The sequence below is a fragment of the Corvus kubaryi genome, unplaced genomic scaffold, assembly GCF_017639235.1.
Source record: "Corvus kubaryi isolate FWS band 111438036 unplaced genomic scaffold, C.kubaryi_AGA036_p1.0 split3-73, whole genome shotgun sequence".
In the NCBI taxonomy this organism is placed as follows: domain Eukaryota; kingdom Metazoa; phylum Chordata; class Aves; order Passeriformes; family Corvidae; genus Corvus; species Corvus kubaryi.
Window position 1 is genome coordinate 21,350,541 of NW_024582091.1, and position 72,089 is coordinate 21,422,629.

A 72,089-nucleotide genomic window follows, 5' to 3' on the forward strand; every position below is an offset into this window, starting at 1 on the left:
ACTGGGCAAACATTTATTCTGTGTGATGACAATAATCTCTTGCCCTTTCACTGAGTTTTGCTAGACAATATGGGAGAAAAAGTAAAGTTTCACATCTTCTGACACCTGCTTCCTTGTTTTTCTTACCACTTGTGAAGATAATAGCACAGAAGAAAGGTGGCAGCCTAACATGCTTTACCTCATAAAATAGACAATGCTAATGTAAAAATGTGTTTTTAAATGGTGGTATGATGTGGTACAAGGAACAAAGAGTTTTCTGCTGGACAGTCCCTAGTACCAGAGACTTCGGTCACGGTGAGAAAAGAAGCCTCTCCCAGGATGCATTGTTCTGTTATGTTGATCTACCCCAGTTCTGCTTCCCCGGTTGGCTGTTGGCCGTTCCACCCCCTTGCTACGTGATACCTTTCATATCCTAGAAAGTTCTCCACTCCAGGTTCCCCCCATTACCTCCGCCCCTCACCACTCCCCCGAGCTCCGCATTGACTCCCATCCCCTAGTCCTGCCTTTGTTCCACCCCCGTGGCCTCAGATCATTGGTCTCTGCTGCTCCCTCCCTCCCGTACTTAAACCTGTACTCTGCATTGTTTTCCGTCTTTGCCCCGCTGTCCTTCATGGTGTAGCTGCATTAAAGAGCTCCTGTGGAACTCCACTCAAAGACCCTTCCTGCCTCTTTGCCGCTGACCCCTATCACTGAAGCTGTCCGTGCATTTCTGTGTGCATGTGTGTGTGAGTGTGTGGCTGATCCTGCTGAGCGGCTTCGCTTTGGAGACGCTTTTGGAAGATCGCTGCAACCTGCGCCATGGCACAGAAACAGAGAGCCCAGGATAGTGACAGTGTGATGCTCAATGCACTTGAGCTCTCTTGCACTTGGTAACTCTCCACAAGCTAGAGGGCGACCTCTTTTCCTGTGTGACGAACAGGTAGGCAGGTAGTCATGATAGGTAGCACAAATCAGTGTAGCCTCAAGGCTGCTCTAGCAGATCCCAAGTATCCAGATAGTTCAGAACTGCCTCAAGCTTCAAGGGAGAGAGAAGGAGCAATAGCAAGATTCCAGCTTGCCCTTTAAAAGTGAATCACATTGTCTCTGGAAATACATCTTGAGGGGAAATTGAAAGCATCCAGCTTGAAAAAGTACCTTAAACTCTCATCACCATTTTCCCACATTTCTCCTTATCAGAAAAAATAAAATAAGAACCATAAATGTAATACATTTGATAATGTACAAGTTTATGTATTTGCAACAGAGCTTTGATATAACTCTGAAATATGTCATACTAACAATTCCAAGGAATATGGCTGGATGTGAAAATTGGCTCCCATATGAAATTTATCACCTGATACACTGGGTACAACATCATGGAGCTTACAGTCAGTTGAAAGCTTGGAATACGCTGATACTTTCTGTGTTCTATTTTCCAGGTGTCAGTTACTGCTCTGCATTTTATATTAATATTTTTATTATAGAATACTTTCATTTATAGATTTAAAAATAGTATAGATCGAAAAGGAAAAATATGGATAACATGGTAAAAATGAAAAAACTGATGACAGGTCATGATAATAATGAATAAATGAAAAACAGTGATGAGATGAACAGCAATAATGAACGTTTAGTTATTTGCATGTAATTTAATGCATGTTTAGAAAATGACCCAATTTTTAAGTTTCCCTCTCAGATGCATCTGATTGTAGCTTTTGTTGTTATTTTCAAATACAGGCATATGTCCTCTGGTCTCAGTTTTCATCTTTACTTTCTGTTTGCAGGCCAAAAGTGACGATGTTTTGCAATGCAGCTAAAGTTGCATGTGTATTTGGTATGCTGAAGGCATCTATCATCTTCTGTCTGTAGCTTTTCTGAAAAGTTCATCACCTCCATTCCCTCAACCAATAGCTTTCTTGTAGCAGAACTAATGCCTGTGAGAAAAAGATTGCAGGGTCCTCAGTATGGCATTTACACCAGCTGTATAAAAGAGGGAAAGGGAAATGGGAAAGCAAGTAATAGAAGCTGTTGCCAGATAGCCATTTTCCTCAGCAAAAGGAACGCACAATTTTCAGGATCAAGAGAAGAAGCTAGAGCTGAGCAAGCTACATCGCAGACCAGGGCTTGGGGCAGAAGGGAGGAAAGGGAAACAGAACAGATAATTCCTGTGAGACACAAAAACAAAAGGACAGACTGTGGGAGAAAGGCAATGGCAGACTGTGGCAGAGAGAGGTGCCTGCAAGGAAGAGCAATCTTGATAATGGTGAGGCCAAACTGTTTCCGTTTGTACATAGCCTTGCACCTGGCCTCAGGACCACAGTCCAGAGTGTTGTATCCATGCGCAGTGAGACCCCTGTTTGACATCTCTGAAAAAGCCATGGAGTCCGTCAGGCTTTGTGGTGTGGTGGATAGCTCTTTTTACTCACACAGGCACGCAGCAGGCTATTTGTGACCTTCTGACAGTCAAAGGAGCTGTACCAAATGAAATTGCTGATGCTGAAGCCTCTGATGGCCACCATATGTGGATAGAGGAAGTTCCTGATGGTATTGCACACTTTTATTACAATGGCCGTGACAGCAGATTTCCTCAGTGCAGAGCAATTTGCCAATGAGCATGGAAATCAAGAGTGAATAAACACCAGTGGGCAATAGCTACTCTTCAGGAACCAGAAAAGGGACTAAGGAGCAGGCATGGAAGTGGCAGGACTTGAAGTACACAGAGGTGAGGATGATACTCAGATTTGTTGCAGTGCTTAGCATGAAGAAACTAGGACTACTGTTGTCCTATGGAGGACAACATGGTCCCATGACTGCCTGCAGATCTCAGGGTCTCTATTTCAGTGTGGGCTTCAAAGAGAGAGAGGTAGGCCAAAAAAGGGCATTTCTGAAACCCCTCACCCACAGAGACAGACAGACAGACAGACAAGAAAGAAAGAAAGAAAGAGAAAAAGAAAAAGAGAAAGAGAGAAAAAGGAACTCAGCATGTTTTAGACAGCTAAACAGCACAGTTTGGTGAAAAGATGGCACCATTTCCTATCTACCTGAGAACCTGGACCAAACTTCAGGCTGAGAGGAGAACTGCCTAAATTAGCCCATAGGAAATGCCAACATCATGAATGTAGTTTAAACTTTTAACTGAATGCCGCAGAGTATTCCCCAGTCCCAGGAGTGTCTCTAAGAACCAAGTGCCTATATCGATGCAGGAGCAAAGGGCTGGTGACAAAACTGCATCTCCATTTTATGTATTTAATTTACTTGAGACTCAAAACTGACTCTTCTCTGCATCACACCCATCCCTGATGCTTATGTATTTGCTCTGTCTTGTGAGTGGGAAATATGTGAACAACCACTTTCTCTCCAGAGAAAGCTGCTCTCTCACCTGACCATAGCACCAGTCTCCCACTACTCGTCATGCATTTGTGCCCTGCAAGGGAAGAGACTCAGTGACAGTGTCTGAGAAGATGGGGTCTGATGGCTCAGAAACTGGTCTAGAAGGTAAGAGCTGTGACTCAGAACTCGAGCCCGGAAGGACCTAAACCCCAGACCAGGCAAGGGTTGCAGCAGCTCAGATGCTGCACAGTGGCTCATGTTACTCTGGGTTGATTGAAATATCCAAGCACAAAACCTCAGGACGTAGCCAGCTCTCAGGTCTGAGTGCAGTTTAGCATAACTTCTCACCTATTCCTGTGTCAGAACACTGCTCTTTGAGTACAGTACTTTAAGCACCTAATGGGTATCATGCTCCAAGTCAGTGAGCTGATTTAGCTGAGGCACAGGGGTGGTAGATGGCTTCAAGAAACAAGGCAGATGATTCACAAAGTAGGTAATTAATCTTAATTAAGTTCTTCCTGAAACAATTGTATTTGACCAGATTGAGACATCTTGAAAGAGGTAGCAGTATCTTATCAGTGTCTCTTCATAGTTTGATAAACTCCATTCAAGATTCAGGGAGCACTTAGGATTCACAGGAACCAAAATAAATTACTTTACCCTGTCCCCTCCCAATGGTAAGAAATACTCGCGTTAATTAAAATGGATTCCTGAAAATGTATACTATGTAGGACAATCTTTAGTTTAAAAATCTAGAAAAACAGACAAAAATTGCATATTGGTAGCTATATTTTAAACCAAAAAAAAAAAAATCTTCACATAATAAATACATCTTATGCACATTAACTTCAAATTTACTTCAGAAAGCTATTTACAATATAAATAATTATAAATGGGAACACTTTGCAAGATATTGTTGACATAACTAAATTATGTTTTCTACATTACATTCCAAAGGAAAACTACGGATGTTATGCTACAATGTCACTAGACCCTTTACATTGCAAAGCATGGTATTTGAAACACTGGCAATCTGTGTATTTTTTTCCATAAATGTAACCATTGGTTTAAAGCAAACATGAAATTCTTCATCATGTCTGAAGTGCTTTTTTTTGTTAGATTAATATATTTTATGCATTGAAATATTTACCTTGGGAAAAAGTTGCAGTGCCCTAAAAGTACTTTTTCTAATAGATTTTATTTCCTTAGAATGTAAAGGTGCCAACGTTTTATATTGTGTGAAAAAGATTGTTTCTTGCATTTTGAAACTTCCCACTGTATCAGTAGCTGAAAAGGAAAATAATAAATGCAGTCCAAATTGCAATAAATAAAAATGTTTAAAATTACATTTGGAATCCTAGAACAATAGGAAAGGTTGAGAACCTTGTGTGAGAGGGGAGTTAAATAGGGAATGCAACCAGACAAAAAGCGTTTTTTCATCCTGCATTTGATCTTTCCTTTCAAATTCAGCTTCATAGATGGAGTCATAAATTAACTCTTTTCAAAAAGGGATGTATTCCTAACAATTTAGAGCCAGATTTATCTACAGAACTCTTGTATACATAAGCTAAATGCCACAGTGAAGCCTCACAGCATTTTTTTCATTAATAAATGCCCTAAGGAAATGTAGAATGGAATCACACTAGTGCTCTCACTGTTCAGAACAGAAGACTATTTTGTTTTTTTGGTCTTCAAAATAACAGCTAAATCCTCAGCTATTCCTCTAGCAGACTTTAAAAACACCAAACTGAAGGGTTACAGAAATCTGGGGGATTTTGATTTGGTTTTTTTTGTTGTTGCTGTTTTCAGGGTGGGTTTGGGGTTTTTTGGTTTGGGGTTTTTTAGCTTCTCAGTGCACACAGCTGAAATATTTAACCGTCAATTCTAACTGCAAATAAAATAAAATAGATTCTCCTCCACACTGTGGAGCTATCTGGAGTTAAGCCGGTATACCTACAGGAAAGCGTGTTCATCCACCATTGTTCCTAATAATAACATTGTTCCTGTATTGCCTTTAGGCTCTTAGGTGCTTTAAGTAAACTTGCAACACATGGAAAGAGCAGAGCCTGAATCCATTTGCTGCCAGACATTGACTATAGCCACCTTAAAATAGACGTAGCTAGGTCTAATCCTGGAACTGTGAGCTATAATCCCCATTACATACAGGTCTGTATGCAGAAGGTCTGAAACCAATGCGTGCGTATGCCACAGCTTTGTTCCGTGACTGAAAGGTTATCTGACCTTTGGAACAGCCAGGCTGATTTTCTGGGGTGGCTGTGCCTTTTCCAGAAATACTATGTGACCTTTCATTTTTTCCAGCTCACTCAGCATGCTCACATAAATGAACATATGGTGGTTAACATACTTAGGGACATTAATGAATAAATGCTGCATGTGCAGAGACAAAAATGAGATTCAGATAACAGTGATTAAAACAGTTTAAAAGAGCAGAATTTCACTGTGTAACCCACAGCAGTATTGCGGACAGATCAACAAAAGCCATTTAAAGCTCAAGAAATACATTTGGGGCTCTTCATTTGGAAGAGATGCACTCATTTTTTCAAAACATAAATAACCTCTTTTATAGAAACACAGCCATTAGAGATACTATCTTCCATAATTCCATACTCACATCTTCAGATTTAAGGAAAGAAGAATTACAAAACAACCCTCAAACCTATTATCAGCAGTCAGCTTTCCTTCCTTTGCACTTGTTAAGTAGTACCTTACTCCACAAATATTCCCATTTGAATAAATGGGACAAATTGCTGAGTAAGGTTCTTCTTTTAATTTAAGAATTGCTTTGCAAATTTGTCCAAAATCACAAACTCTATGCCCATGGTGTGATTTTATATAAAGACTAGAGGGTTTTTATTTCTTTAAACAAAAGAGATATACTAAGATTTTAATGCACAAAAACCGTAATGCGCCATCCACTGACATCTGTAAGAAATGGTTTGAAAGAGCTGTGGTCACTCTGTATTTGCAGTAGTTGCAAAATATTAAGTTCGTGTTAATAACAAACCAGTATTTTGTTAGAGAAATTATGCAATACAGCAATTTATATTGTTTCTGTTCCAAAACACAGCATACATACCTTATTTTAAGTGATAACCTTTAGCTAATGCAATACATTTGAAACTTATTTGGTTCAAATGCCTTGCATTTTTCAATTTTTCAATATTTCTTCCCATCTGATTTGGAAAAGGAAGAAACATAAAAAAAGATTATATCCTTGAAGGATACCAAATGAAACTTTGAATTACATAAATATGTAATGGAAAAAATAAGCTTTATACCATATTAAAAAGCACACATAATATGAGCTGCAGTGATATTATATGCTATAATTAAGATTGCGGACTTGTTTGCATGTAGCATGTAGCATGCAGAGTCTATGTTTGCAAAACTCAATGCTTTCTGTCAATTAAGAAGAAATTCCTGGCTATCTAAAGAAGCAGGATAGCAAACAAGCTGACAAAAGACATCCATCTCTGGCATACTGTATTGAAGTGCTAGGGAGTGCCAGTTGCTGGAATCCCATGAGGAAGAGACCATCAGCCTTTGCTTGCAGCACAACGTGGCTGCATGTAGAGACATCTCTACTGATTTATTCTGTTCATCACAGTGCATTTTTTGCATTTGTAGTGGACTAGAACTATTGAAAATAGCATAAATAGCTACAGTTTGTGAAGTCGTAGTTCGGGATCACTGTAAATAAGGATGGGGAACTTTAATGCATAGCACACTGTCTTTTTTTCCTACATGAAGTCATATAGTGCACAAGCAGTTTATGCTGTGCCTGTTTGTCTTATAAGTCTATTTTTCAAAGGTGCCTGTCAGAATGCAAATACAACGGTCGCCAAAGGGTGGTTTCCTGACTACTTGTGGCCATTAGACCACAGCCAGGGAACTGCATCTGGTCTGCAGAACTTTGTTGCCCTCTAACTAAAAGCTTGATGGCAAGAGTGCTTTGTGATCCCAAGAAACTTGAGTGCTGAGAAAACACCATTCATTCAAACAGTTTGGGAGACTCTTCTGTAATACAAAATAGTATTGACACTTAGGCATGGTTTTATATGTACTTGTAGGGATAATATGATTCCATGTACCTCTACTCTAATTAATTTTTCAAATTGTATTTTAATACTGTAAAAAGATACTCCAAGTACAAGTTTATTCATCTTACTCATAGGAACAAGTGAAATAAATATGTATCCAGAACTAAATTTATCAAAAATACTTTCTTATTCCTATGCTTTAGGAATATATACAATTGTTGGGCTGAAAGAAGTCCATTTTGGTCCATTTCTTCCTCTGAGTTAACAGTTGTCAATGTTTTTCTTCCCCTCAATTATTTGCCTTTTTATTATCTTAAAACAAACAAACAAACAAAAATCTCTGTCTGCTTCTCTTTATGACCTTCATTATCCACTTGGCAATGGGTCAAATAAACTTCTTGCCAAATCATTTTGTTCTCATTTTGCCTTGGCTATCATTCAGTGCCCTGTCTCTCATTTCTGCTGTTTTCTAGTTCAAATAGTTTTAGACCATTATTTATCTCTCCTCTGTGCAGAGTTTGGTGCACATCAGTGATACTACCCCTTACTCTGTTCCCTTACAAAGATGACAGACCCAGTTTATTTAAAGCTTTTATTAGATCTTTCAGTCTCTTTATCTTTTGCTGAGCTCTGCTCCACCTTTTCTGTTACGAAGTTTAGATAATAAAGACCAGACTGTGTTGTTCTCCCTTGTGTTCAACGTGCATTCCACCAGGAGCGATCACACTGCAGTCAACAAATGTCGCTTATGGAGTAAGGTACTACTCAATTCAAGATTCACAATCTGCTTTGGAGTGATCAGGACTACACACAATATTCCAAGTTCAGAGAGGTAATTTCCTCTGCTTTCAAGTACATCTCTACTTACGTGGTTTATAATGTTATTATTTAGCTTTTGCTTCTGATTAGTTTTATTTGGAAACAGTATTTTTAACCCACCCATAGCATGCTGGTTTATATTTAGTCCCATTGATGACTCAGTCCCATATGTTGAGCTTCTGAATGTTACAAATGAAGCTAGCCTTAGAGCTAATCTCATTTTAGTAACCACCTCAGGTCCCCTTTCCTCCACATTGGCATAAGAGGGAGTGGTGGTCCCTCCTGTTGCAGTTGACTTTGGAACCATATAAATGCCATACAAAAAAAAGGACAGGGCTAGCAATTGTGCCTAAAAATTCCCTATTTTACATTTTTAGCATATGTTTTGTATTTATTCTTTTCCAATCAATCACTCTCTTTGTTCATGAGGTTATTAAAAATTTTAAAAAGTTCCTCTGCTTCTTTTGATGTCTTATATAACGCTAGGACAGGCCCTGATAATGCCAGCATTCTTAATACAATTTAATTCCTTGGAACACTGATTTTCCTCTGTACTTTTTTATGTACATATGGCTGATTTTGATAGCCCTAATATTTTCTGATATTCATTAAATTATCTGCTGCAATCAAGAAGATAATTCATATTTATCAAGGTCATGCCTATTACTTTACTGTGTTTCAGACAGAGTAGTTACAATTCTCTATACTCTCTTAATTTACTCCAAAACTTTATCAGAAGTTAGATAAACCACCAAACAGTTTTTACCTATTCTTGACTGGTGTAATTTTACATTTATGCCACTGCATTTGTATTTTACAGCAATATTTCTATGATTCTGTTGAGTTCCTTCTGTGTTTTAAATTAATTCTTAATTATTCAGCCACTTTTCCTTATTTTATAATTATTACTAAATGGCATACATAGCTACAGGGTTAACAGTTTATCTTGAACCACTCCTAATTCCAGTCTATTCTCCCTGTTTCTCCAGGCAATTTTCTTCCATTTCACTCCACTACCCACCATGGGCAACCTTTCAAAAACATGAGAGCAATCTCCCATCTCTGCAGCAAGACAAGCAAGCCCTTTGTTTCGCAAAACTACAGTGAGAATGCCCCTGTCTTTTTAATACAGTAGAAGTAAATATTTGACCATACTAATCATAAGGACTCTTTTCAAATCAGGCATATGTCAATAGCTATGTATGTGAGTACACAAGGACATAACAATTCGAGGAGTTCTCTCTTTCTCTCTTTTTTGATTTTGTATTGGTCAGCCATGGATGCTTTATACCATAGAGCAGCATAACGTGCTTGGCCTTTGGGGAATAAACGAACCACCAGAAGTACGCTTTTTGTTGTGTATTTCGAAGGAACACATCCCACATTCCTGTAAAAAAAGAGTGCATAGAAGTTCTGTTGGCTGGTACCTATGCAGTTCAGAAGATCTGCCCTTGGCAGTGTTTCCAAACAACACCTCTTACATGATGTGGATGAACTGCTCTGTTAGCCTGGGACAAGCACTCCCTCCCTGGGCCTCTTGTATCCTTCTCAGCATGCATGGCACCAACTTTGAGTTTAGCTCCATTCACTCTAACACTGCATGCTAGTGCATTTTTATTTTTTTAAAGTAATGCGTTTTAACTAACTTATCCCCCCAAACCTTGGGTTCTTCTTTCTAATGCACTGTGGTATGTGAAATGCTGGTAAGGACAAGGGCATGAAAACATATAATATCTTCCAATTAGATCTCAAAGGTTACTTTTTAAAGCACAAAAGTTTTTAGAAAAAAAAAGTGTCAGCTTCCATTGGTTATTATAACAGATGTTCCCTTGTGTCCTTGTGCCGGATCTTGCTGCATCCTTAAGTGAGAAGTCACATCAAAGTGGGATCCATTACAGCCTAGTGAATAGTTTCTAATTGTTTCAGTGTCATATAGATGCTCCAGAGCATACCCAGTTAGTGTGTAAGCATGCTTATCAAAGTACTGCCTGTGGGAGCTGTAATAATTTGGAGAGACTGCTGGGTGGTCTCCTTGGTTTTGATGAGGGGACATATCTGAATGCAGGTAGTCTTTAGCAAGTACCAAACTAGATTTTGATATTCGATCAGAACTGGGGCTGCTTATCCTAGACAGTGTTGTGGGGCTGTTGTCATAGTCATTTTCATGTGGGCTCATAATCTTTCCATCTCGCTGCTGGATGTGTTCACAGGGGGGAGTGTTGGCAACCGTTGGGACGCGGCAGACGTCCGCTGCCACCTGCTGCTGAGGGTAGTTTGCAAAACAGATAGCGTGCTTCTTCCCCGTGCCGTTAATGGAGACCAGTGGGTCAGGAGTGGTCTTCCGCAGCTGTAGCCTGTTTTCTTCTTCTTTAATCATTTGCTGGGTGGCTCTTATTAGAGTTTCAATTTTGCTGGGCTCATGTGGACTGTTCTGATACTGCTCAGTACGGTATCGGTCACCTGACTCACTGGCAGAGCCAGGATCAGGTGAGCTAATGACACTGTCCTCATCCCAGTGTCCTCTTCCTAGGAAAGAGAGAAAGGAGACAAGCACTGAGGTTTGAGGAGGCACGTGATCTTGAAAAACATGTAATCTGAACCTTCTTTTACATAGAGAAAATCAAATCAGAGGTAAGTGACTCGTAACAGTCACCAAAAAAGACCATGGTAGACCCTTTGCTTTTCAGTGACAAATTCTAGTTTCCAGTATCTCCACAAGGAACAAGTAACACAGCTGGAGATATACAAAGAGATCGAAGCACCTCAACACAGGTATCTGGTGCCACTTGATACACTCTTGGGTAGCCAAGCATCTGCATAAGCCCAGCAGGTATGGCACCAACTCTAAAGCACCTCTGTCTTTTGGAGCAGCAAGAGGCCAGGCAGGGTATCGTAGGGCATGTCAAAGTGCCCACAATGCCAATGTTCAGGCCCCTGGCCCCTTACTACCTCTTTGCATCAGCAAGGTCTGAGTGAATTTGGGCCATGGTAAAAATAAAAATCTCAGGGAATTACAAATGTACAATATTCCAGCATGTTTTCTTAGGCCTTTCAAGGAGCTAAAACACAGACAGCACTGAGAAATAGATTGTGGTTATGTAGTGACTTTATGCAGGTTACACAGCAATAAATAACCACAAGTAATGAAGGAACTCTTCTACAAAAGCTCAAGAACCCATAACTGCTAGACAGGGTTACTGTCAAAATGTGACGTCATATCCCCACGAATAAGTATTTGCTTTTGAAATGGCAAAATACTGTGACATTCTTACCTCTCTTTAAAAAACAAGGCCCATATACATATCAGAGAAGATGTTCAGCTTGCAACTAGCTGAAAGCACAGAATCATACCTGTCAGTCCTCACTAGCAAGAAAGTGAGTGGCCCCAAAACCTGAACGGTCAACATTATGATAAAGGGCTTGATTTGCTGAGATACATTCCTTCAGCAGGGCATGTGTGGGACTTGCACATGTTACTTCTTGATGCCTTTGCCTCAGCACACAAAGTCCACTTTGGGGATGAGGCACGTTGGGTTGGCTGACAGTACTCAAAGCAAACCCATTTTCAGACTAGCACCAGAAGTTTCTCCTGTTCTGTGTTGGGTCAGGGCATACAGATCTGTTTGGGTTGCAGACCACTACCACTTCATTGTAGAGTTCACAACAAAAATCAGTGATGGGCTTTTATAATAAAAATATCCTTCCATTGCTGTGGAAGCACTTCACTGTGGAGTATCATGAGTATGAATTTATCTTTCACATCCTCTTAAGATCTGGTCCCAAAATGTCAATGCTAGTCAGGTTTTTCCCCCTAAAGCTACACGCAGACTGAAGACCTAGTGAAAAATGTAAGACTTGATACAATAAAGACATTAACTGCAGTACCTGGAATTACAGCAAAACCAAACAACAAACTAAAACCAAACTATATTATCCATTTACATTAATTATCCTTGATAGAGGTATGGAATAAATATCTAACCCTTTTGCATTTGTACCTTGGTATTATATTTCTGTGCTCAGCAAGAATTATCATGCAAAAAATTTGCCAGCAAAATTATCATGCTTTACTAGATTCTCTCTTTTTTTGAGAAGAAGAAGCTAGAAAAACACTAATAGGGCAAAAGTACAGAACAGACACAAGGACGGAGGCATGTTCCCACAGGAAAAGTGGAGAACAGTCCTCATCGGCAAAATTTTCTGTCCCTTTCCTGTTTTATCTGTATTTCCTAGAACATGCTACTTAATAATTTTTTTTTCTAATCTCGACGTAATTTTCCTCAGATTGGAGTAAAACAGAACAGTTCTTTTTCGTTTACAAAACTTCATTCTGCAAATCAATGGAATAGTACTAATGTAATCAGCTTTTATGAGTTCTTTAGAGGCAACCCTTGTTTTCATAGACTATTTTGTAGAAAAACTTTTTTTTTTTTTTTTGATGTTGCATGCATCCTTACAACCTTGAATTCTGACTTTTGGGCCAGTTGCTGTCTTCCAAGACTCAGCCTATAATTTTTAAATGAAGGACTTTTGGACTTTTCCCAAACCAATATCAGGCTTTCACTGTGGTTTTTTTATTAGCTTCAGCCTCTGAAAATGTGCTAATGCATTGAGTTCGCAACCTGTCAGAAACCAAACAAAATTTCAGGCTTGGTGTTGAAAGGATGGAGAGGTTCAAATTGGCTAAAAATTATAGCTGAGGATAAATGTGTGAAACCAAAAACAACTGTTAATTTTAATAGCTAACTTTAAATACATACAGAATCAGTAATAACCCATAGGGAAAAATGTCACTTGGAGAACAATTTCTCCAAAGGCTTTCAAGAGTTTTTAATATCCAGCTTGGATTCAGCTCTAATTTTTTGCTAAATATATTCCATCTGAAGTGTCTTAATCCTAAAACAAATAAAACCCACTTTTCTATTGAGTGGATTATTTTGTTTATATTTTTAAGATCATGCCTAAAATCTCACCAGTCACGTTTCCACCTTAATTTCACAGATTGATGAAAATACAGCAAAATTATATTTTGCTGCATATAAGCCAGACTATAAAACTCAACTCAACTTGAATTTTAAGTATCCTCATCTCCACAGATGCGATCTCTGAGACAATAACATACATCAAAAGCATCTAATTTTCCATCTTTCACATAAACAGCTGTATGTTTCTGTCATATTCTTCGCTGAGATGGTGTCACTTCTGCAAATCCTTGTTATGTCTTACCATGAATCCTGTGCACTGACGTTATGTGGGGCATACTGTTCTCATACGCTTCTCTGCTCTCTGGGGATGACTTAGTCAGAGGCAATGCTGAACGAGAACCCCACCAGCTCTCCCTCCCCGGCTGCGGCGTGCCAAGGAAATACCGGCCAGCTTCGCATCTGCCTCCCTCGCAGGCCTGAGTGTGGAAATGCCTGTCATCAGTCACCCTGGAGTGGTCGAGCGCAAAACCGTAGCAGAGCGCGCTGCGGTCTGAGTACTGTCTGTAGGCACAGGAGGCGTCGTGGTGCTGGGAGCTCGGTCTGTCCGCAGGCTCCAGGAGCTGGGGAGAAGCCGTATCGGTCAGTGGGCTCCCACCCCACTGGCTCTCGTGGTCAGACTCGGATCTCTCAGTGTGAAATCCAGAATACTGCAAAACAGGAGAAGCAGCATGGAAATTACCACACCTGGGTGAAATCTGCAAGTAACTGCACTGGGAACAAAGGCAGAGAGTGTATGTGATAGTGTGTTTCTTGTGAGCGTGCCCACATGTCTGCACCTTCTGATTGGGCTCCTGGTCCTTTCCTGTACAACACTCTGTAATGAGCTCACAGATGACAGGACAGACCTCATGAAAGTCTAAAACATCCCATGTCGGCCCTTAACAGCCATCTCCTTTATGATGTGTAATATCAGGCTCAGCAACATCAATGTTTCAGTTCAATATATTTTTAATATGTTCAGGTTTTTCTTGTTGCTTTGAAAGCTGTGCTTATGCTCAGCCAAGGTGCTCCAATGCACTTCAGCAAAACACTTCCAAAAGGGACTGAAATAACACTGCTCCTGGAGCATTCTCACATGTCAAATTGAAACCGAATGTATTTGAAGGGTTTTTTCTAAGGCTTCGCTCTCTTTTCCTCATATTTTTTTTGTTGAATTTTTTCCTTGGAGTTGTATCTTTGAACTTCTTTCCTCTTATTAGTAGGGAAAAGAAAGCCTCTTGCAAATCCTGCCCTGCCAACATTTCTATAGGGTAAAGCCTAAAGTGATGGCAAATAGGTAGGAAGCTAAAAATCCCAGTTCTATTGCAATGTGGGAACAAGGAAAATCCAGAAACTATTTTCCAGTAAAGGTGACTGCTAACCAAAGCAGGCAGAGTGAGCACTTTTCACCCTCACTTAAACAAGGCCCTCCCAACACAAAAAAAGCTGGAAAATTAGTCAGGATAGGAACATGAGCATTTGTTTAGAGAGAAGTAAGGGTTAAGTTAAATGTCACAGATTCCTACGTATTCCTAATGAATGCTTCAAACTTTTAGATACCTTTTGGGAAAGGAAAAGAATGTTTATTAAACCTCCTAGGATTTAGCCATCTCATTTTTAAATCTTTTTATTTATTGGAACTGTCAAACTTCACGGAACATTTCTAAATCAATTTCACCCGTGATTATGGACTGGGATGAGACCAAAGCTGTACATGCTCACCTCTTCAGCACTGCACACTCATGTCACAAATCAATGTATTACAACATGAAACCTTGGAATTCTCCCATTCCATCACTCACCTTCCATATGCCCACTCTGCCTTTTCTTTTAATAGGCCTAACATAAGGTTACCTTCCTTTTCATTAGATTAAGTTGCTCTGAAACTCCTCATTATCAGCCAGGATCAAGGTTTTATGCACTTACCAATCGAAAGTACTGACCAGATGTTTGACTTACAGAAACTTAAACCATCTGTGCAACATCAGTGGAGTTTTTGGCATCTAATTGGGCATTTCTTCAGTATTCCAGTTTATATTTGTTTATATTTGTCTAATACTGTTTTGGTTGTGAACAGGATAGGTTATTTCAAGGAAACAAAGAAAGGGTCATGGCTTTGAAGAAGTCAATTATATTTTGTTATTAGTTGTCAGAAGAATAGCCATAGGCAACAAGCCTACCAGGAGACATGGAGGAGGTCAGAAAGTTAGTACCACGATACTCATCACAAGGGTTTCAAGATGAAAGGACAAACATGAATTTTCATGAAGGTTAGATAGTTACAGAGCCACAAAAGCATTCTATTAAATGCCAGTAACTCAACATACACTAACTAGAAACTTTATTCAGTCACCACAGAGTTATGTGATCAACTGGAGCATCTAACTCTTCTATTATCCTTTCAGATCTAATGTCCACAAACTGCTTAGTCACAAAGATACCTTCATAAATAACAGCTGAATTATTGTAAGCATTTTACAAAAATGTATAGGTAAAATTAAGTTTCCAATAAAAAAACTTAGAAATTATTAACAAGATTACCACTTAGCAAATTTTATCTGGAATGAAAAATCAAAAAACCAGAAAACTAGTTTTTCATCTGTTCTTAATTTTAGAATTACTTTTTGCTCTTTTTGGATTTGGCTTGTATAAACCAGATTTTCTAATTTTAAAAGTTAAGCAGAAATATTATATAGTGTAAGCCTAAATGCAAGTATAGAAAAATCAGGAGTTCATTTATTTTCTTATTAAAAACAAAGCTCCCAGTATGTATTTCTTTCATGAGGAGGACACGGAAAATTAATTTAGAACAATATTATAATGAAATTTCTTTTTTTGGACACTTTATTATGATAATAAATGCCAGAGAATCTTTCAAACTGCAAACTCTTAATTTCCTGTAGCTCTACTAGATATTCTTCTATTTGTTCTCTTTTTCTAAGGACACTTCAGTGTCCAACATAGCTTCTCTTGAAGGGAATATCTTCATGTAATTGAAAAGTTGCACATTTTTGCTTTTATTTTGAACCTAATCACAAAAGGCCTTTGTGCAGTTTTTTTGAAAAAAGGGAAATTATCTCAAAGGTTTTATGTTTAGTGTATTAGAAATGCACTGTGTGGTGTTATATAACCATGTATCAAGACCAACAATACTTGACTCATCTTCTTTGTCCTTGAGGTAAATGAAGATTATTTGAGATCTGACCTATGGCAGCTGCTGGGCCATGGACAGAATTAAATTAACACAGTCAATTGTTTGTGGCCCACATTTTCTGCCAAGGTTTGATATGACTACTTACTCCTAAGGTACAACATGAGCAGGCACAGGGCAAAAATATGTCTAATTCCCTCTAAAGCCAGCCACATCTCTATTTGGCATCTTCAGGCTGCCTCCACTGCTGCGGTCCAACCACTGCCGCTCCTGGGAATCTGATGTTGACAGGTGGAGACTTCAAATACGGGCATGTGTGACATGTTGATGGGGGGAGAAATGAAAGAGTGATCAAAGATATTGCTTTACTGAAATGGGAGTGGAAACACTATCTCACAAGTCAGAATTAGGCTCCCATATGTCAAGTGATGAAAGACCATAAAAAATTGAATCAGATTTAATGAAAATTATGGCAAATTAAAATCAGTTGGATTTTTTCAAACCCAGTCATGTCTCAGCAGAAACATCTTATTTTCTGCTAATTTTTGCCTTCTGACTTCTATCAGGAGTCAGAAGGCAAAATAAATTTATTACTTTTGGATTTTTGACAAAATTTAGTCAGCAGATAGTGATAAAGAACTTCAGACTGGCAACATCTGAAATCCCTTCAGGTGATTTCTCAATTGTCTTCTGCCATAAAAAACAACAAAACATAAATTAAATGGTCCTCCAGCTGGTCCCTGGAAACTGAATTGTCACCTCTGAAAATTAGAAATGTCTTCCAGAGTATTAATCCAGCGTACAGTCACAGTGAGAGCACACCAGCAGGATTAGCACTGACAAAGAAAGGGTCTGTGGGCCATAACTGATACATTTTCATTCCAAGAAAAACTTCTGGAGGGCTAAAGAGACAAGGAAATGAGAAGATATAAATTCCATGTCTAAGAAAGCTTGCGTTATGAGAGCCCATGGAAGTGTATTAGGCCAGTAGACAATTTAATATTTCTCGTGTGATTTTCTTTTGCCTGACCTTCCATTTTTGCAGGTGTCTCACTGGCCTGAGGACTCATTCTGTCATACACAGCAACATCAGCCTGCTCCACACGCCACCCCAGATGTTCAAACAACAGATTCTATAGATATATAATTTTCTGGCAGCCTACTCAGGTTTTTATCATTACAAACGTTAATTATATGGTGAAACCCTCACAGAATCCTCTTTTCCATGAAAAACTTTCACTACATCAGCATTAGTAGCTTTTCTCTTGATTTGTGTCTTAACCATGAGGGAAAAAACATCACAGATGCGGGCTGCATTGTACTAAGAACATATGCATGCTTTTAAATCACTATTATCTTACATTTTACTAATGTAATCCTGAAATGTAAAATATGCTCTTTTCGCATTCACTGTTATAGGCACAACAGATGGTGAAAGGCTTAGATTAAAGTAATACAGCATGTCCATTAAAATAACCCCCACTGCTGGTGACTCTTCACCAGACCAGGAGTTATGTTTACTATAAAAAGAAGGGTTTGCTTTGCTTTTGAACACACTTGAAGTTGCCAAAGCTTTAGGCTACAGGAAGAAATTAAAACAAAACAAAACCCAGGCTGGCTAGAATTCAGCCTGATTCTGTTGTCTTTACCCCATTGGGTGATATGCCCAAAAAGAGATGGACTGCAGAATCAATCCAGATTATCCATTTAAAGGAGATATAGAATCAATATATCTCTGAAATCTGATGTATTAATACATACCTCTATACCTACCTATTAATATGTACCTATATCTATAATATACAACTATTTCCAAAAATTTATGCCTGCTATAGTATAGACCAAAGCCTCCATCCAACAGCTCTTGGGTACATCCTTACTTGTATGTGTGCTTTCATGAGATACATATATATATAATCTTTATCCAAGAGCTAAGATGAGATATGAAGGAATAAACATTTATCCAGATCTCATCATGAAACATTTCCACTGCAGGCAGACAGCAGGCAATTTAAATATTTTCCTTAGGCAATCATCATTAATGGTACATTAAACTCCAAAGCAGTTCAGATGATCATAATTAAAATGTTTTTCCAGTCTTGTTGCTATTTCCTCTGTATAGAATAAACGAGGTCCTGGGCTAGTTTTTGGGAACACAAAGGTGCAGGGCTAGATTTTGGAAGGCACTCACAATGATTATGATGATGATGATTATATTGTGGGGGCAGACTACAGGCATCTTTACACCAACCCATGATTTCCTTTTTCTGCAAATATCCATCAAACCTTCATCTGCCTGTTTGTTTTGTTTCCCACCATCTCTTTCAGCTCTGTGCCTCTCTGGTGGGATGGGACTAGAAAAGCATTCTTCAAACTCTGAGCAAATTCTGCAGCTAGGCCATGAATTTTGGGTTGCTCTCCTCTCTACTTGCCCCTCCCCTGCCTGAGGGTGGTTTCACAGAACCCACTGTACTAACAGCAGGCAGTGCTAATCAGATGCTGACCGATGCCTCCAGTTAAATGAACTCAGTTTCACTTGAGTCTACAAGACCCACAGTATGCTATGTCTGCTTTTGCATAAGATTTGAGGAAAAAAAATTAGCACTGTCTTAGATGACTGAAACATCCACTTTTTGCCCTAGTAGTAAAAATTCAGCTGAAGTCGATTAGCATAATTTTCATACTGTTCACATCTCAGGTAGCTGTCTTAGGGGCACACAGCTGGCAAGGTGAAGGATTCTCAGTCAGAAACCAATAAGGCATATGATTTCTTTTTCTCTTCAAGAGAGAAGCAAAGTAAATGGTAAGGGAAAAAGAGAAAAGGAAAGGAAAAAAGTGGGAAAGAACTTATGTACATTTAAAATCTCCTAGGTGCCCTTGACTTTAAGAAGTACTTTGCCCACTGCCGTTATTTTACTAATAAACTTCCTGCTTCCTTTCCTCACCACAACTCAGGCTCCTGTGTAAGCCAAAACCCGTGACCTCTCTTTCAGCTGTGACTTTTAAGTCACACTCTAATTCTCCTCTACTGACTGGCAAATAACAAGGGCAGGAGGCTGAGGGACGCAGGCCATACCACCTGCTGCATGTTCTTCACAACAGCTTCTCTTAGTCTTTCAACAGTTTATTCAGCAGTGGAAAAGGATGAGAGGGAGGCAAGGCCAAGCTGCCAGCTTTACTTGTGGTGATGGGCTGCAATGAACGGTATGACCATTTTTCAAGATACTGGCAACTACCATGGCTGCTTCTTTTTGAATGATGAAATATGTGACTTTAATATCAGGCAGCTGGTGATGAGGATGCAGAATGAAACTGGAGACTAAGCACCCTGAGCTTTCATACAACAATCCCTGATAAACCAAAAGTCACAATGCTGCACTGCTCATTCAGTATTTTTTTTTCTGGTGACAGAAAGGATAAGGAGGTCACACTTTCAAAAATCAGATAGATATGGAAGGATAACAAGTCTTCAGCTGGGATTGTCCTGCTAGCAAATGAGTCCTTTGAAAGGACTGTATAAGGCAAGATGAAATGTAATTACAATATATCAAAAATAGTCATAAAAATTGAATTTAGAATTATTCATACATGTCTTCCCCAATTCTTTTAAACATTTTGATTACTTGATTGAAGAAATTTAATCAAACAATTAAAAAAATTAAAGAAAAAGGCTTTTTTAAGAACCCACAGAAACATGCATGAACAAGCGAGCTATGATAACCTCTGACAAAAGTTAGATGCTTAAAATTAGGAATCTGGATTCATATCTAGGTGCCCAGTTAAATATTCCCTGTGCCAATAGCAGATGTCATTTAACTGAAATTCTTATCCTTGATACTTTTGATGGGAAAAAAGAAAGAAAACAAGGAAGTGATGTAGACATTTGGGATCCCATTACACACTCTTAGAGGTCCATTTAGAAAACATTGTGCCTGCAAAGAAACTGTAGTTATTAAGGTCATTACCAGTTAAATATTGACCTGGGCTCTTTCAAAATACATAGCTCTTCAATGTTACATCGTGAATGCATACATTTATATCCACTTTGTATATATCCATTTATATCCTCTTGTGTAGAGGCATAAGAGCAGTAGGACTTGTATCATTAGTAAACATCATGATTATTTTAACAAACAGATTTATTTGAGCTAAAAGTTTGACAATGTAAGGATGCAAGTGCTGTGACATTGCCTGCAGGAATCAGTTACATAAATGTATTGGGTAAGTTTCAGTTCACAGACTCAGTCGAGTCTGGTCCATTCTCCAAGCAGGACATGTTCCTTACACGTTAGGCTTCAAAATGAAATCTGGGAAATTAAATTCTACTGATGCCAATGACCACCTCCTACTGTTTTCTTCCTTTCAAAGTTTTACACACAGAAAACACACGTTCTTGTTCCAATTCACCAAGCTGGCTGACTTCTTTCCCTCATCAAAACTCACTCCTCTCGACTACGATTTCAGTATTAACTTCTATCAAATATCTGACAGTTTTCTAGATATGTTGGAGTTAGTAAAGACCAAGCAAGAAAAAGAAAGATTTCTCAAATGACAAAACTCACAGCCTTCTCAAACCAAGTATTTCAAAACCAACATTTTCCTTTGTCCTTCTGTCCGCTTCTCATTAACTCTGAGCCCTGCACTGCTATTGTTGTTGATAATGATTTATTATGCATGCTGAAACATAAATGTTTCCAGCTTTTTAGAAGCAGTTTAAAGAAACATATTCCTGTCTCAAGGTCGTATAACCTGCCGTCCTTTATTCCCTTTGAGTAACACGTTCTTTGGCCCGTTCTAATTACTTGGGTAAAGTAGCAGTCAAAATCAAGATATTCAAAAATATTTAATTTATTTTTTTCAAAGACAGCTACCTGTGGGTATGGTGATGTCCTTGATTTTGACTTTGTGCTCGAGAGGCGAGATTTGCTTCCCTTTCTATTATCCGTTATGGTCGGAGTTGAATTTGCGTATGAGAATGCCGGCTTGGTAGCAGTGACCTGATCCAGGGAGAGCTGTAGTCCTTTATATTCAGTATCCCTATATAAAAGGCAAAAGTGAAAAACAAGCTCACTTCATGTCTTAACGGGAAACATTCCTTTCTTCTTTGTGGGGGGTGGAAACAAAAGGTATTTTTAAGGAAAAAGAACAAAACCATTCAGGGCAAGCCAGTATATCCCCCTAATATATTTATGGAGTATAGCTTACTAAGCAATAGCAGTATTTTTATAGTGAAAATATGATTGCTTTTTGCATCCAGCTGTTATCATCCTGATCTACTTTCTTCAGTAATAAAAAACCAATGGGATGGATATTTCTGAGATTTGTATTACAGTTCTACATTGGTCACATAGCTAAGCAGTAAATAGGATACATTTTCCTCAAAACTCTTTTAACCATACAACTACAAATTTACCACATGTGTGCTATGTGTGTGTGTGTGTTCACATGTGTGCGTGTGGGGTGCACATAACAGCCTACAGAGATGACTAGATAAACTAAACAAAATAATTTTTTAATGGAAAACACTTGATCTTTAAGGTTGTATTTTTCAGTGTTTAAGAAGTTTCAGGCAATTGGTGCAAATTTTTGATTTGTTTTTTTTCCTTCTATGGGTCTTATCAGTCTTTTATTCCTCCATTTTTAGTTGCTTATACCAGTTTACCAGTCAAACAGCTAAATAAATATCAATCTTGTGATTTAAATAGCCTGTCCCTCACTCACAAAATAATAGAGGTTGTCCATGGAAAGCTACATATAATGTCAGTTTTTGAAGTTCGGTGTTAGTTTCTTTAAACTAATGAATGCATGAAAATAAGGAAAACTGGCATTGTTCACAATGTCTTACTAAGCATAACAAGGGCATGTGCATTGGACTGCTCTCCTCTGCACACATCTGCATGTCTGCTGATACCCAGGGGAGTAACAAATTAGCTCTCCAGCTTTCATGTAGTCATACGGAACCTATTCTGACAATGATTTATTAAAAGAGAGCAAAGCGAGAGCTTCTTCCTGACCTACCTACCTGGAGGAAAAGAGGAAGGGTTCATGATGTTTTTTTTCCTTTGTGTTATCAGTAGAGAAGTAAGGGATAAGGGAAGAATAATGCTTCCCTTAAGCAGTCAAGGAGGCAACATATTCATTCACACAATTACCCCATACTCCATCAAAACCTAAAGATTAACACTTAATGAATTATATTAATAATAAATTGTTTACCGAGCTTTAACAACAATATCTTGGTCTATAATCACACAAATATTGATATGTAAGGCACAAGAGTCTAAGTTTTTTAGAAAGAAACTGCTTCATCACCTAAGCGTATTACAGCTTAGTACATTGAAATGTTTTCAGATAAAAGGCAGGGGTAGAAGAATAAACTTGATAAATCACTGAAATAAGTGAAATAGGATGAATCTTCGAGCAGCCACAGATAAACCTGCAGAACCAAAATATTAATTCGTCCCAGTTCTACAGTAATTTTTTTTTGCATGTGATAAATAGTAAAATTATTGGTTGAAGAGGCTTAGGTTTTTTGGCAATGCAGACAATATATGTGTGTCTGTGTATATATGACACATGAAAGTAAATCCCTGACATTAGAACTGCACTGACTATGGTGTTTCCAGTCCATAGCAGACAGAGATTTGTCAAGTATAAATAGGGCTTTGCAATGCAAAATTAGTTCTTAATGAGGTAATTTCTTCAAATTTTAGCTTCAATAGAGATATTCTCTGCTATAATATCTGCATTTCAAATATCCTGTCTGCAGTGAAAGCGTCTGAGTGTGGGGATTTGCTTTGGCCTCTTTGACAGGTACAGCTCATCCACATATTTTGAAAGCATTAATCTTTCCCGTGGTTATCCTCAAAATTTTCATCCAGACACCTTGACTTGACATGCAAAGCATCTGTCTTCATAATTGATTCCTAGAAAATTATCTCCATGTTATACGAAACACAAAAGATGTCAAACAGTCTTCATACTTAATTGCTACAGTAGCATGAGATTTTATCAATAGCCCTGAAAATCTAATAGTCTCATCCTGGTATACACACTCCCTCTGACTATTTGATTATAAGAAGGGGAAGGGTCCTGTGTTTTCCGTGTCAGATGGAGAAAATATTACCACCAGAAACTGAAATTAATCAAAACTAAGTAGGTAAGTTTTCAGAGCCTTAGGGGTATGAGGAGGTTGTATTTTTTTTTTGAGCCTACCAACCCTTTTACCTCTGGTTTTGCTGGAGAACCTGTAGCTCTGTGCTGCTGCCATTAACTCCCCATTTCTGTTTTTGCCACCCTGTAACCATCTGCTGCTTTCCTGTGTCCATTAAAAAGTTTTAAAACAGTGGGAGGAATAGCACCCTGGTATTCAGACCATATTGTCATTCCAACACTGCTTGTCTGCTGTTACGATGTGTGTAAGGGCCAAACATTCAATAATATAGGGACTACTCTCTACAATGTTTCTAGGTCATGGGAACTGGAAAAAAAACCCCAAAAAACAGTCAAACCTGACTTACCCAAACCTTAAATGACATTCTGTGTTACTTTTCTATGTCCTTGCTATTGTTATGGTGAGCTTTCACCCTCCCAAAACACCACACCTTAGAATAAGCAACACAAGCTTGTATTTGCATGAGTTGCTCAGACAGTAACTTCATCAAAGAAAATGATGATAAAAAAAGTACCTGAAGTTCTTGCTGCCAGATGCAAAGTTTTGCCTTAGAAAAAGAAGACTCCTGTGCTCTCTTTGCAGATGAAATACCTGGACGTTTTTGCATCACTGAGTCATGATTCAGTACCATCTCAACCCTGTCCTAGAAGAGCTACCCTTCAGAATAACCAAGAGAGATACCAGAACACCATCAGCAACTGCCCAAGATAAATACCAGGAGTTAAAAAGGAAAGAAAATATGGAGGAAGGGTTCAGTGGCCTCAATATCAAATGCAAAAGATGTTCCACTAAGAAATGAAAACATCTGAGTATATCCATATGCACTGTGAGACAAAAGACTAGAAAAAGCAGGACTCCTAGTGATATACAAACTACAGATGGAAATTCTGAAAACTTCCTAGAGTAATTTATAAAACTTTCACCAACATGGAACTATAATTTCCACATTCCTATTCTCAGAGACCTGAATGCTCTATTACACAGTCACAGCCGCAGACTAGTACTGCATCTTGTGTTCTATGTGTAATTAAAAAAAAAAGTGGTGGATACGAGCTTCTTCCTCCAAGGTCCTCACCTTCAGGATCCCGTAGGGATCCATACAGTCAACATCTATCTACATGAGACTGCTGAGACAGAGAGAGTGATATGGCATATGTTCAATTGCTAACAGTATGTTGCTGACAATCTACTATTTATCTCATTTTCTGATGCAACTATCATCACTATAAAACATCAGAATAACTACAGGAAATTAGCTCTTAAATGAAGAACAGATGAATCAAACTGAATCCAGACAAGACCAAAGTGATGCTTCTTTGCAAAGGGAAACACATTGAAGACCTCCATCTTTTCATGATGGGAAACAGCCATTCTTTCCACAGTTGGATGGAAATTCTAGGTCCTCTGACTCCTCAGAGAACGTGAATGCATAGGCTTTGGGTAGCATATGGTTCAAAAATTGTATTATTTTTCCTCTATCTTGTCATTCCCCCCCATATGAGAATCTGCCCAGTATAGTCAATGTATCAGGCACCTACAGACTGGATTACCAGGCTTCACTGTAAGCAAATTCGGAAGACAAAGCATAAAATCCCCTTGCTACAATATGCTGCTTCCCATTTTCTTCTCAGACCTAACTCCCAGAAGCTTTTCCACTCTGTGCCATGCCTCTGGCTCATCCAGTGCTCCCTATAAAGCTTGATCCTAATCTTGAAATTATTTATTGATGTATTACATGCACACCACAAAAAACCCAGGGTCAATGACTGTACCAACTGCATTTCTCTGCAATGAAGCATCTGAAAGTTCAGTACAAAATATTCTTTACTAAAGATATCTAGCTGTAGCAAGCTGAAAAGATGGTGATGGACAAGGGCTGAAGGAGCAAAATGTTTGGAAGAGGAAGCCAATCTGTTTCTACATGGCTTGGATGCCAAGTGAATCTCCAACTTTTATGTGAAGTGTTCTCAAAATTCAGCTTTAGAACACGCCTTCTTCCCACTACCATGGCCAAAATGTACTATATGAAACAAGGTAGCAACAGTCTATCTAACCAAAGTTTGAGGAATAGATAAAGAATCATTAGCAGACATTCCCGAAAAAACCCAGTAAGGGAGTATCAGAGCACCACAAAACCTGAATTCTCAGCAGAGTTTGCACAAATGCAGTGACTAAGCATGTGGTGAGAGCTCACCACGAAAATGAAAAGAAAATGAGAGGGTTTTTTTAATATAGGTTTTTTGAAGGAAAAAAACACATGGGGAAAGGGTGAGTCGGCACTGACAGAAATAACGTTGGGAAGACAGAGGTCCGGTGTGGCTCACAACAAACTAAAACTGTACACACAAGCTGGGTTTTTATTGTCATTGTGTTTCTTCAATTAATAGGGTGATGCTTGGGACTACTATAGCTCATTGAAGTGAGACTAGACATTAACATTAGAGAACTAAAGGCACAAATAGTTTTCAAGATATTAATACTCCCTACTTAAAGACAGTATAGGCTATGGAACAGAAGAGAACTTAAGCCCTGAAAAATGCTCTCAAACAGAAAGACCCGCTAAATACGATGTATCCAGAGGAAGAAGTAAAAGAATGACACCCATTAGTAAAGAATAAATATCCAGATTCATCCAAAAGTACTTAAGACCAGCCAGACTCAAGAATACAGATCTTATATATCCAGAGTTATAAGCAGCATAACCTTCAAAACAAGAAGAAAACCCTTGGAAAAGAAGAGAAAATGCTCAATCCAAGGAAAATTCTGCAAAACTGTATGGAAAAGCATCTTTTTACATTAATAACACTACATGATGAAAAGGAAAAATAAGCTATACATGCAGTAACTGAGAATACACAGATAACCAGCAAAGAGGCAAACATTTACAGTGCATTTAATTCCTTCAAAAGTCATTAAATTTAGACACCTTAAAGAAGATTAACAGAAATTCAACTTTCATATGTGGTGTTACATCATTGGATGGAAAGGTATCACGGGAGCACCTAAACCTGACATATGCTGTGTAACCTACATCCATATCATTCCTTACACATATTAAATAATTAGTGAAGTACAAGCTGAAAGTAAAAGCATTAGGTGATCCTAGTGCAATGGGTTCCTACATCATGGGTACCATCATTCACCTGACTGAAGCAAAGCAGAAAATACTGATCATGAAAATGAAAACAAGGTTCAATTCCAATTGTTTGCACTATTATTTCTATTGAATACATGATGTATGTTCTTCATTTCCTCTAGTTTTACTTGAAAAATCTATGGAATGGGTCATATATACTCTTCATTTCTTTTAGTTAAAAATCAGAAAAATTATATTTGTCAGATTTTCTGCCATTCTAGCAATAGAAACTGTGAGATTAAACTAAAGGTGTTAATGTCATTAATGTTCAGTCTCTTTTTCTGAGTTATTGCAGTTTGTTTAAAATCAGACATGAAGGTGGTAAAAATCAGGCACTTTCTCATGCATGTCTGACTACAATAGTGCAATATATCATTCTTCTACTTTTAAACAATGCCCACAACTTTTAACATTTCCACACTCCAGCTCATGCAATGCTAACAGAGCACCATTCAGCAGATGAGTGAAAAGAGAACAGATTCTGGCTGTTTGTCATCTTCATGGCTTTCTAAATCAGCAGATGGTACAACAAAACAGACAATTTCCTCATCTGGTGTGTCCTCAGTTCACATACAATGTGTCTCAGAAATGTTTACAAAGGCCTCGGTCTGCTCACGCGATTTGTGAGGAGGAGCGTGTGCAATCCCTTTAGCATCTTTCAGAACCAGTCAAAATAAGGAGGTTTCACTCAGGTCATACAGGAAGCCAAATTTCAGGACAAAGTGCGAAAAAAGCTGTTGAACCTCAGTGCTTGTTATGAAACTAAGCTGACATTCAACTGCAAACTCAGAGTTACTCCCTGCCACAGCTGTTCTATCAGTAATCGCGGTGATATTAGCAAACCTCCTTCATAAAACTTCTTGAGTGAATAGTCCCTTATAGGCCTGACCTACTGCTCACAAAAGTAATTGAAAAAACCCTCCAGAAATCTTTCAAGTGTATGCTTATTATTAGTACACTTAATGGCTAAGCCATACATCTACTTGGAGAAGTATGAGTTCTGTGTATCAGATCCCTTCATTAAGTTCCAGGCACCCGTTTATCTCCACAAATAGCACAAACAACAGTGGCTGTTTACATCTTGTTGAGTCAAAGTTTACAGCTTCTCCAGCCATGAGATTCTCTTATGTTATATCATATTCCATATTTGCTTTTAAAGACAAAGCAATCCAAACCAGGGAGTTTAATTAAATTATTTTATGCATTCAGAAAAATTGAAGCACAAATTTTCCTGTATGGGTCATTTCACAAAAATCTGAGGATTTCCTCTAGACAACTACTGTGAGAGGAATTTTATATATTCCATGATTGGTTTTTCATCTCATCTAACTGCCAGTTGAAGTTAAATAAAACATCCTGGCCTCTAGATAATCATGATGTGGCAGATTTTTCAGCAGTCTGAAGGTAGAGTTTGCCATTCCAAACTACATGCCTCACCATCTTTGGATCCAAAAGTGAGACCTGTATTTGCCTTTATTTACTAGACTTCCTAGCCCATTAAAATCAGCACTGATGACTTCTGAGAATCCCTGCCTTAACTTTGCTGAATATTAGCTCTTAAGATGAGGATAACAATATGCTATTGTGAGTAACACATATTTGGCAAAATATCGGTGTCTGTCTCACCTGTTAAATTTCATCTTTTTGTTGGAAGGAACAACCTCCTTCTATCAATGCATGATAGTTAACATTACTAAGCTAACTCTCAGCTTCAGCCCCTGGCTGCACATCACCACAGATAAACAGAAAATACATTTCCCGAGAGTACCCGTGTCACTATTGATGCAAAACATTCTTTTATTATTTCAGAATCTCCGTGAATTTAATGCAAATGTTTTTAACTATCTTATACCATTTATCCTTGATTAAACCTCTTCTAGATAGTTAATCATTAATGATTTCTTTACAGTGTCTGTGCAAACAGCTCATTCATGCCTGTGACATATCAAATTTCACAGACGTGTTCTTTAATTGGATTCATTTATTTCTAATCTACTGAAGTCCTCACTACAGTAATGCTTGACTAAATAGACATTAAACTCACTTATTTAAACTGCTAAAATAAATTTGATATGTATTCTATGAATAAAAATATTTGACTGAATACATGTAATACCACTGTTATTGTGTACCTAACTGAGCAGAAATTATTGGAAATAGCACACTAGATAGCTATATGATATGCCTGGACAGAAGGATTTCAGAGGCTGCTGCTGATTTTTTGGCAGAGATTATACATTAACAGTTTTCAAACACTAAGGATTTCTACAGCACATTAAGGCATGTAATAAGGAGAACCAACAGGAGCTCCTCTTGATTTTCATGAAGGTTGTTGAATGCTGTCATTTTCAATCCAAGGACTTTTTTAGAGAGAAGAGTTTCTTGCCAGTCCTGTCCCCTCATGGCAAGGGAGACCAGATAAACCAGCTAAGATGTTTTCAAGATTGACTGCTCTATGTTTTGTAATATTAACTGAAGAGCTGGCACAGAAGTGGATAAAAGTCCTGTATCTGGGTGTTAAGCAGCGACAAAATACAATTATGTACCTATAGACTCCAAATTATTAGGGGCATATATAACATTCTTCTCTATAGGGCTTAAGTATGGTCTTAAAAGCCTACTTTGAGATTTTTCTTTCTAAAACTAGTATTCTTGAGCTCCATTTTGGTGAAGTATCCTCTAATCTATGTGATTCACCGCACAAACTGAGAAGTTTCACAAAAGAAAGAAGCATCACATTGCAGAGAGGTCGCTGATATAACACAGACTGCCCTGTGTGTAAGAAAATGCACATCATGGCATAATTATGCAGTAACTGAGGATTATAAAGATAAGGATTCTACATCATTCCATACATAAACCCCTCATGCAGTGACATTTCAAATATTGTATACTCTGACCATCTTATCTGAAAACTTGGAAAAAGCACAGAATATGATAGCAAGGATGATGGGTTTGGAACCGATGTTCTATGAGAAAAAAATAAGGACTCTCCTGAGGCTGAAAAAGAGGTGACTGGGAGAACAAAATAAGATCAGTAAATGGTGAATTGCATAGAGAAGGAAGACATGAGTAGGAAGCAGTTTTTCACTTCTTCTAATGCAAGAAGTATGGGCTAGGGAATGAATGAAGCAAAAGGAGGCCTTTATTCCCACATTTACTTAACCTTGGCAGAAGTCCACATGGTGCCAAAAAGTAAACAGGTGAATGTGTGTAGGAAAAACCCACAAAACATTGACAACTAATACATTCAAAGATCTCACCTCTTTCTAGGAAGACATTAGAACTTCTTGGAGAAGAAGGTGCTGGGGAAACATGACTGCATGTTTGTCCTATTTTTAACCTCCTTCCAAAGTATTTCCCATGGTCACTATCAGCGTGTGTGTGATTCTGTATCACTGTTCTTGTGTTACACTCTATATTACAGTAGTTAAGCAGTTTCATAGTTCAGTTCCTCTGAAACTGTGAAGAGAGGTCCTGAAAATTTGCCATCATTACTTTTAATAATTTACTGTAAATCTTCATGATATTTCAGGTTTTCTCAACTCCTCTGTGTTCCCCATAATCAAAGTTTTTCTTGTGACAACCTTCCTAAGAAAAAATTTAAAAATTAGTTAGCTTTTCTGTGATGACTTTCTGGATAAGATTCTGTGATCTGGGAATAAATTATCCGAGAAAAAAAAAAAAGGACTGTGCTTGAAAAATTATTTACTGTTCATTCTGTTTGTTCCTCTTTGGGAAATTTCCTATCTGCATGCTGCATAATTAACTTCCCCATCATTCCACCCTGCTTTTTCTGATCAGCTGCACCCCATAGTGAAGAGGCCTGTTGAGTGCAAAAGTATTCGTGACCTCCATCTGGTAGGGTGTCCCATTTACAATAGATCCCTTTCTCTTTCATCAGATTAGTCCATTCTTGTCATAAGACTTTCACCTTCCTTAGAAGAAGCAATATTTTTCTACAACAAAAATCTTTCTGCTTCACTAGTCCAGAGTTCCTCAGGTTTGGCCAAGGGAGAGCACTTTGCCTTTGAGGGCTATCATGTACCATTAAGAAAAAATCATGTTATAATACTTAAGAACTACTTCTCAACTGATCTTTCCCTTCTTTTGCTAAAATTTTAAGGGAGATAAGGGGAGGAAGACAGGCAAGATTTGCACTGAAATTTTGGCTTTTGGGGAGAATGGATTTTTGATTTTTTTTCAAATTAATATACCTGTTTTCTCATTTCATTTTTTGTACCAGAGTCAGACTGTTTTTTAACTCCTTCCTATCCACAGCCAAACCTCTACTGCAGTCAAATCCCACCCACATTACTTGCCACTTGGGTCTAAGTCTCCATTCTTATTGGACTCGACCATCCAGCTTTGATAGACATACAATGTACAGAGTTTTATGTTGATAAAACAGGAGACAAATAGCAAGAAAAGAAATGTCATGAGGTTATAGTGTAATACATAAGTCTCCATTTTATTTGATAGTTTCCTAATAATCACTGATCCTGTCTCCTAAAAGTGTACATAATACATGGTTATATTGGTTAAGGGGGTCCATTAAACATTTAAAATTTATATAGGATAACCTGTTTGATTCCCTAGACTCTCTGGAGTCAGAATAAGTTAAACCACCATCTCTTGCACAACTGCTGTTACCCCACATCTTCTAGTAAATTCAGAAGGGTTTTTTTAATGGCAATTATTGCTTTTTGACAATGTTGGGATAACAAAAACTCTACATTAACATGTACAGTTCAAGAAATGCATGCCCATATAAAAATCCAGCTTATGTAAGTCTCCAGTGGGTCAAGTGTTTATAGGTAGTCAAACACTTAATAGGTGTATCTAAAATTCCTCAACAAATAAATGAAAATACCTTAATCTGCCTAGTACCTTTGTCCTCTTGGTCATAGCTTTGGCTAGAACAGTGAGGGGCCTTAGTTGGCATTAGTCATTCTGTTGTCACTGCTCCACACATACATTCATCAAGAATTTCCAGGTGCTTAGGAGTGTCTCTGACTAAGCAGAGACACTCTTATTGTTCTCACAAAACTGTCCACAGCATTCTTGCCTACCAACTCCACTGCCAACCTTCAACTGTCCTCTGACCAACACTACAGCTAATCTGCACCTGCAGCAACTGAACACTTGATTTTGTTTGTGCAGAGTCCCCTATGCCACATTGTATGAGATTTGCGGTGCTTGTGGTTACCAATTCTGGAGCACATATAGAGCGACTCAAGAGTGTCACACCTGTGCAAATAGTGCTGTGCACCTTCTCTCCTACTGCTTTCTTGAACTCACTAGATAGCACCATGGAAGCAAGCCCCAGTTGCATGTTCCCGTGTTACACCATTGTAGTCGGACAGACAGGCCGTTTTCTTTGGAGTGAAGCCACATCCACATCCCCACTGCTGTTTTTCACAGAGCAGAGAGCACTAAGGAGGCTGATAATCTTTTGGAAGGTGACACTTTAACTATCCTACTAGAAGCTTAGGATCAACAGAATTATTTTGCAGCCAAACACTGTTCAGAAGTTTGACTGCAAAGCGGAGGATGCTATCAAGCTATTTATCCCCAAATCCAGACTTTCTGTGAGCAAATGCTCCATTGAGCTAGGCCTTGTAAAGCAGTCATTAAAGGTTATTATTTTGTTCTGTGTACAAAACAGTCTTTGGAAACAGCAAGAGAAAAATAGCATGCAATGCCTTTGGGTGGATTTCAGCAATCCAGGGCCTAAGTCAGAGTTTTCTGTAGCAGCAGCCCTGGCTACCAGCTGCCAAACATAGTACAGAGACAATCAAAACTACAGGCTACTTGGGATCAGTGTGCCCTCAGGGCATGTTCACTTCCTCACTGACAGCACAGATGTAAGAACACTGAATGCTGGATGGGTTTAAAGGTCTTCACTCTAGGTTATGTCAAAATATCTGCACAATGCTACGGGTATAGCCAAACTTTAGATAGCCAGGCATTTGAGTTTCCATAGCTGCACTGAAGCTTCTGCAGAAAATAGCTGTTATTTTCAACATTGCTGTCCCCAAGATTTATACACAGTGGTTTGTAGCTGAAAAACTACAGCTGTTCTCTATTAGGCCCCAATTCAACACAGTAACAAAACGCGTCCTTCAAGCCATCTCTATTTGGCAAAGCCAAGGAATATTCTTATTTCCAAGCGTGTGCCTAAGGGTTTTTTTATTTCAAAACTGAATTCACCAGGATATAATCGTGTACTGAAAGTTATGTCTAAGCACTTTTAGAGCCTGACATGTGCTCAAGTGCTTTAGTAAAACAGGACTTCTGCCATTTAATTGCACTAAGTGGATGATAACAAAAGACAACAACAGGAATAAATCATCTAACTGTGTTAAAGCTCATGAGATTGACTCCAGACTTCAGCCATCCCAAGCCTTCCGAAGGGTCAGACGCTGTACCCTTGTTCACACAGAGCAGTGCCTGCCTCCATAAATAGTGTCATCAAAGTGAAAGGGCCTGCCTCTGAAGTAACCCACTGAGTACGAACATATGTGCTGGAGCCTGGCCCACACTGTAAAGTACAAAAGAGAGGTGAGGGAAGGAGAATTAGATTTTAAACAGATACTTGCCACTGTTGAACGGACAAAGGAGATTTATTTGTTAACACTTAATTTAGGCTGTGTCAAAATGCCACATTTGTGTACGAATAAAAACTAGCAAGAACAACATAATGTAACGGAAAGATCTTCCTTCAGAAACAGTTTAGTAGCTTGTCACACCTGTTGTACCTCACGACAATTACAGTGAAACAACATGGGAATGGCAGCAGTACTGAGATGCAGCACAGAGCAACAAGAGCAAACATGCAACAGATTAAGGAAACAGAAGCAGAGCTAGTAAAATTGTAAGCCTACTTAAGGAACATACTGCTGTTGTTATGAGAGCAGGAGCCAGTTCCTCATCCGGTTTTATGCAGAGTATTAAGAGGGCAAGATAGCAGTGGACTGCTTGGCGTGTCTCTTCTGCACAGCCACTAACACAGTCCACAGACAAGCTACAAATGGGGTGTAGTAAAACCAGCAGACACTCTTCCAGCTGCCTCTTCAGTTCTCTGAACTATCACAGAGCAGTGAATATAACCCTAAACTCCATGGCCTATGGTCTCCCCTGCTCTGCCACATAGAAGGACCACTGAGAGTGACCCCCAGAAGGGACTGGAGCACCCAGCTACTGGAGTGATGTTTACAACCCACATTTATGCCATTCAGAGTGTGGAAGGGCAGAGTTAGGATAAAGTGTGAACAACCTCTCTAGCAAGAACAGCTGTGCTACATTGTACAGTCCAATGCTGCCATGTAAAGTAAAATCTGTGGCAGTTTACCTTAAACCATAAACCATGGCATTTTAGGAATAAGAGTCCCTAGAGCAGGCCCTGTACCTTTCATCATTGAAGTGAGACAGACAGCTGGAGATAGTAATTGCTTCAGCTATTGCCCCTGCTGAATGTGTCTCAGCCCCAGACAAACATTTTACAAGACCTGTAACTCAGTATTTGAGAGAAGGGTGTTTCCAAAGGCCTGGAGCAGCCACACACTGAATGGGAAAATGATGAAGTGGAAAGCATTTGAAGTCACTCTTCCTTGGAATAAAGACACTTTTTTGCAACCTTGAATTTCATGCCATGTGAGACTCTCAGCATGCATGCATTTAAACTAACAACTGGAGGTATTTTTTCTGTAGGTCTGAGCTGCAGTCCTTTAATCCTTACTCTAGCAAATAAAACTCTTCATATGAACAGTGACTCTCAGCTCTGGCCCACAGTTTTAGTGCCTTGGCCATTACAGTCACCTGGTTTAAATACAAGCATAGAAATTTGGAGTGAATTAAACAAATGGTAGCTAGGAAAGCCCCTACATGAACAAAGAAGAACTGCAGAAACGTATTGCGGACACCTGGAAAAGCCTGTCTCCTATTTGCAAGAAATATATAAACAGTGTTCCAGGGAGACAAGTCTGTAATAAAAACTAATGGTGAACAAACAGAACACTGGACTGAGTAGTTCAAGAGGAATCCTTTTTTTTTTTTTCTTTGAGACATGTGCTTCCCAAGCATTTTGATTTATTAAAACAATTCGTCCATATATTTGCATTGCTAATCAAATCACGGGAATGATGGTAGGCTTTCCAGTCTTAGAAAAAGCACGTTGAAGATTGAACAGAAAAAATAGGACCCAGTTCTGTGCACTACTACACAAGTGGGAAAAGTTCCCCTTAATATAGAGAGATAAAAAGGAAAAGCAGCAAGTCGAATTTGTTCCTACTATTTACAACTATTTAAGAAAAAAACCCCAAACATTGTCCAGTTAAAATCACTGAGCCTTATCTCTAGTATTTAAGTTGGATGTCTAAGCTTACTCATACAACTAGTTACAGTAATGATATGAGGAAGGGTGGGTTTCCCAGGGTATTTCCTGTCCTGCCTGCTCCATCACACACCTGGGAGATCCAAGAGAACATGTATCTACCTATGACTAAGAAAAGAACTCCGTGGTAATTCCGAATAGGCCAGTTTGAGAGAAAGGCTCAAGAAAGGTAAGCCTGTGGGTGTGGAAATACAGTTTGTGGATTCTGACGTTGACTAGGAAGAGACAGAGGTGAGACCTGATGTATCAGAGACAGGACAAAAACAGAATTTCTATGAAAAGCTATGAAAATACATAACTGTAAGTGCCCACAAATATGGGAGGAGCTTTTTCACATGAAACACAGAGTTCCCTAAAGCCCACTTAATACGCCAGGAAGGACTGTTTTTGAAGTTTGAGCCATCACACATAAAGATAGCACCTTTCTTATACAATCATTTCAAATCTGGTAGTACACAAAGCTATGAATAGTAATAATAATAAAGATTAAGTGTGTAGGTACAATTAATAGTTAATTTATTCTAAACTGCATTTAGGTAAAACATTTGTCAATATGGCAGTTATTTGTGAAATAATATTTCAAATAACTTGCATTCAATTTGTGTTTCTAATCAGCCAGTTATACAATGCAACATGAAGAGGTCAACTGGAACTATATCAAATACATGCTATATCATTAGAACAGAGATTAGTCACAATTATCTACCTAATCCATGTTAACTGTATATGCCACCATTATTGCTATTCTTTTAAATGCTAAAGGACAACAAAATGTATATAGGAAAGCTTCTCTAGCTTTCTCTGGGGACAAATTATTATAATATTTGCTCATGCTTAGAAAGTCAAAGGATTTGCACTTCACATTATCCATTTGTTTAAAGGAAGGTTGTTTGCGATCTAAATATAAACTTAACTTCAGCAGTTTCCTTCTCTATTAATTGACTCATACTTGAGTCCCTTTATGTGATAAACATGCACAGCTAATAATCAATGATATGGTGACTGTGTGTACAGAACAAATAAGAAAAGAAACAAATATTCTGTGTCTATACTCACATATCCGAAGCGGAATACAACGAAGACCAAATATGTGTGCTTTAAGGACAGAGTCCTTAAAGGTCATTTATATTAATTTTTGATACACTGCTATTACACAAAAAAAATCAGCTTTCCTCTCATTGCCAAAATGCCATTGCCACCGTGCTTATTTATTTCAGCATATATACTTGCTACAAACATTTGTTCTCAAGCCTAGCATTCATGTTCTCAAAACTTGGGATTTATGAAAAATTAAAATGACCTCTTTTTAATTTTCTTAACTGGAGCATGCGTGGTCCTTTTTGCATAAACTCTCATTCTTTTCTTTTTCATCATCATTATCATCCAGGGGAGCTGGGAAGCTACAGGGTAGAGATTCTTGTTCTTCCTGCTCAGCCCACACTGAAACTGCTCCAGACCATTTTGGCTCTTATGGCACTCAGTATCTGCTCTTTTCCAAAACTGAGCACTCAGGTTCCTCTCAACAGTGAGGAAAAGCTCCTTATCCCATGACCAAAAAAAAAAAAAACCCAGGGCTTTACCTGAGTGAAGAAGTACTGTGTGAGGGGATGAGAGACCTAGAAGGTCAAAAACCTGTACTACATCTTCCAAACGTTATGACCCGTTTTGTGATTCACCCTCCAAAAAGACCAAAATTTCCTGTATTCAAATGACTTTTCAGCAGGAGTCATCTCACCTTTCAAGTTCTACCCTGCAACCCCAAATGTCTGGGATTGTGATTCTGTTATTTCAAAATGCAAAAGCACTAATTTGCACCTCTTTTGCTTTCTCCTCATCTTAAACACACAAGAATCAATATTCAAAGGCTTGTATTTCACTTTTGTAAGCATGTTTTTCCCTGCTGGGTTTATAACATGACCTGGCTGCAGCGGGCACACCTATGCCTGTCCCTCTGCCCAGAGCTGCACCAGGGGCTCTGCCACACACCCGCTGCCGGGTGGGCAAAGCACAGGAGGTCACACACAAACTGCTCATCTCAGCCTCTCTTGGTTTGCTGGAAAAATCCAATGTCATCCTTAAAGAAGTGCAGTTTCTATCAGATTTATACTGGCATAAAGTATATTAAACACTTGCAGATTTTGAGTGCTATGGGACCTTTGTCCACCCCTCCTGCAGTAGAGCCTACCTCATACCAGAGGACAACCACAAGTCCCTGTAACCTTATATTGTCCTCTGTATTCTCCCCACCTGCCTTCCTCATTTGAGTGGTAACATGTTGACTCTGAATAGCTCATTAAGACAATTAAGCCCGCTCTAGGTAGGAGCTCAGTATTCCCATGGCCAACTCTGCCACCATGAGCCTTTCCCCAACAGTTCCCTCCACTTCAGGTTATCCATTTCAGAGGCTGACTTCATCTCACTTTTTTAAAAGCCAGATCTTTCTCTGCTTACAGTCACCTGGCAAACGGCAGGGCCTGTTCTTCGAAGACCATATATTTTCTGAATGGCCAGCTAGGCGGAGAAGAAGGATAATGATGATGATGATGATGATGACAAGGATGATGATGATAATAATATAATGACTCAGTAGAAGCTATGCTCATATCTTGGAGGCAGGGCAGCAATTTCAGCAGTGGTAGCCCTGCTGCAGAAGCAAGCAGAACACGATCTCTTCTGCAGACCCCTAATGAAGAGTCAGCCAGGCATGATGGGACCTGAAGGACCTGAGCATACCAAAACTTTATGCAGTGGCAGTGCCTGCATTGCAGCTACCAGCAGCACGTGGCAGCTGCTGCAGCCAGTGCTGGACCTCCCAACTTCCAACATCCCTCCTTTAGGCAGCCTGGCTCCCTCTCTGCCCTCCCGCCGTCCTTCACACTCGAGGCAATTAAGCCAAGAGTGCAAAGGGAGACTTGGAGACTTACACCAAGGCATAACAAAGTTGCCCTGTGGTGTAACTTCATTCTCTAAGGGAAATCTTGAAAGAACAGCTGTAGTCCTCCTACATGTCGGTTTGGCTGCAAAAAGGTTCTGAAAATCCATATACATGCACCAAAGTATAAAGACGCTGCTTCCAAGGAAAAATCAGCTGAACAGGAGGAGTCGCCCTGTTTGGGTACCGCTCCTAAGGGGAAATCGTCTTTCCTGCAACGCTGTTTTGGGAGGAGAGTGCTGAGGTGCTCCAAGTCCAGCTCCCAGACGGCCGGGAATTCCTGCCCGGGCGCGGAGCCGCGGACACTCAGGGGCTGTCCAGTGGCCGCCCCCGCGCCCGCCGTGCCCCCGGTGACAGCCGGGGGGCTGACAGGACGGCACATGGTGCAACCAGTCACGCTGCTGGGACACAGCTCTGAGGGGTTTGTCTGACCCACAGGGTACCAGGGCACTCCCTGCTTGCCGTGCCAGCCTGAAATTCTCGTGCCATGGCAAGCAAGGGACAGATCCGGCCAGATCCCCAGCTGTGCTTTCAGCAGGTCCGCTGGGATGCTCCATTTCCACTCGGATCATTTGAGGTAGAATTCTGTGATTGATGTTCACGCTTTGGGGATTAAAGACGAGGGAAACGACCGATAATCTCAAACGATCGTAGCAAACCGTAGCGTTTCTGGAGCTAAAATCACTCCAAGATGCTAATTGCCTTCGGGTTCCTTGCTTCTTAGCGTTACAATGCACTAACTTCTGTCTTTGCGGTTCCCCTTTCGCCCAAAGCAGGTGCTTGGACTTAACTGGAAAGCATAAACCGCGAAAAATACAGAGAGGGACTGGTGTAGAGGAAATGGACGTACAATTGTGCAGAATATCTAGAGCAGAAGTGATAACGTCTCTGCTGATACCCGTCCTTGCTAAGGAAATGACAAAGTGTTATGCCCCATAAAATAAAATAAAATAAAATAAAATAATAAAATAAAATAATTTTTCTTTTAACGGGAATCACAGTTTTCTGACTACCGCAGAGTGCTGACCAAAATGTCTGTTTTTTCATGCAGACGCAATGACCCATCTTAGAGCACGACGCCCTTTATCAGCTCACATACCAAAGGGATTACGCCCTAGAAGTGCAGGCGCTGTGACCTGCAGCCCCTTTCCAACTCCACCAGCAGTCCCCCCACACATGACCAGAGCCGTGGCCTCCGTGTCGAGCCACTTCATTTCGGGAAGCACACCTTAAACTGGGCTACGAAGCCACTTGCCACCTGTCCATGCACCAAAGCCGTGATGGCAAGATCATGATGCTGCCATCGCCACAGCTATAGGAAATGGGAGGGTTGTGCGTGACAGACGCTTCCAATACCTACATTTGTCTCCAGGGGAAAAAAGAAAAGAAAAGAAAAAAAAAGCAGCGGAACAGAGGAATATCCAGTCTCCAGGATCAGTGAAGGACCGCCAGCCTGACTGGTCCTACGACGCCAAGGAAGCGTCAGTGCTGCCGGCAACAGCTTCTGCCGTGTCCAGAGGGGTTGCTAATAACTATCTTGAAAACACTTAAAAATAGTCCAGACGAGTTTCCCCTCCCTCACTGGGCCTCTGCGTTTCAGTACAAGCAGCATAGCTAGAGCACAACACAGCCATTCCAAAATGCAGAGAGATGTATTGAGATATGGTATCTCAGCACTTAACTCTGATTTTTTTTTTCCTATTTGATTTTATTTTTTTTAAAGTTCAACTGACCCTTCTGGTCACCAACTTTCTTTGTGGTTCTCTGTAAGGATCGCTCTCCAAGAACAAAAAAGAAATCTCTGAGCTTTGATAGAGACTCTGGATGAAATTAAGAACTTCAAACCCCAGATTTTTGAAAGGAAAAACAGATGTCCTGTTTGTTGAGTATAAATAACTCCGTACGTGGAAGCCTTTTCTTTTACGCCGCATTAAATTTTATTTAATGCTGGGTGCATTTAAACTGCAAAAAAAAAAAAAAAAAAAAAAAAAAAAAAAAAGGAGGGGGCAGCAAAATATGTGGGTGACAAACCTCTAAATCTTTTCCTCTCTCGAAAGAGAACGAAACAGGCAGACGGGAAACCCTTCATCTAGATGAAAGCGCACAATGTGTTTCCTAGCAGACCTGGCGAGCCTGCTCTGGTCAGTGCGGCGGCGAGGGGGCTGAGCACCGGCAGCCGGGAAGGGGGGAGAGAAGGGGCGGGAGGGAGGAGCGGCCGCCGGCCCCGGGGCAGAGCGGGGCGCGCCCGCAGGTGCCCGGCCGGCGCTCGGTGCCGCCCGGCCCCGCGCAGCTCGGAGCGGCCCCAGGCTGACTTACGTGAGCACGTAGTTGACGCTGACGATGCAGTGCGGGCGGGAGGAGCGGCTGTTGTGCACGATGGTAGCGTAGCTCTGCACCCACACCCAGCCGCCGTGCTTGGCCAAGAAGCGGTAGTACTTGGTGGTCACTTGCCCTTTCACCAGCACTGCGGGGACAAAGCGAGGAGAGCCTCAGCGTGGCTACCGCCTCTGGTTTGATCAGCCCCGGGAAGGGGGCGCACACTCCCCCCAGAGCCCTGTGGGAAACCAGAGGGGTTAGGACCCCCTTAGCGGCACATGGGGAAGCGGCGGGGACAAGGGTGGTGGAGCCCCCCGGGCAGGGCTGATCTCAGTACCTGAGATCCTTATCAAAGGCTAATCGGGGAGATTGGTAGGGCCGGGGGGTGTCTGTGTATATGTGTGTGGTAGGCTACGGGAACTGAACCCCACACACCCCCATCCTGTAGTATCCCCATCGAGATTTTATTCTATAAATCTGTCTTTGGGGGTTATCTCTTCTCGTTACATTCTCTGTAAGGAAACTTACCGTAAATTAATATCCTTTTTATTCATCTATCCGTGTATTAATGTCATCATGATAGCAAAATAGAATAAAGTACAGCTCTCCGAATCAGGCTCACTACTGCAGTCAAAATTAGATACACAGATTTGTGAGACTTGGTGGAAGTGGAACAAAAGTATTTGAATTTCACTGGCACGGCTTTTTGGAGCAGGAAAAAAGTGTTTTCCTAACCAGAATTTGAAGAGCGCCTGAGATTTGTGCAGGGCAGTTTTTGTCCTACAACCAAAAAGATGAGGACGGAAAAATAGTCTTTCATTGCCAATCCCTTCCGTTTGCCACCTGTGTCCAACTCAGAGTTCAGTTGCTATCTAACCTTGTTTCGCTAAAAGCTGAAGCGGATTTTGCTTGTTCTGCCCTCCAGAGAGCTGGCTTTTAGCGTTCCGAGCTAGAGGTGAATCCCAGCAACCCCAAAGTCCATCTGCAAAGGGAGAAGATGGGGAGCAGGGTTTTTAACAAGAAGACCATCTCCTTACACAGGTGATGTGCACAACGCAGGTGAAAGGTGTCACAGCCATGGACGTGGTGGTAAAGGGTCTTCTCTATCAAGTCCTGGGGCTCGTAACCTGTTAGCTCAGCTACCCTGCAAAAGACATCAGCAGCAAATATAAGTGGGTGAGAGGACAGGAGAGGAGGCCTGTGGAAGAAGGGACAGGCTAGGGGAATAGATTTGGAAATAACTCCAGTTCTACCTGGAATCTAAGAATATGAGCTTCATGTCTAGGCTGGCCCGAAACATGAACATATTGCTGTGGAGTTTGATCTCCGTCACGGCGCTGGGTGGCAGCGAGTGGCCCACGGCCACCAAGCCAACGTTTTGGTAGCAGCCGTCGAAGGGGGACATGTCCAGGCTGTACTGGCGGATCTTCAGGTACCCGCTGCAGTGAATGACCTGCCGGAGACACAGGAAAGTTTGGCGGCTACCCAGCAGGGGGAAGGGTGTGCTGAGACAGGCGTCCCTCCCCACGAAGGGGGCCCGAACAATACCCCGCACCCCTCCTGCCGGTGCCGACGCGGCTGCCGGGCTCCCGGGAGCTGCTGACCTGCGCCTCCGCCCGGCAAAAACCCCCTCCTTTTGGGAGTTCTCTGCGGTTCTATCGGGGTTGAGGTTTTTTTCCCGTACTAGAGTTCAGCGTTAATCTAAAGCCCATTCGAGTCAACGAGATTTTTTTTCCACTGGCTTAAGTGGTTTTTGGCCCACCTCCTAACTGCGCTTTTATTATTCTTCTAAAAAGGAAAGACGCGGAAGTGCCAATCCAGTTACAACTTTGTAATGAGGAGTGTATGCGCGTGAGAGAAAGCGTTTACATGTGTGCATGTGTCACATGTGTAAGATACGTCTATTATATAGATGGAGCAGACGCAATCTATCGCCAAAAAGCACCTCTGATTTAAGTATTGTCTCCTAAACGTATCCTTGCAGATGACTGCTGTCTACTTCCACTCTTACTTCTCTATTACTAAGATGTGTCTTCTTGGAGTTACCTCGGCAGATGTTCTTGGTCTACGGTACATCGTGACACAACATCTCTCCTCGGGTTATGGGTACAACCCGCTCCTCGGCGTTGTGCGGATGACACAAAGCAGCGAGGGGGTAGGAGAGGGAGCAGGGGCTCTCCTTACCGAGGAGCCCCGAGCAGAACCATTTGCGCCGGGGCAAAACCCTCGACTAGGAGAGCTACACCTGCAGCTGACGAATCACCTAACGAAGAAACAAATTAACCCGGGGTTCGCGTTGTATCACCTGAAAGCTGCCACAGGGAGCCTCAGTGGTTGTGCGAGGTTCGGTTCAGAGAGCAAAATTTAAAAAAAATAAAATAAAAGCCCCCAAACAAGCGTCAAGGGCAGCTTGATTGCTTGGTTTTGTGGTTTGAGCTCTTCAACCTGAAACTCTGAGATAAATTAACCACATGAAAGAGTCCTGGGCTGGGTAAACCCCCGCGAATAGAGGTCTCACACCCTCTTCTCGTCCCATTTTCACCGCCCTCCCGGCGCAGGAATTAGGGAAGGTTAGTGCGGGGGGAACGGGGATCCTGGCCGCGGGCACGCACCTTGTAGCCCCCGCAGGTCAGGCCCGCGTTCCTCTTGGCCAGGACGCACTTCATCCTCAGGAAAAAGGATCTCTCGATCTCGTACTCTGGGAGGAGTGAAAGGCAGAGGTGGGGTGAGCCACAGACTCCTCTGGCTCCGTGCGGTCCCCTACGCGACCGCGGCGGCCAGGAGGGGGCGGGGGCTGTGTACTTTACCCTGCACGAAGTGCGAGTGGTAAGGCTGATGCGCCGTCAGCACCGCCGTCATCTCGTCATGGTCGGCGGGGTGGATGTACTCGTAAATGCTGTTGCCGGTCAGCTCTACCTGTGAGAGAGGAGGAGAAGGAGGAGGGGGAGGAGGAGAGGGGCTCATCGCCGGCACCGCGCACCCTCTCCTGTCAGTCAGGGGGGTGGTGCAGGCAAGCACAGGGGCTAGCAGACCACCCAGCGTACCTGTGACAAGCCCAGGTGCACCGAGGCAGTCTCCGAGATGTACATGATCTTGCCATCCGGAGCCACGACAAATATGAAACCGTCCAACGTCTGCAGAAAGGGGTTGGGAATATAAATAAATCAATAGATAGACAGATCCGTGAAATACCTGTCCCTCTGACTTATTCTAGCAAACAGGCGTCGATGCGCAGGCTCTGATTATTCAAAAAGTTGGAAGGAAATGGGCAAGTCTTGGACAAGAATCCCTCTAAAACTCTTGGACTCCTGAGATACAATCTCAGAGGGGCCGAGCTCAAAAGTAATGCAAAGTGCCTTGGAAGTATCTAAGACGAGGTCCTGGCTATCTGGTGATTAATATATGGGTCCCAGAAATCCTGAATACTCCTATCCTATTTCAAATGTCACAGCGGGGTTAGTGTTTGCATATTTTGTAAGGAGAATTTAAGCGATCAAAGGGAATCTAAAACTCTCCGCAGTGTAAATAACACAATTTGTCAGGTACATTTCAGCAGACACAGATGGGACTTCTGGGTGTGTCAAGAACAGAATAGGCCCTTCAAAGGCCACATGATTCCACCAGAAACACGTGGTGATGGTCACCGATAACATTCTTTGGTATTTCAGAGCGCTGGGAGTTTTCAGAGGTGTCCTACCTGATTTGTGTCTCTGCTAATTGCGGTGCCAGCTGAGCCCTTCTGTCGCGGACAGCCTTCCCTAACCTGTCGCTAGAGCCTCTCCCTACCACACCACTCTGAGCTTCAGAACATCGGTGGTATGTGTCACCTTGTTAATTAACTGGGGAAAAGTCGTGTTCCTGTACCTCGGCAGCCTGGGACACACTGTGAATCCCTCCCTGTGGACCCAGTGTTAGACAGTTGTGAGGCAAAGGACCCAGAGGGACCAAGCCACAGCCCCAATAAAAAACACGACATTCAGTCACGGCAGTTCACGTTTCTGAAGTCGTTCCCCTCCTGCCTATCTTTCTATTAAACACTTGAACAGTTAAAAATTAGTCAAGGTGGCAATCAAAAGCTCAGAAGAGGGAATTATTTCTTTAATCATTAATACCACATGACTGTCGTTTCCAGACTAGTACCTGCAAAAGATGGGATCCCAGTTCCCGTCCAACATTATCCAGTGGGCTGGTTCGGCTGGAGTGGCCCCAGGCTTCTCCAAGTCCTGTTATTTAAGACAAACAAAAAAGAAAATAAGGTCAGGAGATGAAAAATTTATTCGTGTGGGCCTGATGGGGGGGAACATTTTTTCCTTGTATACACTCTAAAACATATATACATACAGTCTTCGGAAAACTAGACCTGACTTCTTTGCGGATAAAAGCCTCTTTTGTGCATTTTTTTTCAATATCCAATTCCTCAGAGAAAAATACCCAAATACCTATTTTGAGTTAACGGTGAAGTTAATTTTTAAGACCTAAGTGAAACAGCATGCCAGAACAAAGTGGTTTTCAGTGCTGCCTTCGGCTATTGGGAACTGTCCCCTTGAACTTCAGGGAAAGCGTCCTAACTTCACGATTCTACAGACAAGTCATTGTCCGACGGCACGGACCGCCCTCCCTCCTGGCCCCCTAAGTCTGTATCCGGGATTCACCTCTATCCCTTCCATCTCTCCTCCCGCTGCTCCGGTGGGCGGGATGGTTCCCTCTGCAGGGAGGGGTGATGTACCTCCGTAGAGCCCCTTCCAGAAATCAATCTCTCTGTACTTGTCTAGTGTTTTACACGCGTCTTGTTTTCTCCTATGCAAAGTGAGTAGTAATAAAAGCCAGGTGGAAGGTACTTCACCGGAGTAAAACTATTCATGGACGATGCCTTTTCACAGTGTTGTTGCTGAAATAATTTAAACGGGTCAGCTAAAACCTTTGAGGCTTATGCCACGAAATAAGTCTCACTCCGACACGCACAAGCAGTAAGATATCCTCATCGATGGATGGGGTGCAGGTCGCAAGGAGACCCGAGTCGGCCGGGTGTGCCCATCCCCGCAGTGCGGGTTCGGGAAAGGCAAGACCCCATTTTCCGGTTATTTCGAGTCAAACAGACGAGGTGCTGACAGCGGGCAGCCGCGGGCATCCCTCGCTATTGACCGGCCTCGCCCAGGTGTTTGCCGGTCCGAGCAAAGCTAACGATTTCCTCCGCGCTGTTTGAGCGGGGCATCCCAGCGCGGCCCCTGCGCGCTCTCCCCACCGCCGGAGCGGTGCGCCCCGCTCGTCCCCGCCTTTCCCTTCCTTCTCCCCTCTGCCTCGTCCACCTCTTTACAACAACTTGTCTCTTCACCACTCCTACACTTTTCTCCTTCCTCCTTTTCACAGCCCTACAGAGGCAGGAGAATTTCTCTGGCCCGTTCCTCATCCTGCAGCCTCAGCAAGTACCAGGTCGCCAGTCAGAAACAGGCTCCTACCCATTAATTCTTCCACGCCAATTAACGGGGAGCCAGCCGCCAGGATGGAGGATCACCTCCGCCCCCTGTATTCAGGAAGGAGCTGATAAATCTTACACAGCTTCCAGGGAAAGAGAGAAAAGCCCACGGTACATTTGTTTTTCCCGAGATCCTCGGAGGTTTCTCTACTGGGGAGCCAGGACGGCCTGCTAGCACTGAGGCGGCTCCTTGCCACGTCCCCCCACCCGGAGGGAAATCTGAATGATAGATTTCTTTATTCAAGACTAAATCTGCACTGCCCACCTATGATTGAAGTTGCTTATTAATCGAAGTTTACGGCTCTAATTATTCTTCTCCTAAAAGGGAAAATAACCCGACCCCAGCGGGTTAATGAACAGCTCACGGGTATTGCAGGTTAACCTCCCCCGGGAAGGCGGTTCTTCACGGGGCGCTGAGCTCCTCGCTATGTTTCAGGTGGAAACCCCGCGCTGCTGGGCTGTGTCTGTTCGTGGTTTATAATTAAACGTTTTCACTTGTCTACCTGAACCGGCTTGTTGAAATCCTGTCACATGAGGCTATCCTTTGTGCTGCCCAGATGTTTTCAGCACTTTCAAGTCGGAGACTATTTCTATTCGTTGTCAATCCTAGCCTCTCCCGAATCGACGGCGTCTCCTGATGCCCCTTAAATACTGTTTTTAAAGATCATAAGAGAAAGCCCCCCTCCCTTAATTTTCCCTCCCCCCGTCTATTCCTTTAACATCCAATTTCCTTTTATCGAGGGGGCAAACTGTGATTTCTTGCACTTGACCTACCGCAGAAAATTCTGCAAATCCTTTGATTGCCTATTTAAAACAAAACAAGGAAATCAGCTCTCCCTTTTGCTTCAGGATTACGCTTGGAAACAAGATCTAAAGATTCTCTTGTAATTTGGAGAGCCAACAGCATAATAGCTTTCGAATAGAAACAAGCAGCTTTGTGAGGGGAAGGATAACTAAGTCGTTTTTAGGCAAAGGATTTTCCCAGCTAAAGTGGCCGAAGACAAAGCAAAACATAATCTATTTTGGAAGATTTCCAAGTTATGCCACATTAACCTTAGCACATAAAATTTGCTTTCTTCCCTGCGGCCCCTCCCCCACCGCGATCTGGTTTATCATATTTACATAAGTAGCCTTAGAAGGGATGTATCTATTATGGATCTAAGGAGCTAGAGAGCTCAGATTTCATTTGGAAATAGAGGGGAAATTTTACTGTTGCTTAATACTTCATGCATTGTAGAACCATTTCCATTTAAATACCCCGGACCCACGGATTACCTCCATGGACTGGCTGCATGGGTTTTGTAATTTCCTGAAAATGAGATTTCGATTTATAAAACAAGAAACCGATTAGTAACCAAATGAGGCGAAGTAGATCCACTAAAGTTGACCTAATCCCACAGGCACCATTTAGGTCAGTTCTTGGAGAATGAATGATGAGCAACTGTCTAACATAAACTCAAGGCACCACCCAGCTGTGTTATTCAAGAAGAAAAATTTTTTTAAAAATGGATCAAGCTTTTATTTCAGAATGAATTTGATACTCTTGCCAAAATATAGATTATATGCTCCTGCCTAACAAACTCTTTCTTCTGTCTATCAATGTCTTTCACTCGAGGAACTTTTTTTCCTAAGAAGATGAACTATTTGTGCCACGAGAAACTGTCTACTGTCGTGAGGGGGGAAGGGGGAAAAAAAGAAAAGGGAAATAAGTAAAAAAGAAATTAAAAAAAATTAAAAAGAGAAGAAGAGCATTTAATTCAGCCTATCGCTCAACGCTACCCAGCAGTCTGCACCCATATTGCGCGGAACCTGCGCGGAGCGAGCGTGCTGACTCATCGCTTCTCTCAGCATTTTCCGGCAGAAAGCCACCGTGCTTTCCACATCAAAAAGCATGTCCATCGGTTTCATGGGCTCGCTACACCGGCGGGTCCCTGTGAAATGCCTTCTCCCACCCAGCCGTGCCCACCCCCGGCACTCAGAAAGCCCCTCCGCACCGCCAGCCTGTCCCCCAGGCCGGGCGCACGGCCAGACCCGCCGCGCTCCGCTGCCTTGGCTCTGTCCTTCCTTCCCACCATCTTTTGATTGATGCAAGCCTTGATGTCGGCAGCCAATGGAACCAGGGGCTGGGTGGGCACCGTCCCTATCCAGTGGCGATGCTGTTTCAAGAAGCTCCTCTGTCCCACGGAAGGGAGAAGAGATTCCTCAATCGTTTCTAATTTGATCTAGTCAAAGACGGAGGAAGGCAGGCGCAGGGAAATGAGACTCCGAGAAGCCAGGGCAGCTCCTTGGCCCTGGTTGATCTCCGGGTTACTTGTCCCTCCGTGAGCATCTGCAGCGCAGAGCCCACCTCGACCCCGTCCTTTGTCTGGCAATAGCAAAGGGGGGAGGGGGTGGCCGGTGGGGGTGGGGTGGCCAGAAGATGCAAGCCCTTATCTACTTTGCGCTGATTTGCCGGCTTTTAAAAGCAGTTACGGCGATTTCCCCAGCGGACTCTCCGTCATGAAACCTCAGCACAATCCGGATTCACGGTAGCGGCCACTTGACGCCCCCGTTTAAAAACACTTAGTGGAGAGCCCATCCTGAACTCCAGACCCGCTTCTTTGGGGGCCAGATCCTTGAAGACAGCTCCCTCCGGGGCCGGGGAACCCTTGGGCACCCATCCAGGGGCTTTGCCCCTGTCTGGCCGCACCGCCCCGCACGACCCGGCCAGGCCCAGGGAAGCTGGCTTGGAGACGAAGCCACGTATGCAGGGAGTTCTTTCCTGTTGCTGTGGATGGGCAGAGGGAGAGGCTGGAAGGGCTCTCCCGGAGGCAGCCCGCTGCTGTGGGGCAACGCGTGGAGCCTGCCCGACCAGGCAACCGCAGGGACTCTTCCCTAAGTCGGGTCCCAGCAGGTCCATTGCGCGTTTCTCTTCCAGGAGTTCCTCAAAACAGTCTCCCCGGGCAGCGGCCGCCGCTGCTCTCCCAGATCTCCCCGCCGCCTCCCGGGGGCCGCGGTCCGGGAACGTCTCCGTATGCTTTGGTTTCCCTGCGTTTTCCTAGCCCTTTTAAGAGCCGCTCTATGGTTATTAAAGAAGGAGGAGCAGCAGCTCGCTCCTCGCCCGCCGGCGCCGAGGGGGATGCTGACCCCACGGAGGGCGCGGGATGCGGGCCCCCGGTCACCTCCGCCGCGGGGCTCACCCCTTCCCTGCGGCGCCGAGGCGGGCCGGGCCTCGCAAGCCGCCCTCGCCGCGCTGGGCAGGCCGGGGAGGGGCGGCCCGGGCACGGGCACCGACTTCGTTCAACCTGCCCAGCAAAGCCTCTCTACCGGGAGGACGAGAATGCCACCTTCGTGAGCGGCTCCTCAAGTAGCACCTTCCCTGCCTCCCACTGCCCCTCGCCGGCACTGCTGCCGCCTTAATACCAAGGGACAAGAGGGGCACGGGTGTTGTTTGGGAAGAGGGAGGCAGGACAGCTCAGTCGCTATCTCCCACGCGGTCATTCTTCCTCGCTGTCCAGGGAAAATGACAAATAACAGCTTCGGGAGCCTCGGGAACAGAAGCACGTCCTAGTCACCGGCAAGCCAAAAGGCAACTGGATGTTGTATCGAGGAATTAGCTTGATTCGATTAACCATTTAATTAAATCGTCTGCAGCCAGCGCTCTGTTCTGCTATCGCCTAACGCCCGACAGAGCTGATTTCCCAGTTAGTTTAACAGGCAGTGGTTAATGATAACTCAAAATCTGGGCCAAATGAGGCTTCTGTGAAGGACTGGGTCGCCGAGCGCTCAGATGGAATAAAGTAAGTTATGCTTAAAAAAAAAAAAAAAAAAAAAAATCTGCTCATTTCCACTGCCTGCGGATGCCATTACCAAGGTTTTGTAAAGATTTATTATCTCAGTAAATCACACGTATTCATTTGAAGCAGAGATAAGTTGGCATTCCTCTTTCTTTATAAAAATAATAATAATAGGGAGGAAAAGCCCTGTTGACTAAACAAACATCCCTTTTAAGAAAATGGTAGTGGAAATAATGCTGAGGCTGTTTCACTATAAAAAGAAATACCAGGATTTTGGCATACACGGGGTAGCGGAATTGCGCTTTGAAATGCAAACAAACGGAACCGTGTCCAGATTAGAGAAAGGAGAAAAAAATCAGAGACATTTTCGAGCACCAACTACTTATTCGTTTCTCCAGAAGACTCAAATTCAAATAGCCCTTATTTCGAAGAAATAGGGGAAGGAAGGATTTCCACCAGCGCACACGCTGTTTATATGCAAGTTGAAAAATATCCTCCAACATGAAAACTGTCGTATGTTTAGACAGGAAATATGACTTTTCCCGCTCTTCTTATTAAGTAGTCTTTCTAAAACATACATCTGTTTTTTTTGTTTTTTCCAACGATCCTGGTAGTTCAGTTCTGCTCTTCGCATTTTAAGTTCACATCAAAACTGGAATTAAACAGAGATTCAGCGTGGAGAGTAAACTGCTGCTTAAATGAGAAAAACTTCTGTAAGAAAATAAACATTGAAACCTAATGCTCAATCATTTCCCTTTGCAGCAAGAAAAACAGCATTAAATCACCTATCCACGTGGGAAACGGATTTTTTTTTTCCTGTTGATCTCTTCCCCCTTTAAAATAAAACAAGGTTAAGGGTTTCAATATTGAAATGTTAACCATCCTCATTCGCCGAAAGTTTATGTAAACGGAGCCTCTGCTTTTGTCTCGAAAAGCAAACGCCTCTCCACACCAAAACGATCCCTTCTCACTAGGACAGACTGCAAACTCTCTTTTTGCCTCTCTGGTGGCATATGTAGAATAGGACCCTTAAAATATTCCTAACTAGAAAAGAAAAACACAACCCAAACAAAAGTGATTTATTGTGACACCTGGGTTTTTTGTTCGGGTTTTATTAATTTTTTCCTCCCTTCCCTTCTCGATACTGCCGAAGGTTAGTGAAGAATTACCCTGCAATAGTAATAGTGATAGCATCGTTTTTTGGCGGAAAATTCTTTTAGTCCTTCGACATCCTGGAGATTTTTCTACCTATTTTTTTGCGTCTAGGTTACTTACCATTAATGATTTAATATTAAATTGAAATATTAGTCTTTATTAATAATGAACGTTAAATCGGGAATCGATTTATTAAGAAATCCTGCTTGAAACATACAAACAAACAAACAAACAATCCTTAAAACTCTTCCTTAACGTCCTTAGAAATTTACCAGATATTCACTCTTTCCAAAGCTGTCTGATCACCGAAAAGCAGTATAGGTCTTATACTCTTTCTCCTCCTGGATAGAAGTGTTTTAGTACTGAAACGATACAAGAAACCTACGTCTTGCACTTTTCGTCCTTGACAGTTTTTAATCTGCTGAGGACCTAATAAAGTGAAATTGGGGGTAGAAGGAACAACCCAGGCGTTTCAATAATTTGTGAGAATTGCACAACCATTACGAGAGTTCGTTCGTAGAAAAATCTCTGTCCAGTTTGTCGAGTTTGTCCAGTGCCACTGCCTTGTGTTTAGATGTCTGTGGTGAAAAGGAAACCCCACGTGTTTATTTTGGGTGTGATTCTCCTGGTATTTCACTTCCAAAAAACTCTTGTTCCCAAAATGAACCCGAAATCTACCCACCTTCTTTCTCTATAGGGATATTTCAGACAGAAAAATATGCAGACAAGCGCACACCGATTCTGTCCGCCCTGTCCCCAGCCCCGCGTGTGCGCGGTGATGAGGAGTGTATATCTTTCTGTACGTGATTATTTACAACCAGCTCTATGCAAGCACTCTCTGGGCAGATGGAAATTCACTCTTGTACGGGGGAGAGGGTGTGAGAGTTACCCTGGAAGTGGAGCTCGCTCTTACGGAGACAACGTTTCTCTATCCTGACTCGTCCAAGATCTCTTCAAAAGTACGACATGACACTCTGGCGTGCTCCCGAGCCTCCTGCTACCCATCTCCAGTGTTTTGGCCAACTCATCGGGTCTGTCCCGATGCTTGTATCGCTTTCCTCCCCAGGGAAATACAAGCAAACCGACCTCCATTGGATCCATCCAACATCCCTACCCTGCCTCCACCGTTCAGAAAGACTTGCCCTTTCCGTGCGTCATTTGCCCGGCTGCCACTACCTGTTCTTCCTTCCCAGAGAACCGATGACTTTTTTTTTTTTTTTTTTTTCCTGGGTGGGGGCACTGGAAAACCAGAATAGCACCCCTCTTCCTTGCCTTCCTCCTCTCCGCCACAGCCAGACAAGGACAAGCGCAACCGCAACGGGAGCCCAAGCTGCTCCGCCGGGTTCCCGGAGCCCACTGCGTCCCCCAGGGTCCCGGGGAAAATCACCCGGGCTTGGCTCCCGCAGGGCCAGGCACAGGCGCAGTGCCGGGAGGCCGCTCGTGGGCGCCTCGCTCGTGTTTAATCGCGGCACGGGCGAGCGCAGGGAAACCTCCAGGGCCGGGGCCAAGCCGAGCCGCTCTCCCCGCTCTCCCAAGTACATGGGAGACAGAGGGAGCCCGCGTGGGTCCGAGGGGAAGCCGCCCGGCCCCACGCCACGTTGAGACCCACGCTCCCGGGCCTTTGTACCCCGCTCGCAGCGCGCCCCCGGCCGCGGCCCTGCGCGGCCCTGGGGAGGTGGGGGCGGCGGTCCCGCGTGGGTCCGCAGCCTGCTCGGCGCCGGGCCTCCCGCGGCAGCGCCTCGGAGGGGTGAGCCCTCCCGAGCCTGCTCCCCGCCTTTCTTTCTAATGCGCAGTTTGCCTTTAATGAGGCTACGAAGGCTCCGCTGCCCCCGAGCCCCGCTCAGCCGCCCCCTCTGCCTCCGCACTCAAATTAGCATCTGCTGCGGCCGGCAGCGGCCCCGGCCCCGGCGCGCTTCGCCACACGGTTCCCCAGGGCATTCAGGCATCCTGCGCTGCCACCGAGGGACGGGGCTCAGCTATTCTTCTCTTCCCATGATTACTCACAGCCTACAAGCAGCACCATATGCTTCTTCTGATCAAACAACCCGCTACATAGGCACCAGTAATTGACGAGACCTGCTCGGAATCACGCAGAAAGGTAGCCTACTGAGACCGCAGGAGTTGACAAATCATTGCTAATAATCCTTTTAGGAACATCATGGGCATCAGGGTTTGCAATAGCTTTATTTTTGTAAAGTATGCTCTGACAGTATAAAGGATAACTCCGTCTCCTTTGAAACAGAGGACTGTCCCGCATAATGATCTTCAAGGTGGCAAAGCAAGTAGAAGAGGAAAGTAGCTTGATGAAGACTTTAATTATTATTTTTAAAGGTTTCATTTAACCCCTTCTTTGGTTACAAGCGACTCAATGATATGGCAAGTTGTTTAAAGAAATGATTGTAAAATGCACTGGATTGGAAATTATTGCCGTGGACTTTAGGTATAAACATTCATCCGTAACCTGCGGCGGGGGGGTATTACCTCCCCCAGTCCAAATGACTGCCACATTGCATATTTATTTTTAAAAGTAGAACTAGTACCAATAATCCACAAATTGAGCCGGGAAAAAAAAAACAAAACAACAACAACAACAAAGAACTCCTCAAACCACCAAAACTAAAGCAAAACAAAACCAGGCCATATACACACTCTTGATTTGTAAAAAACACAGGCCAACCGAGTCGAGATACAGCTACAGAAAGCACATGGGGACATAGCTATATTACGTTGTTTCTTGTGTACACTCACTTTTCAACAAAAGATGCAGCGAATTTCGTATTAGGCCAGGGGAAAAAAGAAAAGCTCTTGATACTTTTCCTTTCATACAGACTGCAACTCCATCGAGTTGATCTAAATAAAAGGTTAGTGAATTTTTTCAAAAATTTTTCCTGAAAGTCTTACAAAATCAATAGAGTGAGAACACGAAAGAACTTTATTCTGACTCTCTTAGCTTTGTGTTGTTTGTTTTTCTTGGCAGCCGATCTAGAAGCCCAAAGACAGTCCCTTTAAATCCTGATTCTATTTAAAAGCAAAAGACACTTCAGAACGCTTAAGTTTTCTTTTACTGGACAGGCCCGTTGTTGCTGCCGTGGAAGTCAACATGAAGTCTACTGTTGCCTGTCGAGGAGAATCATGTCTAGGCTGGGACACTGGTTTTGCAGCACTGGGTGGGCAGGGGGCTTGAATATGTCTGGGTGCAAAACTTCTGCTAAAATTTTCCGAGGGCGATTAACGCCCTCAAATCGCCCTTGTGATCCTCAGAACGAAACACAGCACACTGGTGATGTGGTTCAGTGTGCTCGACTTATTTATTTAGGCTGGGTGTGAGTGAGCACGCCTGCATGCGTGCCCTGTACCTGTACACCGCACCTTTCCTCGAGAGCTGAACTAAGGCTTTAGGACTTTGCATAGACTTATGTAAATATTTACCCGTATACTAACTCGCCCTCACAGAATGACTATAAATAGGGGTGAATCGTGCCCTCTTAGGCCACGGGTGTGCTTGGTGGGGGATGCACATTTGACTGGGAGACTGGGGGGAAAGGAGCCCCGGGTTTGCTTTAGCAGAACACATAGCAGAGCTCAGTGCCTTCAAGTATTGGCAAAAGCACCGTAAATCTCCAACCAAACCTGTCATAGGAGTGAAAGAGAAAGTATTTACAACAGAGAAAAGTGACAGCGGAGGGCACCCTGTCTCCGAGCGCACCACCCCATAGGTTTTCCCTTTTTTTTTTTTTTTTTTTTTTTTTTTTTTTTTTTTAACGTAAAAGTGATAAATGACACCTGCATAAGAATGGAAATAGAGGTAAATAGGCATCCCACCTACCTTCTGGAAAAACCACTCTCATTTTTAAATAGCTGGTGGTGAGTCTGATTATGGATGCTTTGTCCAGCTGAGAGGTGATAGCGGAGGGCAGGGGTAGTAATTTAGCCAGTTCATAAAATTCACTGTTTTCTTTCTCCCGTCTAGTCCGGGCAGCATTTTTGGACTTCTCTTTCATCGTGTTTTTTTCCCGCTTCCTTGCTACAATTTAAACTCCAGAGATTCATCCAAAGGTGGAAGGGAAACTCATCTGCAATTCGTCTCTCCGGAGCATCAGGCGGTGATTCTGAGCGCGGCCATTACTCAGAGAAACCGTTCTGTTGTGTAAAATGCAAACAAGTATCGAAGAGTAGAGGTGTTCTTTAAAAAGAAAAAGAAAAGTATATATACTCTGAAAAGCAGAGTCAATTGGGTGGGAAAGGCATTTATCCAATGCAGCTCAGCACTCCAAGCAACTGCATTTAAAAAAACAAAACAAAATAAAAGCTAGAAGATTGAGGCACCAGACAGCAACCAAACGATGTATTTCTGGCCTTTTTTCCTACTCATGGCGGGCAGCATAACTCCTCGGAAGAGGGTCATAGTAATCCCGTTTTTTCCCGTGATCCGTTGTCAATCCGAGGGCCGAAACGCGCGGCCGCGGGCTGCCTTCCAGGGCGCTGGGTGACTTCCCGGGAGCCTCTCTCTGTGAAGACAACAGCAGTCCTGGGGTGAGAGTGCCGGTACACGCCGCCGCAGCGGAGCCGCGAGAAATAATAATCAACAGCCAGCCTCCGGCGGGTGTAGTATTTTCTCCCACCAGAGGGGAAAGAAAAAAAAAAAGAAAAAGTGTATTTTCGCATCTAGCGCGCCCGTGGAGAAGCCTGCCTCGCACTCTCCTCCCACAGCCCACTCACTTCCCAGCCCAGGTGTGCACTGCATGACCAGAACGAAAGCGCAGCAGAAAGCAGTCCCCGGCTCCCGGCGTTACCGGGTTTGGTGCTGCCGGGGCTGCGCCGTCCCCTTCGCGCTCCCTCGGGCCGGCACCGCGGCGGCGGCCAGACCTCCCCACGCTCCGCGCTGCCAGACCCGCAGTGAGGGATACATTCCCAATCACGGAGTATTTCTGCTTGTTTTCCTTTTTCTCTTTTTTTTTATTTTTCCCCTTTGATTTTCCCCTCTTCTCGGCTAGTGTCCTCATTCCTCAGCTGGGGTCGGGGGTGTCTACCTCAGCTGCACCCCAGCCAGGGGAGGCATCCTCTGCCCAGCCCTGCCCCGAGCCGGAATCCACCCAAACATCACATTTTTCCAACCAAATTATCTCCCCCCCCCCCCCCCCCCCTCGGGGGCCACTGTGGGGAAGCGACCCACAGGCTAGCCCCGCACATCACTGCGGTTCTTCGCTGGGGCTGGAAGCTTGTGGTGGCTTGTGATCTTCTTTTTACCTACCTTGAATCCCTGAGCCCGGCAGCCTGCAGAGAGCTCTCCCGGGGTGAGGAGCCCAACTCTTTAATTGGCTCATTAATGGCACGGGGAAAAGTTTGCGCCTGTCACTGCTCCTCGCACCGATGGGCAGACAGACATTGTCGCCTCCCCATCCCCTTTATCGGCTCCCAGGCTCTCCGTCTCACATAACGAGGGGTGGGGTGGGGTAGGGGGCGAGGTTGGTATTAATGAAGAATCCCTAATTTGCGGCTGAGAAATGCCTAATAACTTCTTGATGGCTAAAAGCCTTTTAGCACAACTTCATTTCTCTCCAACTCCCCCCTTGCACCCCCACCTCCCGGCCCCCGGCCGAGCCCTCCCTTAATGCCACTCACGGAGCCGCCTCGCTTCCCGTTGGCCGCCGCCACCCGCGCCCGGCCTCCCACTGGCGGAGGGGGCGGTTGCGTCACGCGGACACATTCCCACCCCTCTCCCGTCTCCCCTCTTTCCACTGTGTCCGCCCTCTGACCTGGCGGCGCGGCCGGGAGGAGTGGGGACGCACAGACACCCACAGGCATACACAGACACACACACACCTTCCTCCGCGCCTACCCGCTGGGGGCTTATGCGTGTTGAGGTGGGTACATTTTGGCCATCGCCTCTCCGCTGGGCACCAGGGGTGGGCGGCCGAGGTCCCGCGGGACTGTGGGTGGTGAGGATCGCCGCAGTTTTACACACTCGTGCACATTTCTCCACCCCAAACCCAACCGAGCAAGTGGTCGCGCTTGGGAGAAATGAGCTGCGGTCACGTCCCCTGCTGCCCCCCTCCGTGACACCCCTAAGTTTCGCCGTGTATGGTTTTCCCCGGGGCTCATGCGGGACAGCGTGAATCGGGTCCCGTGGCGGAAGGGGAGAAGGATGGAGAAAGATTTCAAAAATCTTTCTTTTTAAAAATTTAAAAAAACGCTGGAAAAAAACCCCAAACCCTCAAACAATCTCACGAACAGGTAAAAAAAAAAAAAAGGAGAGGGGAAAAACCCAAACCCAAATCCTCCTACATTAGGAGATAGAGCCGCTTTAAAAGTGCCCTCAAAGTGGATGTGGGGTTTCTCTTTTTTTTTTCCCGGGGAGCGGGACTATTCCTAATCTCGCGTGTCCCCTGGGGAAAATAACCCGAAAAAAATGACGCTGCTCCTAAAACTGCTGGCTCCTGAAAAGAGTAGATAGAGCAGAGAGAGAGAGCCTGGAGTGGTGGGAGAAGGGTTGTAGAGTCATTCCTAAAACCATAGCGGACTCTCAAAAGACTGACATAATTGCCAAACCAATCGGTGCGAGACTTCGGCTAAAATAACTGTTTAAAATGAGATTCCACTGGCAGGCAACAGTCGGAGTATTTCGAGGAAGAAGAAACGGTCTCAGTTTTCTGAAGAAGAAAACGTCAACCAAAAAAAAAATATTAGCCTTTGAAGCACCTCAACCCTTTTGCTCCGCGGGCGGCTGCAGCTCGAAACGCAGGCTTGCAGTGCAGACCGTCTGTTCGCTGCTTATCACCTTAAAGCTCTCCTCGGTTAAAAGCTTTCCCTGAGTTCATTTGGGTAAATAAAGGAAAGACGGAAAGAGAGGCATTCAACAACTCCTCTGGGTGTCCAGGCGTCTACAAGCATCAGAGAAATGTATCCACGTACTCTCAAATGTTCTTTTGATTGTCTTATTTACCAAAGCGACTCGTTAAACAAACACGAACACAAGGCATTTAGTGAAGGTATGGATAAAAAAAAAAAAAAAAAAGAGAGAGAGAGAGAGAAAAGAAAGCACCCCTCCTCACCCCGTCATGCTGTAAAGCGATCACTGCTGTGGGAAAGTCATACTGAATTTACAAAAATCTTCCCTCTGTGTTCCTGCCCTCAGGTGTAAAGTCGGTTTGGGGGAGAAGAAAAGGAAAAAAAAAAAAAAAATCTTCCTTCTGGTTTTCATTTGAGGTAATTCTCTTCCTAAACGGCACTGGCGTCTCTAGGAGGGTATTTAGACATATGGGCAACAACTGGACTAACACTGTCAGGTAGCTCACGACTTATTTGTCAACAAGAGCCAGAGAGAATGTCTTCTATAACGCCCTTGGTTTGGGAAAAATAAATAAATGAGTAGGATACACTTCTGCTAATTTATACCAGGGAACATGAGCATCCACCTTACCAACCCCACAGAGCCCCAGTGAAGCCCGTAGCTCACCGAGGATCCTCTTTCCCGGTGTACCGGGACTCAGTTTCTTCCCCGCAGCTCGGGTGGGTGTCAGCGTCTGCACCGGTTCCCCCCGTGGCCGGGGCCCGAGGGCTCGGGCTCGACGAACCTCATGTAGATTTTGAATGTATAAATGCTACGGCAGATAAAGTACAAGATGCGAAAGGACCAGCGGCCGAAGGGCAACTATTCACCTCTGCTAGTTACAGCAAACGTGGACAAAGTCACCTCTCCACAGAACCACCAGCGCGGGGTCAGTACGCTGGGGACATTTACCAGCAGATTTCAAGAGGCAGTTCCCGAATGATGGGAGAATTTAGCCGCTTCAGAGACATTAACCTTGTTTTCCTTAGTCAAAAACAAGTGACTTCTGCGAGCGGAGATCACACTTGGCACTGCCGCGTTCCAGGTGTACAGGCAAAGGCAGTCCGCAGTAGCTAAATTCGTGGTTTTCATATCAGCCGAGAGCCCGCTGTCACCGGCCCCGGTGAAGCCCGTCTGTCCTGAAAGAAGAGTGCATGATCCTGCTGAACAAATGAAGCAAAGGCACCTCTGCGGGATGCCCGCACCGCTGCTGCTCCCCGGCGTACAAGCCGTGGGAGCGGAGCTGAGGGCAGCGAGCGCACCGGCGGCGCGGCGCGGACACCTGCGGGCCGAGGGGCCGGACCCCGGGGGCGCACGGCGGCTACGGCCTCTCCAGGAGGGAGAGAGGCACTTCGGCCGCCTGAAGCAGATGGATAGCTGTGCTCAGTTCAGACGCAGTTATTCTCGAGCGAGAATCTCCTGGAAAACAGATAATACTGGAAAATTGAATAGACAGGTACTGCAGTGAAATTTGATTTTAAAAGGCGCATAATAAAATGGCGTGTCTGAAGAAAGGCTGAGTGAAAACAAAGCGTTTCACAGACAGGTTTCCAACTATAGTAGAAAACTTGTGTAGGCAGCCACAATATGGAGCGTGTATTGCAGCATGTGTGGGTGAGCGTGTGTATGTGTGTGCAGAGGGGGAGGGGAAAAAACTGTGCAAATCAAAGCAGGAAAAAAAAAAAAAAAAGAAAAGCCCTACTGGACCATATCCCTATAGGACAGATCAGATCCAGTTTCTTCTCCAGCACATTCAGACATACTCTGATGTATTTATTAGTTTATGAATTTGGATGGGTTTATTAATCCTTCCTAAACAATAAGGTGGCCATTTCTTATTCAGACAGAAAAATGTCTTCGAACGTAAGCCATCACTTACACACCGCTTTCGTTAGTGAGTTAAGGATGAGGGTCGCTCTCCCGATTTCTTAAAAAAAAACCAAACAAAAGCGGCCTGGTATTAGTTACGGGCAGATTTCCACGCGCCGAGCCTCCCCCATCTTTGGACCGGCGGGAGGCGGGATCCGACCTCGCACGGACCCTTACGGCCGAAGGGAGCGCTCCGCCACCGATGCATCTCCTGTCCCCGAGATGCGGGTCACTCGCCCAGCCCCGGGGGTGCCTGAGGGAGTGCGGGCGCTTGGAGACCGAGACTGTCTTTTAAGAACCCAGTAACTTCAGACACACGCATTTGGGTACCCTGGTGAATTGGAGTGTGATGTGAATTTTCATCCATGCCCTCATCAAGGCTTTATTGACATAAATATACACGGCAAATGCTCTTTGAGACCATTCAGAAGTAATTAATATGTTTTAACTGATCTAGATCTTAACCTTCAAGATTCAAGCCATGCTCTAGGTACTTTATTCCTGCTCTTTTGCTAATGTTATTAGAATGTTCAGGGCAGCAGGACAAGGAGAAAGCCGATTCTCTAACACAGGAAATAGTTAACAGACTCTTGGATACCAGTTTTCAGATATAAGCGTTTCTGAATGCATTTCTTAAGCACTATTACAGAAACATTGCAAAATTTGAGTAAGCGACCACTAGCATGATTGTTAGTTATTTTAGGCAACTCCTTCAAACAATTTTTGGCGATATATCCGTGTTAAGAGATACTTTGCAGGGAGGAGAGACACTTCTCTTGACTACACACTCAAATTTATTGTTTTTGGCATAAACGTAACGAGATTATTTATATTCATTTTTCCAGGGGAGGCAGAGGTCAGTACCTTTTAGCCCTTATCTTATTGAACACACTCTTGCTAATGATCGGAAGTCAAGCTATCTTACTGTGACGCGGAGCATCGAATGAAAACATAAACTAAATATAAAGAAACGCTAAAAAATCTACTTCATGGCTAGTAACAGTTATCCCAAGGGACATCTTTGCTTATCTTCTGCCTTTCCAAAGCAGCCTGGTACACTGAACGCCCGAACCGAGCTGAAATGCCCTTGTCAGTGATGAGAGGTTCGGGAACGACTCGAGACTGGAACTTTGATGAAATCACAAACTTCGGAAAGTGCTTCCTGCCTTCCCTCTGCCTTCACAGACACCCTGCCTAGCTCTGAAAGTCCTTTCTGCTGCACCGGTGTGAGTTGTTTCCCTCCTGCTCCCGGACGGTACCGGCGGTCCGGGCGCTCCCGGCCCCCCTCACCTGCTCCAGACTCCCCCGGCCCCACCGCCGGAGGCGGGGCCGAGACCCGCACCCGGCGCCCTCGCTGCGCCCCTCGGGGCCTGCCGCACCCTCCCGGCGGCCCCTGGAGCCCACCCCCACGCAGGGCTCGCCCCCCGTGAGATCCCTCTCCCCTTCAGGTCGCCACGGCGCTATTCCTCTCCCTCCTCCTGACGGAGGCGGGGGCCCGAGGGCCGATGGCGGCAGCGGCTGGGGACGGAGCCAGCCGGACGCCCCGGGTCCGCCGCCGCTCCCTCGCGGCCCTCCTTCCTGGGGGGCAGGGCCGGGATGTCGGTGCGCTCCCGCCCCGCCCAGCCCCTCCAGCATTTCAGGGGAGGCTTCCCGGCGGCTGAGGGCTTTGTTCGGCTGTGGGCTGTGTGGGAGCTCAGCAGCGGCCTCCCCGCGGTTCGGTCCCCTTCCCTCCCTCCTCCCGTCCTCCTCCCCCTGCCCTCCCGCGGCCGCGGGACCCGCAGCGCCCCACGCGCCGCGCCATCCCCGGCACGAGCGCGCCGGTGGCGCCAGCGCTCCCCGCAGCTCTTCCTGTCCTCTGCGCTGTCCCGCCACCCCAGTCAGCGTCCCCTCGCAGGTGAGGGAGCCCGGCGAGGCGAAGAGAGGGGCCCGCACGATGCCGACCACCGGTGCTTGTCCCCTCTCCCTCAAGTTTGTGGTTTCACCTGCCTGGGGTGGAATCTGCTCTCCTCACCTCTAAAGGAGAGGGGGTCCGGGCTTTGCAGGGGGCGATGGCGAAGAAGCGTTCTTTTCACGCTATTTTATCTGTTTCGGTGTGCTAGGTTGGATTTCACTGTCCCAGTCCCAATAAGGGAGCGTCCTTGTGGGGGCTTTGCCCAGGTACAGACCGACTGTGGGCAAGCCAGGGGAGCTGCCTCGTGGCAGGGGGAACCCTCCTCGGGAGGGTGGGCTGCTCCAGGTCTCTGGTACGGTGTGAGACCTGCACTTGTTCGTGTATGCTGGTGGAGCTGGAGCTGTGTCAGGCTTCCTCCAAACCCTGGCTATCACTGAAACCTCCTTTCCCAAAGCCTGGCTTTGATTAGCAAAGAAGTTATTTCATTAGTCGGGGGGAAATCTGTCAGCAGAAGCCTGTTTAAATTTCAGCACCCCAAAGAATAATGCTTAAAATAGTGGGATCCGTTCCACAGTCTGTTCTTACTATCAACCTGATAATTAACAGGTCACAAATAGACTTGTATCGCTGCTTTGTTTCAGTGGAGGAGAGCAGCTTAACCCGCCTTGAGGACACACTTCTCTTTGAAATAACACATGCCCGTTTCAGATGAAATCAATAGCAAGAGGAACCACCCCCTCTGTTGCTCTGAAACTCTTGTCTTCAGCCTCGTATTGCCTCAAAGAATAGGCTTGATCAGACCAAAAAAGGAAGGATGTAGAGTGTGAGGCTGCCTGACAGCTCTGGAGCTGGTGCCCGTTCCACTTGGTGTGTATCCTAATCACTGTGAAGCTTATAGCTTTATTGAAAAGCAAGGTGGGGAGTGTTCCCTGCATGGGTTTTAATAGGATCTTTTCTTGTTTTAGTCTCATACTCATTTGTGGTTGGAAGTTTAATTGTTTTTATGTGCATTGCACACTAAGCTGGGAACAACCTCTCCGTCACTGAGTATTTCTGAATTATTTGGGCACTCTGCAAACCTGTCACTAGTCTTTTCTGCATTCTCCATGTGGTGAATAGATGCCTTCAGAAATAATGTGGAGGAGACGATGTCTCTGAGTAAAGCACTGTGGAATCAGCTGCTCACATTGGGTGGGGGCATAGGGAAACAGCACCAGACTTGTAAGCATGAGTCCAGCTTTGACCTGTTTCAGACTATGCTAAATTCGTTGCTGAGGTGTAAGGATGTTTCCCAAGTCTTGCATATGCCCGTGATTAGTATTTTTTTATTTAAGTTTTGCCTCACTGTTGAAATGTTTTGTCTAAATCCCAATTTCTGACTATTATTCACTGATAGTGGGACTTCATTTATGTGTGGTGCCTGGATGTATCCAGGTGAAGCTAGAGCCTATTAAAAGGGTGGTTTCCCCACATCACCGCTCCTGAGGAGTGTCCACTACTTGCATCTGGAGGTAGTTCCAGGGCTTGCTTTGTCTCTGTAATTACTGTAGGACTTAGCTGGTAGATGAAAAAGGAATTAGCATTTCTTTGGTCTGGCAATAGCTTAGTGATGTTAATGACACATTTTTGAAATGTGCCAAAGCCTTAGGATGTACTGGAGTCAGGTTTTAATTTTGGCTTCAGCACAAAATGCTCCTGGTGCATGGCACAACCCAACCACTTGCCAGAGCAGACATAGTGGAGAGTGAGGAGAAGCCTCTGGGTGTCAGGTCCCTGAGTGCCCCAATGAACCTTAATAGCCCTGACCAGCCTCACCTGGCAGTTCCCTGCTCCACCCTCAGTGCTTGCCTGAGCCAGGCCACAGGGATTCCTGTGCCCAGTGCCACTCCAGCTATGCCTGTACCTCCCTAGGGACTGTGCTGTTCTAAACCCTGACCCACAGACTGCACTCCCACCTTGACCTTGGACCTACCTTGCTACCGTGGACTCGCCTGATGACTTTGGCTCTGGCCTGAGCCTGGCTGCTATCCTTGTGCCATCCCTATTCTTCTTATTCTGGTAGTGTGGGTGGGCCTTGGCTAGTGAGGAATGTCCTGGCTGTCACACTTGGCTAGTGGTTCCCTATCCCGGCCCAGCCCTCATTGTTTACTTACATTGGGCTACTTCTATTCATCAGAGAGCTTCAATGGTCTTTCTGCTTTCCCTCTAGGCAAAGAATTCTCTGTCTCTAGCCTGCTTGTCTATGTTCTTTTGCTTTTCTAAGGGTAGAGCCTGTCTTAGAAACTGTCACACTCTGGGGACCTTCCTGAGAGACGCTGCAGACCTCTCCATAAGCCCGTCTGCAGTTGTGGGACCTTAGAAAACACAGGGTTGAAGCGGGAAGGCATGGTACTGAGCTTCCTTTGATGATTCCCTAGCAGGAGCACATCTTTTGAGTTGGAGATATGTGAATAGGGCCCAAAGTTCCATGAGATATTGGACTTGCCAAAGCTTGGGTACAGTTCACCTGCTAAACTGGGAGCGGAACAGATTAGAAGGTAAAGGCTCCCTGCGCCCAAAGCTTGCCTGCCACTGTTCCATATAGAAAGGTTATGCAGGAAGCTCTGACTGCCTTGGAGGGCTGGGGGACTCCACAGGGGTGCAAGAATGATTCTCCCTGCATCAGTTTACAAGGCTGGGACCATACAATATAAGCTCTGGAGGCAAGGGCTGTGTGTATCTCCATACAGTGCCGATAACAATAGGACCTTATTTCTGCTTAGGGCTTCCAGATGCAATGCTAGTCAATGTCTATAGTAAACAATAATATTAATAATAAGTATTAACATGCCAAGCTACAAATCACTGGCATAGTTTTCCAATATTGCTGGTTGCTTTCCACTATTGTCCTCCAGCCTCACTGCAGCACATTGTATACAAAAGAATTGAAACCCAATAATTGGCATGTCAAGGGTTTGAAGGCATGATCACATTTTTTCTTTTGAAATCCTTCTATTGAAACTGACATCACAACAAGTGAGTTCATTGGCCTAATAAACCCCGTGTCCAGCACGCACACACTGTTCTGTATCCCAGGACATCAGTAATTAGGCTGGTAACGAGGTTGCTGTTGCACAGAATAACCAGGATGAAAATGTTAAAAGTTTAGCATAATGGGAGAATAATGTAGCAAAAATGTAAACAGTAGACATCAGATATGACATTTATTTTCACTTATGGGAAGACAACTGAAAGGAAGGCTTTAGCTATAATTTTTCTCTGTTTTACTGAATCTATAAAAAGTCTACTATGATTTTGTTCTTCTGACCACAGTAACGTAGCTTTATGCTTGAAACAGAAATACAGCTTTAAATTTAGATTTTAATTTCATGTCTTATTGCAGACACACTAGAAACTTTACACTAAAATAACATTTCTTCTATAAGCCAACTCCTTTTGTGCTACTGAAAGAAATAATAATGAGAAAGTATTCCAGCAGGAGGAGCTGGTTTAGAAGCAAATGGATTCCATGGCAACTCCTGACTCTACATGACACCTAATAACTAGCATTTATGTTGGAAATTGTCTGTGTTATCTTGTACCCCAGATCTGATCTTTTTATAGGGTTTTCCCCTTATTTTAAAGCAAAAAACTGTATGGTGGTGTTTTTTTTAATATAGATCTAAAAATAAACATGAAATAATATGAGTTTGTCTGCCTCAAATGTGTGCTCAGGCAAGTTGTTTTGAAATGGATTTAATTTCTTTTAAAAATCATTTCAGAAATAAAATATCTGCTGGGAAATGTATTGATCTGTCAAGGGAAGAGCTTTATAGGAACACAACACTGGAACTGTGCATGTTTTAACATCATGAGATATCCATATTGAACAGTTTGAAACATAATACAAGAAGATCCAACTGAATCAGACCAGTATCTTGGTTCTCACAGTGCTGAATGCACCAGGGGAATCTCGTCATGGGGCAGCTGGAGAATAACCCAGTCCTATGGGCATCCTGTCAACCAGTCTGACTGATTTATGATCTGAAGAATGTGGATTTATATCCTTCTCTGCCATGATCCAATCTAGTGCATCTGTGGAGCCTGACAACTGCTGTTGTTCGAGTGTGGAATATTTGAACCTGCTATTTTATACCAAATTTGAAAGAAATCTGTTCTTAAACTGTTGCATGATAAGCAACCTTAGCCTTTGACTGTTTCAGTACTACTTCATGACTGAGAGAACATTAGCTGAAATTAACGCTGGAGATTAAGATTTCAGTAGATATTTTGTGGCCTGGCTGTTTTCTCAGCCAGCTGTTACTTGAGGGTCTCAGATGGTAGAAGAGCACAGTCTAGGTTTGAAAGAAAGTATGTGTTTCCTGTGGTCAAATGAAAGCTAATTCAGGTTTGTGTTGTTCATCCCTCTTTGGTATGAGTGAAAGAACAAAGAAGGTGTGGCTGAAAAAAGCCTTCCTGGTGCAATCACAGAGGGTATTCTAAAGTGCAGAAGTGAATGGTGGCCAAAATGAGAAAGATGAAAGTCTCTGGGGAAGTCTAATGCTGTTGCTATGTGTTACTGGTAGCATCTGTATTTACATACTGGTACCTTTTGAAGATGTCTAAGACCATTTAATTTTTGCCCAAGGAAAGGAGTGCTTTTTTCCTCTTCCTGTCCATACAGACAAGATAGGTCTAAAACACAGAGTAATCATTCAAAACATGGAGTAATGGTCAGCAAATACACTAAATGGATGGGTAAAAAATGTGTCTTGGTTTAGCTAATCTTTTACTGTAGCTTACAATTAGATGCTGGCATAGAGTTCCTTGAACAGAGAGCCTCATCTGGCACAAAGGCATTTGCGACTAGCACTCAGGATCAAAACCAAACTGCTCTCAGAAGGGTTATAACTGATCATAAAGCAAATGTGATTAAAAAAAAAAAGGTAAGGCTACAGTCATATTTTGGGAACCAGTTTAAGATAAAGGCATAGAAATGGAAAATACAGAAAGCACGAAGAAAGGTGCTCTTAGTAGCAGTAGTAAGAAAATAATTTTTAAAATTGTTTAGGTGTATGTGTTTATTTTTACTTACAAGAGAGAAGTAAGTACACCACAGACAAGAGAAAGAAGGATATAAATAAAATGAAAGCAATACTAGACAGACTGGGAAATTGAAATGGAGGTGAAGGCTAAAACAGAAGAGGCGATAATTATGGGAAAGGAAGACCAATTAAGAAAAATAGAAATTTCAAACAGGGAATTACTTGATTTATCCTTCTTTCTGTACCTTATTACATTGCTATTTATCATAGCCTTAAGTTTTTGTAGTTTGGAGAAGGCAGAACAATTTTGTGTTGGTAATCTGAGCTGGACAAGGATTCTTACATGAAAATAGAAGTGGCAGATAAAAGAATCAAATCACGATTGTGGACAAAGTATGGTTGTTGTTCTTATTTATTATTGACTGTTCAATTGTGGGGAAATAAAAGGGTGCAAGTAAAGAAACAAAGCAGTAGAAGTTAATTTTAAAGGAGTTTGTCTTCTCCAGTTACGCATAAACCTGAAGCATAGGCAGGGATCTGTTTCCAGGCATTAATCTTTTTTTCTCTTTCAAAATATCAAAGCAATATTTTTCTTCTGAATGTTAGTTTTGATGGGTTCTTGCCCTCCTTCAGCAGCAGTGGCACCAGTAACTACTAACTTCAATGGCTTGTTATTTTCATATTAGTAAGTAACATGTTGATGTAACTAAAATATTTATGTATATTATATATACACATACAAAATCCCACCATGAATCTATTCTTCCTTCCCTGAGAAATGTTGACATAACTGACTCTATTTTATGAATGTCACATGCTATGGAATGTCAAATGCAAGGAAATGGACCACTTAAAAATGTAGGCTACTTTATATCAAGTTGGTGCGGTACAACATGAGAGCTGCAAGTGCAGGTGTGTAAAATGGAAAGAAGAGCATAAGTAGTTTGTAAAATTAAGACTGTACACTTTTAGGAACATAGCTAAGAACGCTTTTTAAATAGCAAGAATCTCACCCCAAATGCACCCAGAATAGAATTCAATATATGAAGTGCCTTAATTCCCCTATCTGGTGAATATGGAAAATTTGCTGTCTCAAAAGAGACCAAATGACTGCGTATGAAGAGGGAAGCATACCATAGAGATGGAACACAGAAATGTAACTTACCTTTGGTATCTTGCCTAAGACTACAGGAGATATGCTTGTCTGTTTAGAATGTTACTTGGAACCTTCCCCTGAAAATAGAGGCTTGCTGTCTTTCAGGATGAGGCATAGGACCTGCGCTTTCTTATTTAAAAATTGGCTGCATTCCACCATCCCATCTGTTCCCATACAAAATTCCTTCCATCAGTTCTTTCTTCTCTTTTCTGAACACATTTTCCCCTAGTGTGCCCCAATCATCAGGTAAATACTACAGGATGCTTTTTTGGAAGCTGTGCCATCATGCATTATTTGGTGTAATGAAAGAAAATGAGATAATATAATAAAACCAAACAGGACTATTGCCTCTCAGCAGCCCCATCTGCAGGACTCAAAGCTCTGTCCCACCTTGGAAAGGAAATTCTTATCCTGTTTTTCTCATTAGGGGTATTTTTTTTCATCTAATTTCATCTTTTCATGCTCATGAGTTCTTAGTCTGTTCCTGTAAAGTCAATGGTTCCTAAGAATTAAATAACTTTAGGACATTACCTACCTATCCAATTCAAGAAAATACAATTTATCCCTGAATAAGAAATGTTATAAAATCTGCAGCTGTTAATCTTTGAGTCCTAGGTTTGAGTGAAGGATTAGATAACACTAATGCTGCTGTCTATTCACCAAATCCTTTGAAAGTAATAGCAGAAACTAAATTTAATCTACTAATAATATATGTTGGGAATGTATTTCATCCTACTGTCTCTGAAGCCAAAGGGCAATGCACCAAGAGAAAAGAAACTTCAGTGTGTTTTTTGGTCACTTAATGTTGGGATTTCTTTCCAGGTTCTGTTCATTTCCTGAGAAGTATTAGTAGTTCCCAAAAGATTTTCACTGATAGAATTAAATTAATCCAGCTGTTTCCCCAAGACTTTCAGACAACTAGGTAGGCACTACATGTTGTTAAAATGAAGAAACAAAGCATTTGGAATTCTTGTGAGTATCCTTGTGGTGAGATTTCTCCTTTTATTTTCATGTTTACAAAGAAAAGAATATTCTAGCAATCCATCTGGACCATTCTAAAAGAACACCCTTATTTGTTAAAGGTTTTGGTCCTTTAAGGTCATCATTCCCTGAAGACCCTGGGCCTGAGAAAAGTTTGGACAAGGTTCAGTTACTTGAAGTGCCTTTAAGTTTGTAATAGAAATTCAGGCTCCCATTCCCAAAACAGTGCATCAGAGCATCCCTCTGAGCATACTGCCTTGCCAGTGGAGAAAGCTGAAGCATGATCTGGAAGAATGACACACTCCTCCTCTCCTGTAGGATCTGTAGGCTTGGGAGGGGGTGTGAACTTCCTCTGTAAACTTAAGAGTTGCTGTGCAATGCCCGGGAGCTGGCACCTGACTGAGCATCTCCTATAAAGCAGATAGAAAGAGAACTGAATGTGTAGTGTCAGCCTCTCAGAGTGTTCCTGAGTTTTGAAAACTTTTTACCTAGGTGTGATTTCTTCTGCATTGCTGGGGAGCATTGCAGAAGATGGCACTGCAGCTATATATAACTGGGGGAAAGCAAAGTCCTAATGCTGTATGAGCATGTCTTGCAACTTCTAAACCTTTTGCTAAGACATCTTTGTGAAGCCTTCTGATGCACTTGCTACTGTATGTGAATTATGGAGGTCATCCTGTCCTGAGGAGAGCATGTATTTTCCTAATATCTGCAAGGACGAGGCTGAAAGGCACTGTCAGTGTTTGCACGTAGGAGTCACATAAACATATATGAGAGGCACAAAGGCAGGACTTGTACTCGACTAAATCTGTATCACGTGTGTGGATACAGCCTATAACTATTTCACTTTCGTCAGTTCTGAGCATTTCACTAACAAGGAGAACTGAGAAATCTCCACGTCCCTCTTTTCCCAGATTAGCTCATTCCCTCTTTGAAAAAAGTCACATAGTATTAAAATCTAAAATTATACTGGCATTTGCCTCAATCATACAGAAAACTGTGATGCATATTTTGCACCTGTCTTATTTGCTCAATATATTCTTGAAGTAACATTGTGGCATATTTTGAGTTTAGCACAGCTGAGACTTATGGGGTTATTTGTAGATTGTATCTTTCAAGAACCTAATAATGGACCAGGACTTCCTCTCTTCTGTGTCCTATTACCGGAAAAGGAAGCTTCCCTATAGGTCCTATCCTGGAATGCTTAGTCTAAGGGCAGAACGGGAGACTGTGAGGAGGGAAGAGGAGGGTGGGATGGGACACAGCAGAAGCATGCCAAGGAAACAGCAACATCCTGTAATTGGGGTAAACTGTTAAATAATCACTTAGTTTCGCTTGGTACAGAGTTGAACTATGTTATTTTGTACTTTAAATAGGGAAAAAAGAAAAAAAAAAAAGATGGGGATTAATCTTGTTTTGGCATGGGTGAATTAAAGTGCCTTTTAATGGAGGTGACAGAATCATCTCGATGTTTTTCCCAGCTCTCCCTTTAGACATTGTTAGCATTTGAGAAAACAAAATAAGGCTTAATTGCAGAATCTTCACAGCTACAAAGGTGACAGTTTATCAGAACCTGATCTTACTGTGCTACCGCAATCAGTAATTAGTTCCTAATTAGTTGGATTTGCTGAAAAATACATGATGGGAACTCATAATGTGTTATTGGCATCTGAAACAATTTCATCCTGTTAGCTAGAAGAAAGTACAGCTGTCAAGAATGTAAGCCTAATTTTCCCACATTAGCACTGCCCGATATAAACTGAGTTACTTCCAATCCAAGGTGCAAGTTTGCTACTGTGTGAAGAATGGGGTTCATCACATTTCATGTAGAGATTTAGAGTGCAGTAGAAAAGGATAGTGGTATCTGTAGACTCTCTTTTCTACCAGTGTTCTTGCCAGTAGTTAATAGCATCTGGTGAATAGCTCTATAACTATTTGTATATGTATCATGTTATTGAGAGCGTGATTTTTCAAAAACACCCAATTAACCTCTGCTATCATTACAATTAGTGGGAGTCTTATAATTTAGAATGATAATATTCATTCCAGAACATTTTTCATTCTTTATTTCATGGGTTTTCAAACAGATGAATAGTAGCAAATGTCTTTTAATTTCCTTTCCCCTCCATATTCAGATGCATGTTTTTATTGAGAGTCTTGGTAGGACAAGACTAAGCTGAAGAGCAGCGGTGAAGCCTAATGCATGGCCTTAGTGAAGTTTTAATGCTCCTTATATTTGAGGAGACATTTTAATAGAGAAGTTTGTGGTCTTCTATGAATAGAGATGCAGAAGAAAGGCTTGGAGAATCCTGGATTCAAATCCCATTGATGCAGTATGGAGCTTGTTAGAAGATCTAAGTACAAAATATATTGTAAACATATTTAATTGCAGGATGGTGTAATTGCTGTGGAGGATACCTTACCATAGAGCTAGGAATTATTTATGAAGAGACTCATTTAGTACAAGCATTACAATTGCTTTCCAGAGAAATTCCTTTAATATAGAATTTAGTTTGACACACTGCACGTGAAAGCAGTTTAACCTCTTACTGCTACCAATGTATGACATCAGTAACAAACTTGGTTTGTTCATTCTTGAGCTTTTTTGCAAATCACTTCAGAAAAATGTGTCAAAATTTCTGTGGGTGTCAGTCTTGGCACCACCTGCTGAAGAGCAGTGCAGTCTGAGAAGACATGACATTTAACAAGATACATTTTTGGAAAGGCAGGTGGGAGTCAGACATAGCTGATAGAAAAGACATAGGATATAAGTAGAAATGGGAGTGACCCCTCTCAGCAGAAGCCCTACTCACCTTTCTGTAGCTCATTTATCTGTTTGGGCGTCCTAAGACATCCAAACCTTTTGCCAGAAAATGTTTCTTCTCATGAAGCAGGAGAATTCTCCCTTCTCATAAAATTGCTTGGAACAGAGAATTTTGAACACTTATGTTTCTTCTGACTTACAAAATAGCATGGGCTTGATTAGCTAATTAAGATTGAATACCTAAGCATCCATCTCATGATTCTGGCCCCTGTGACATGGAGATGACAGAAGTGACACATGACCTATGAAAGACTTCCTGTCTTCTGGAGTGGCAACTGAAATATCTTTGGTTTATTTTAAATTTCATTAGATGCAGTAAGCAACTGAATTGCAAACCTATAACTAAACAATGGACAGGGAGTCAATGTGGTAACCTGAATGTAGATATCAAATGCTATTTCAGATTACTTGGGTCATTTGAGGCATCCACAGAGAGTGACGGATACAACAGCACTGTATTTCACAGCTGATAGCCCTTTGCATTTGGGGTATGTTCTTCTGGAGCTGAATGTAGAGGACAAATGAGATATTTCATATTAAATGACACTAGATCTCTGCATGTAAGTGACTAAACCCAGGCCAAAATGTGCAATTCAGCTGGAGACCTTTAGGTTGTGGAAAAAATATACGGAGATTGCTTGTATTGCCTTACTTTTCTCTGCTTCAGTACTTACTACATAGGCTACAGTAGTGTCCATGCCACATCATAGAGAGGTGGTCTTAGATAACTCCTTCTGTGATAATTTGCTGCCACTAATATGGATAATGTCTCTGAACAGGTGAGGTTGTAGGTTTATAGATAGTGGAAGGAGCTAAAGGGAAGTCTGCCCTAAATGGGAAGAGTGGAGGCAAGA

The 72,089-nt window shown here is 42.9% G+C and overlaps 1 protein-coding gene across 1 annotated transcript; it reads right to left on the reverse strand.

Annotated features, from left to right (window-relative positions):
* Positions 1-3,482: 3,482 nt before the first annotated feature.
* On the reverse strand, positions 3,483-56,179 carry SIM1 (SIM bHLH transcription factor 1). The gene is made up of 12 exons (XM_042017129.1): positions 55,913-56,179; positions 54,488-55,169; positions 44,398-44,480; positions 43,302-43,391; positions 43,065-43,173; positions 42,870-42,955; positions 41,511-41,710; positions 41,295-41,401; positions 40,258-40,405; positions 21,176-21,341; positions 13,416-13,821; positions 3,483-10,715 (listed from the first exon to the last, which is right to left on the reverse strand). Exons 2-12 carry the CDS (start codon positions 54,660-54,662, stop codon positions 9,985-9,987), a joined length of 2,301 nt encoding a protein of 766 aa, XP_041873063.1. The 5' UTR covers positions 54,663-55,169; positions 55,913-56,179; the 3' UTR covers positions 3,483-9,984.
* Positions 56,180-72,089: the final 15,910 nt, after the last annotated feature.

What these genes read in the sequence shown, in the direction of transcription:
- SIM1 (XM_042017129.1), bottom strand. Translation starts at nt 54,662, where the DNA reads ATGAAAGAGAAGTCCAAAAATGCTGCCCGGACTAGACGGGAGAAAGAA. An exon ending in CCACTCGCACTTCGTGCAGG is followed by an intron (nt 42,956 to 43,064) that starts GTAAAGTACACA and finishes CACTCCTCCCAG; the next exon opens with AGTACGAGATCGAGAGATCC. An exon ending in AGCGTCAACTACGTGCTCAC is followed by an intron (nt 21,342 to 40,257) that starts GTAAGTCAGCCT and finishes CCTTTTATATAG; the next exon opens with GGATACTGAATATAAAGGAC.